The 67,232-nt window shown below is 44.6% G+C and overlaps 2 protein-coding genes and 2 non-coding genes across 23 annotated transcripts; all 4 read left to right on the top strand.

The window, feature by feature from the left end:
- Positions 1–7,542: 7,542 nt before the first annotated feature.
- Positions 7,543–46,167, top strand: LOC116269741 (ubiquitin-associated protein 2-like). Of its 20 annotated transcripts, none has more exons than XM_031653279.1 (24): positions 7,543–7,895; positions 8,306–8,401; positions 10,797–10,842; positions 11,257–11,369; positions 16,349–16,401; positions 18,045–18,130; positions 21,040–21,211; positions 23,875–24,073; positions 25,718–25,995; positions 26,161–26,333; positions 28,595–28,784; positions 29,523–29,577; positions 29,838–30,012; positions 30,375–30,447; positions 31,765–31,960; positions 32,048–32,136; positions 33,689–33,742; positions 34,663–34,744; positions 35,616–35,833; positions 36,316–36,421; positions 41,156–41,223; positions 43,426–43,620; positions 44,025–44,075; positions 44,865–45,515. In XM_031653279.1, the coding sequence occupies exons 1-24, from the start codon at positions 7,706–7,708 to the stop codon at positions 44,958–44,960; spliced, it is 3,054 nt and encodes a 1,017-aa protein (XP_031509139.1). In that variant the 5' UTR covers positions 7,543–7,705; the 3' UTR covers positions 44,961–45,515. The 20 variants fall into 20 exon arrangements, 14 of the variants coding, with proteins under 14 accessions (XP_031509139.1, XP_031509164.1, XP_031509135.1 ...); XM_031653304.1 differs by lacking the exon at positions 44,865–45,515 and adding an exon at positions 45,543–46,167 and having other exon boundaries at positions 7,544–7,895; XM_031653275.1 differs by having other exon boundaries at positions 7,544–7,895; positions 43,423–43,620.
- Positions 34,442–34,577, top strand: LOC116272297. The gene has a single exon (XR_004181013.1). It is a non-coding gene; the product is annotated as a small nucleolar RNA SNORA58 (small nucleolar RNA).
- A 492-nt stretch (positions 46,168–46,659) lies between the features above and the next one.
- On the top strand, positions 46,660–50,596 carry HAX1 (HCLS1 associated protein X-1). Its single transcript, XM_031653267.1, is given in 9 exon segments — positions 46,660–47,150; positions 47,300–47,423; positions 47,977–48,239; positions 48,415–48,521; positions 48,523–48,603; positions 49,634–49,685; positions 49,838–49,944; positions 50,097–50,187; positions 50,333–50,596. Coding segments are annotated over 8 exon segments (840 nt in total). The 5' UTR covers positions 46,660–47,150; positions 47,300–47,370; the 3' UTR covers positions 50,419–50,596.
- A 12,414-nt stretch (positions 50,597–63,010) lies between these two features.
- Positions 63,011–63,081, top strand: LOC116272159. Its single transcript, XR_004180891.1, has one exon. It is a non-coding gene; the product is annotated as a small nucleolar RNA SNORD59 (small nucleolar RNA).
- Positions 63,082–67,232: the final 4,151 nt, after the last annotated feature.

Here is a 67,232-nt window from a genome sequence, read left to right as displayed (position 1 = left end):
TTTTTTTTTTTTTTTTTTGAGATGGAGTCTCTCTCTGTCTCCCAGGCCAGAGTATATCCCTGCTCACTGCAAACTCCGCCTCCTGGGTTCAAGCAGTTCTCATGCCTCAGCTTCCTGAGTAGCTGGGACTACAGGCATGCACCACCATGCCTGGCTAATTTTTTGTGTTTTAGTGGAGACAGTGTTTCACTATGTTACCCAGGGTGGTCTTGAACTCCTGAGCTCAGCCAATCCTCCTGCTTCGGCCTTCCAAAGTGTTAGGATTACAGGTATGAGCCATGGAACCTGGCCTCAGATACAACAACTTTCTGATACTACAGAGTCACTCCAGCTAAATGCAGGAGGTTTGTCAATTTCTTTGAGACAATGGGAAATAATAATGGAAAACTTTTAACAACAATTGAATTTAAATTGGTGGATTTTTTTCTTCAAAAGTGTAGTCCTGTATTAAATTTTACACTATTGACCTTATTTGAATATTTACTGTCTGGTCAGTCAAGATATAATGCTTTTGATTTGTTTTGGGTTTACTCTAGAATAATTGTCTCTAGATTTTATGGGGGGAGTGAGGTGGGGCTATTTATGTTTTTTTAAAAGTCTGAATGTTTTTTCGCATATCACATTTTATCTTACCTTCCAGCATCTTCTGTCTAGTGCTGTAAGGCTAATGTTACACAGTATCAAAAAAGAAAATAAGCTGGAGAATACAGGTTTATGCTACGAATAGACCAGCTACTAGTGAAACCAGTGGGAAGCAAAGTCAGCTACCAGGGATGTTGGATGTATTTGGGTGGGTGAGATCATTTCAGAAAACTGAGGGTGCCTTTGGGAAGATAATAGTAATTCTTTTTCCTTATAGACCCATCTGGTGCCAGCAGCAGATGTGCATACAGAGGAGGGAGAAAGGTTACAGTTTCCTGAAACTTGCCAGGTTTTGAGACAGTAGCATAAATTCTAAAAGCTGTTTTGAGTCTAGCTTCCAGAGTGTTCCTGGTGTATATTTAGCTACAGGGTTGTTCTAACTTACTGTGAGCATAAAATGACCCACCAACTGTAATGTGTAATAGGCTTGGGTTGGAAGAGTAGGCAGCCACAAACTTCCAAGTCCTGGGTAGGTAGTCTTTTTAAAACAAATGAATTAAGAGTTGGGTTCTTGGCCCTGCCACCCAGGCTGGAGTGCAGTAGCATGATCACCGCAGCCATGGACACCTGGGCTCAAGCAACCCTCCCACCTCAGCCTCCTTAGTAGCTGGGACAACAGGTGTGTGCCACCACACCGGTTTTTTTTTTTTTTTTTTTTTTTTTGAAGATGGAGTCTCGCTCTGTTGCCCAGGCTGGAGTGCAGTGGTGCGATCTTGGCTCACTGCAGCCTCCACCTCCTGGGTTCAAGCGATTCTCCTGTGTCAGCCTCCCAAGTAGTTGGGACTACAGGCGCCTGCCACCACGCCTGGCTGATTTTTGTATTTTCAGTAGAGATGGGATAAACATCATATTGGCCAGGCTGGTCTCAAACTCCTGACCTTATGATCCGCCTGCCTTGGCCTCCCAAAGTGCTGGGGTTACAGGTGTGAACCACTGCGTTCGGCCTATTTTTTATTTTTATTTTTTGAGATGGCAGTTTTGCTCTTGTTGCGCGGGCTGGAGTGCAATGGCTTGATTTTGGCTCACTGCAACCTCTGCCTCCCGGGTTCAAGCAATTCTCCTTCCTCAGCCTCCCAAGTAACTGGGATTACAGGCATGCACCACCACGCCTGGCTAATTTTTTTTTTTTTTTTTTTTTTTTTTTTTTTTTTTGGAGACAGAGTCTCGCTCTGTCACCCAGGCTGGAGTACAGTGGCGCGATCTCTGCTCACTGCAAGCTCCGCCTCCCGGGTTCGCGCCATTCTCCTGCCTCAGCCTCCCGAGTAGCTGGGACTACAGGCGCCGCCACCTCGCCCGGCTAATTTTTTTGTATTTTAAGTAGAGACGGGGTTTCACCGTGTTAGCCAGGATGGTCTCGATCTCCTGACCTCGTGATCCGCCCATCTCAGCCTCCCAAAGTGCTGGGATTACAGGCTTGAGCCACCGCGCCCGGCTACCTGGCTAATTTTTGTATTTTTAGTAGAAATAGGGTTTCGCCATGTTGGTCAGGCTGGTCTTGAACCTCTGACCTCAGGTGATCCGCCCACCTTGGCCTCCCAAAGTGCTGGGATTACAGGCATGAGCCACTGCACCTGGCCCCAGCTGTTTAAAAAAAAAACACACATTTTGAGAGGTGAAGTGAAGGTCTTGCTGTATTTTGCAGCCTGGTCTCAAGCACCTGACTTCAAGCAATCTTCCCACCTCTGTGAAATTATTACTTTAGTAAACTACTTACTATGGACAATTGACTCTTTGTAATATGTAGATATTCTTTTATTATATACATATATATTTTTTGAAATGGAGTCTCGTTCTGTTGCCAGGCTGGAGTGCAGTGGCATGATCTCGGCTCACTGCAACCTCTGAGTCCCAGGTTCAAGTGATTCTCCTGCCTCAGCCTCTGGAGTAGCTGGGACTACATGTGCGCACCACCCCGCCAAGCTAATTTTTGTATTTTTGGTAGAGACAGGGTTTCACCATGTTGGCCAGGCTGGTCTTGATCTCTTGACCTCATGATCCACCTGCCTCAGCCTCCCAAAGTGCTGGGATTACAGGCGTGAGCCACCACAGCTGGCCTACAATTTTTTTTTTTTTTTTTTAATTTAAAACTTACCGGCTGGGTATGGTGTCTCACACCTGTAATTCCAGCACTTTGGGAGGCTGAGGCACGTGGATCACTTGAAGTCAGGAGTTCCAAGACCAGCCTAATCAACATGGTGAAACCATGTCTCTACTAAAAGTAGAAAAATTAGCCAGGCGTGGTGGCATGTGCCTGTAATCCTAGCTACTTGGGAGACTGAGGCATGAGAATCACTTGAACCTGGGAGGCGGAGGTTGCAGTGAGCCAAAATCAAGAGCCACCGCACTACAGCCTGGGTGACACAGTGAGACTCTGTCTCAAATATATTAAAAAAATAATAAAAATAAAATTTACCATTTTAGCCTTTTTTCTTTTCTTTTTTTCTTTCTTTTTTTTTTTAAATCCAAGACAGTGTTTTGTAATCCCAAAATGCTGGGATTACAGGTGTGAACCACCGCACCTGGCCCTGTTATAATTTTAAATTTCGTTTTTTTGAACTTAAAAAACTTTGTGGACTGGATTTGATTATGCCTGTAAGCCTAGCACTTTGGGAGGCTGAGGAGGGAAGATCGCTTAAGGCCAGGAGTTCAGACCAGCCTGGCAATATGGTGAGATCCTGTCTCTTAAAAAAAAAAAAAAAAAAATTCAAAAATTAGCTGACTGTGGTGGCATGCGCCTGTGGTCCTAGCTACTTAGGAGGATGGGGCAAGAGAATCACTTGAGAGCCCAGGAGCTGGAGGCTGCAGTGTGCCATGATCACACCACCACACTCCAGCCTGGCTATAGAGTGAGACCTTGTCTCTTAAAAATACTTTTATTATGGTAAGATATATTACATTAGACTTATTTTAAAATGTATAATTCAGAGACGTTAAGTACGTTCATAATGAGTGTGGTCATTACTACTATTCATTTCCAGAACTTGTTCATCATCCCAAATAGTAATTCTGTATCCATTAAATAATAAATCCTCATTCCTCCCTGTTCCCAGCTTCTAAGTAACCTCTTCTATATTCTGTTCTGTTCTTCTTTTTTAATATGTGTGCTGCCGAAGTGAGCACTTACTTTCTTTAAGCAAATCTCAGAACTGTGTGAGACCGTTCTGTTTTCTTTTTTCCTTTTTTTTTTTTTTGAGATAGGGTCTTCTGTCGCCCAGGCTGGAGTGCAGTGGTGTGATCATGACTCACTGCAGCTTCTGCCTCCTGGGCTCAAGCAATTTTCCCACCTCAGCCTCCCGAGTAGCTAGGACCACAGGCGTGTGGCACCGCACCTGGCTAACTTTGGTATGTTTAGTAGAGACAGGGTTTTGCCATGTTGCCTAGGATGGTCTCAGACTCCTGGCCTCAAGTAATCCACCCTCCTTGGCCTCAGAAAGTGCTGGGATTATAGATATGAGCCACCATCCCTGGCCCTGTTTTCTGTTTCTATTTGTCTGTTTTAGATATCTCATATAAGTGAAATCATGTAATATTTGACCTTTTGTTTCTAACTTACTTCACTTAGCGTAATGTTTCAAGGTTCATCCATATTGTGACATGGGTCAGAATTTCATTCCTTTTTAAGGCTAATATTCCATTGTACATATATGTGGCATTTTGTTTACTCATCAGTGGGCACTTGGAATTATCTGGAAGTTGTAGACTTAATACTTGATTCCCTTAAGTTCTTCAACATGCTTCCCCTTAAAGGAGGCTACACTTTTACATGACCATAATACTATTATCAATCTTGATAAGGTCAATAATTTTATATTATCTAATACTCAGCCCATATTCTGAAAGTGATTAGATATTAAGTAGCTGTTACTGAGCACTAGGGCCATGATTGAGTTTAATGGTAAGATAATAAAGATCTGAGGCTGGGTGCGGTGGCTCATGCCTGTAATCCGAGCACTTTGGGAGGCCATGGCAGGTGGGTCACGAGGTCAAGAGACGGAGACCATCCTGGCCAGCATGGTGAAACCCCATCTCTACTAAAAATGCAAAAATTAGCTGGGTGTAGTGGTGCCCTGTAGCCCCAACTACTTGGGAGGCTGAGGCAGGAGAATCACTTCATCCCGGGAAGTGGAGGTTGTAGTGAGCCAAGATTGCACCACTGCACTCCAGCCTGGTGACAGAGCGAGACTAAGTCTCAAAAAAAAAAAGAAAAGAAAAATCTGATAGTGTTGGTGTTTGTCCTGGAAGTTTCGTTTGTATAGGTTTTTTGCAAAAGTATGTGTAAATCAAGGTATGCATTTTAAAAAAAACTTTTAGTTTATAATGCTCGTTTTCCTGAGGAAGAGTGTTTTGCAAGGGTGTTTAGCTTATTTTCCTTACCACAGACTTTCCGTCTTGCAATTAGGAATGTATCATAGGTATACATTTTTCACTGGGGAAAGTTAAATTGACTGATAACAATTTAGGAAATACAGGGAGAACACTGCAAGTAAAACCTGGATGGAAGGCTTCCTATAATCAGTATCTCTTGGGGTCAGGGCTGTGACTGTTGTTTGGTCTTCTTTTATTTTTATTTTTATATACTTTTTGAGACAGGGTCTTACTCTGTCACCTAGACTGAGTACAGTCACATAACCATGACTCACTGCAGCCTCAACCTCCAGGGCTCAAGTGATCATTCTGCCTCAGCCTTCAAGTAGTTGGGGTGACAGGAGTGTACCACCACACTTGGCTAATTCTTAAATTTTTAGTAGAGACCAGAGTCTCATTTTGTTGCCTAGGTTGGTCTTGAACTCCTGGCCTGAAGCAATCTTCCTGCCTTGACCTCCCGACCTCCCAAAGTGCTGAGGTTATAGGTGTGAGCCACCACACCTAGCCTTATCTTTTTTTCTTTTTTCTTTTCTTTTTTTTTTTTGAGACGGAGTCTTGCTCTGTCGCCCAGGCTGGAGTGCAGTGGCCAGATCTCGGCTCACTGCAAGCTTTACCTCCTGGGTTTACGCCATTCTCCTGCCTCAGCCTCCCGAATAGCTGGGACTACAGGCGCCTGCCACCTCGCCCGGCTAGTTTTTTGTATTTTTTAGTAGAGACAGGGTTTCACTGTGTTAGCCAGGATGGTCTCGATCTCCTGACCTCGTGATCCGCCCGTCTCGGCCTCCCAAAGTGCTGGGATTACAGGCTTGAGCCCCACTGCGCCCGGCCTTCTCTTTTCTTTTTTCCTTTTTTTTTTTTTGAGACGGAGTCTCACTCTGTCACCCAGGCTGGAGTGCAATGGCAGGATCTCAGCTTACTGCAGCCTCCGCCTCCTGGGTTCAAGCAATTCTCCTGCCTCAGCCTCCTTAGTAGCTGGGATTACAGGCACCTGCCACCACGCCCAGCTAATTTTTTGTATTTTTAGTAGAGATAGGGTTTCACTATGTTGGCCAGGCTGTTCTTGAACTCTTGACCTCAGGCAGTCCACCCACCTCAGCCTCCCAGAATGCTGGGATTACAGGTGTGAGTCACTGCCCCCAGCCCTTTTTTTCTTTTTTTTTTCTTTGAGAGGGAGTCTTGCTCTGTCGCCCAGGCTAGAGTGCAGTGGTGTGGTACGATCTCACCTCACTGCACCCTCCTCCTCCCGGGTTCAAGCAGTTCTCCGCTTCAGCCTCCTGAGTAGCTGGGATTGCAGGTGTGCACCACCACACCTGGCTAATTTTTGTATTTTTGGTAGAGACAGGGGTTCACCATGTTGGCCAGGCTGGTCTGGAACTCCTGACCTTGTGATCTACCTGCCTTGGCCTCCCACTCCCAAAGTGCTGGGATTACAGGTGTGAGCCACCGTGCCTAGCCACCCAGCCTGACCTTTATTTATTTATTTATTTATTTATTTAGAGAAGGAGTCTGTTGCCCAGGCTAGAGTGCAGTGGGGCATCTCAGCTCACTGCAAGCTCCGCCTCCCGGGTTCACCCCATTCTCCTGCCTCAGCCTCCCGAGTAGCTGGGACTACAGGTGCCTGCCACCACGCCGGCTAATTTTTTTTTTGTATTTTTAGTAGAGGCGGTGTTTCACCATGTTAGCCAGGATGATCTCGATCTCCTGACCTCGTGATCCACCCACCTCGGCCTCCCAAAGTGCTGAGATTACAGGCATGAGCCACCATGCCCGGCCATCAGCCTGATCTTTTAAATAAAATTGCTGTGTGTGTTTTTGTGTGTGTCTGTAGGTAGGTAGCTATAGCTGTTTTCCTCCTTAATTTATGGGTGAGTTTAGAGAATGTGCCCAAGAGTAGAATGCTGCTCATTCATTCTGAATTCATAGGTAACTTTTCGAAACATTGTTTTCTTTTTTGCTTTATTTGGTATGAATGATACTATAAAAAGTTGTGGGTCACTGACTCTGAAGAAAATTAGTGGGTTTTTTTTGTTTTTTTTTTTTTTTAGCCCAGGAAATAACACTTGAAAGATAAGGACCAATAACTTGGTCCTTTGGCTAATATGCTTAAGTGACTGAATTAGATAGAGGTCTTTGTAATCCTCTTGGAAGTGATCCCGGCAATCTGTTTCCTATAAGTACCTTCCCTACAAAAAAGACTGGGCTCGGTGGTTCACATCTGTAATCCCAGCACTTTGAGAGGCTGAGGTGGTGGATCACCTGCGGTCAGTTGTTCGAGAGACCAGCCTGGCGAACATGGTGAAACACTGTCTCTACTAAAAATACAAAAATTAGCCAGGCATAGTGTTGTGTGCCTGTAATCTTAGCTACTCGAGAGACTGAGGCATGAGAATCGCTTGAACCTGGGAGGCGGAGGTTGCAGTGAGCCAAGATCACGCCACTCCACTCCAGCCTGGGCAACAGAGCAAGACTCTGTCTCAAATAAATAAATAAATATAAAATAAAAAATGAAGGACTTTGCTTTTGGTAGTGATGTGTATAAAATATTTAAACAGAAGTAAAAGCAAACTAATGGAAGTGTCTTAGACATGGATGCTGAGTGGAGAATGGTTAAGTCAATCAGTTGTCCCAGCTTTCATCTCTGGTGTCCTCCATATTGATTAGATATGAATGCTCTACCCTTCTGTAGCATTCCTGGGAGATGGTCGGGAAGAAGAAGGGAGTCTCAGGCCAGAAGGATGGTGGCCAGACGGAATCCAACGAGGAAGGCAAAGAAAATCGAGACCGGGACAGAGACTATAGTCGGCGACGTGGTGGGCCACCAAGACGGGGGAGAGGTGCCAGCCGTGGACGAGAGTGTATGCATGGGGCTTTATCAAAACCAGCTGTGGGTCAGTAATGTCTAGACTCTAGGGATGTGCCAGGGCCCTGCTAGGCAGGACCCAAGAACCATTATATTATCCTTTTGCCTTTCTTGCCATCATCTCTTCTGAGACCTTGACATCTCTTGCATGTAGCCTTTTGTACCAACAGCCACCAGTCTGGCATGAGATTACCCTGTAGTCATTTGTAAAGTTAAATTTGACGTGCAGCTCTCCGTTAAGGCACATTACCATTCCCCGAGTAACATGTTCCCATCCTTCGAGCTCATTTTCTCTTCATTGTTTTTTTAATTCCCAATACCATATTACATACTATTTATATATTTGTATATATCTTGTTGACTGTGCTCTGGCCATCTGTGGTTTGGTTTTTCTGTTTGTTTGTTTGTTTTGTTTTTTAATTTTTATTTTTATTTCAGTTCGAGGTCAGGAAAATGGATTGGATGGCACCAAGAGTGGAGGGCCTTCTGGAAGAGGAACAGAAAGAGGCAGAAGGGGCCGTGGCCGAGGCAGAGGTGATTGGTTTGTAGGGGGATGGATACTGGGGGCAGGTTACTCTTTATTCATTAGCGGTCTGCTTTACTTTTTATTGTTAGAGGTAGTTTCACTCTCACCCAGGCCGGAGTGCAGTGGCCCAGTCATAGCTCACTGCAGCCTCAGACTCCTGCGCTCAAATGATCCTCCTGCCTCAGCCTCCCTAGTAGCTAAGACTACAGGTGGCTGCCAATATGCCTTTTTTTTTTTTTTGAGACGGAGTCTCGCACTGTAACCCAGGCTGGAGTACAGTGGCACGATCTCAGCTCACTGCAAACTCCACCTCCCAGGTTCACACCATTCTCCTGCCTTAGCCTCCTGAGTAACTGGGACTATAGGCACCCGCCACCACGCCTAGCTAATTTTTTTTTTTTTTTTTTTTTTTTTGAGACGGAGTCTCGCTCTGTCGCCCAGGCTGGAGTGCAGTGGCCAGATCTCGGCTTACTGCAAGCTCCGCCTCCCGGGTTCACGCCATTCTCCTGCCTCAGCCTCCCGAGTAGCTGGGACTACAGGCGCCCACCACCTCGCCTGTCTAGTTTTTTGTATTTTTTAGTAGAGACGGGGTTTCACCGTGTTAGCCAGGATGGTCTCGATCTCCTGACCTCGTGATCCGCCCATCTCGGCCTCCCAAAGTGCTGGGATTACAGGCTTGAGCCACCGCGCCCGGCCCAATTTTTTGTATTTTTAGAAGAGACAGGGTTTCACAGTGTTAGCAAGGATGGTCTCGATCAAGGTGGTCTCAATCTCCTGACCTCGTGATCCGCCCGCGTCGACCTCTTAAAGTACTGGGATTACAGGCATGAGCCACCGCGCCCAGCCACTTTTTTTTTTGAGACAGAGTCTCACTCTGTTGCCTAGGCTGGAGTGCGGTGACTCCATCTTGACTCACTGCAGCCTCTACCTTTAGTAGAGACGAGGTTTCACCATGTTGCCCAGGCTGGTGTTGAACTCCTGACCTCAGGTGATCCACTTGCCTCAGCCTACCAAAGTACTGGGATTACAGGTGTGAGCCAGTATGCCTGGCCCACCTGGCTTAATTTTTGGCTCACTGCAACCTTTGCCTCCCGGCTTCAAGCGATTCTCCTGCCTCAGTCTCCCGAGTAGCTGGAATTACAAGTGTGCACCACTATGCCTAGCTAATTTTTGTATTTTTAGTAGAGACGCAGTTTCACCACATTGGCCAGGCTGGTCTTGAACTCCTGACCTCAAGTGATGTGCCCGCCTCGCTAATTTTTAAATGCTTCTGTGGAGATGGAGTCTTAATGTCTTGCCCAGGGTGGTCTCAAACTCCTGGCTTCAAGAGCTCTTCCTGCTTGGCCTCTCAGAGTGCTGAGGTTATAGGTGTGAGACACAGCACTTGGCTCCAGGGTCTTCTTTGTTTAAAAGCAAATTAACATGAAGTCTAGTTAATTATTGAAGTCTCATGCATATATTAGAGGTTGCAGAAGGGGAGAGTGAGAAAGAAGGTAGATGTCATTTCCTCTAGTCTTTATTGCTAGTATTGTATTTGCTTGAGGACGTGGTAGTCTGAGCAGCAAAAGAACAATCTCTCTGACGTGTCCTCCTTTATTACTCTATTAGTAGTCCTACTCTATTACTGATATGTAACATGGGACAGAGAGAAAGAACATCTGATAGTATCAACCACGTTTTATTCCTGAGCTGCCTCAGCTGGCAAGGTAGTTTTTTGTATTTTTGAGGCAAGGTTTCACTGTCACCCAGGCTGGACTGCAGTGGTGTGGTCTCAGCTCATTGCAACCTCTGCTTCCTGGGCTCAAGTGATCCTCCTGCCTTAGCACCCCAAGGAGCTGAGACGATAAGCGTGTGCTACCACACTTGGCAAATTTTTGTACTTTTTGTAGAGATAGTGTTTTGCTCTATTGCCTAGGCTGGTCTCGAACTTTTGGATGCAAGCAATCCACCCGCCCTCAGCCTTTCTTTTTTTTTTTTTTTTTTTGAGACGGAGTCTCTCTCTGTCGCCCAGGCTGGGGTGCAGTGGCGTGATCTCAGCTCACTGCAAGTTCCGCTTCCCGGGTTCACGCCAGTGTCCTGCCTCAGCCTCCCAAGTAGCTGGGACTACAGGCGCCCACCACCTCGCCCGGCTAGGTTTTTGTTTTTTTTTTTTTTTTTTTTTTTTTTTTAGTAGAGTCGGGGTTTCACCGTGTTAGCCAGGATGGTCTCGATCTCCTGACCTCGTGATCCGCCCGTCTCGGCCTCCCAAAGTGCTGGGATTACAGGCTTGAGCCACCGTGCCTGGCCCGCCCTCAGCCTTTCAAAGTGCTGGGATTACCACCATAAGCCACTGTGCCTGCCTGGCAAGGAAGTTTTATATCAACTTTTAAGATACATTTCTCTTCTCTTTTTGTCATTCTTTAGGTGGCTCTGGTAGGCGAGGAGGAAGGTTTTCTGCTCAAGGAATGGGGTAAGTTCCATGATCTAATGTCTTAATTTTTTTTCCCTTAAAAATTACTGTAGGCAGCCTTAACCAGAATGATCAGAATGATTTCTAGACTATATGGTAAAAAAGATGTGAGGACTTAGGACTCATTTCTTAGGGATAAACCTTTACCACCTGGATCATTACCTATATTTTATATATCTTTATTTGAATCAATACACCTGTTATTTTCTCAGAATGTCTTAGACATATGTTGAGATTATACCATGAAATTTTGGGTAGAGTGATAAGTGAGAAAAAGTAGGTAACACACAGGATTATAGAATGGGGCCATGATAGATTTGTACTAGAAAGGATGCAGTCAAGATTTTGATTCTTTGAGTTAATATTTGCCAAAGCTGCTTAGAGGTCAAAGACTCTAAGTTTTATTTTTTCCAGAACCTTTAACCCAGCTGATTATGCAGAGCCAGCCAATACTGATGATAACTATGGCAATAGTAGCGGCAATACGTGGAACAACACTGGCCACTTTGAACCAGATGATGGGACGAGTGAGTGACCATTTATCATTCATTTCTTGTCTCGGGGAATCTAAGGAAATAGTTTTTTTGTGGTTATAGTTACATTAAAATGTGGAGGAATAGTATTTGGTTATGGAGATAGGGTGAGAAAGGGCTGGCAATTGTATTACTAGGTGTACTGTTTATGTAACGTGCATATGGGCACATTACGCATGCTATTTCAGTTAATGCTGCTTTATATTGTATGAAATAGTCGTTATTTATCATCACTTTCCAGATGACAAAACTAAGGCTGAAAGAGAGGTTATAAATTTGCTAGCATTTGAACTCAGTGTTGTTTGACCCTGAAAGTCCATGCCCTTTCAATTATACTATGTCATGCTATTAGGTCCAAGTGTATTTTCTAGTGTTTATGTTAGGGTAGCTTTGCCTTTTGAAAAGATAGCCAGAATTAATTAATCAAGCCACTGCTTGTAAAGATGAACAAGGCCCAGAATCAAAGTCCACACTATCCATTTATTTGTTTTCTGTTACTGAGATAAGAATATCCTTTTTTTCTCTTTATTTTTGGGACACATCAGTATATGAACAAAAAGATTTTGAAATCTCTCTAGTCTTTCTGGTGCCCCGTTGAACAGCCTTCTTGGTGTCATGGAGTATTCAGGATTGGAATAAGATTACTTTTTTGTTAGCTGACTTTAGTGCCTGTGTCTGGGCTGGATATAAATGTTTAAGGAGGCCGGGCGAGGTGGCTCACGCCTGTAATCCCAGCACTTTGGGAGGCTGAGGCGGGCGGATTACAAGGTCAGGAGATCGAGACCACGGTGAAACCCCATCTCTAAAAATACAAAAAATTAACTGGGCGCGGTGGCGGGTGCCTGTAGTCCCAGCTACTCAGGAGGCTGAGTTAGGAGAATGGCGTGAACCCGGGAGGCAGAGCTTGCAGTGAGCCGAGATCGTGCCACTGCACTCCAGCCTGGGCGACAGAGCGAGACTCCGTCTCAAAAAAAAAAAAAATGTTTAAGGATATGTTAAGCTGTCATATACACCTAAGATGTGTTTGGGGGTGGATACGTGTGCCACTTTTAATAAGAGCAGTTCATTTTAGTAAGAAAACTCTGGTGTACTTTCTTGAACAGCTGCCTTATTCTGGCTGAGCTAACACATGAGAGCCTAAGGCTTTTTTTCCTCTTACAAAGGGGGATGAGTAGGGCCTGAAATAGGCTCTTTGACTCCTTCCCTGTTTAAATTTGCCTTGTCGCTTTTCTCAGATACGTGATCTCTGGGCCTTTAGGAGAGCCTTTGGCACAAATAGCTTCTCACCTTTTTCCTACAGTATATTATTCCTGAGACTCTGAATGTTGTCTGCTTTTTGTTCGCCAAGTTGCTATCTTATAAATTCATTTTTAACATATTTCATGGGTGGAGGCTGAAGTTGAATTATAGGTATCTTTGAATTTCTGCATTGTTTAGTTATAAAATGTCCTGTTATAGTTTAACTTACTATACTTTGGAGACATTAGAACTGCTCTTCATTCATCTATTGATGGCTTTGTAGAGGCAGTAGTAGCAGTCTATAACAAATAAGTTACTGTTTTTGAGCTCTAGCTTATTCCTGGGTATTTGGCTTTTTATCTTTGGCAGGTAAGATGGCGGAAGTTGAAAAGTTTGTTTTTAGTTGTAAATGGAAATTCAGGCATCGGGTCCCAGTCCTTAGCCTTAACTGTCTTCAGTAAGGATCTGGTTGGGTAAACAGGGAAGGGTAAAGTGTGTGTGTTAATTTCTACTGAGTAGAAAAGGAAGCAGATGTGGAAGGCTGGAATTGGAAATCTGATTTGTGGCTGAATGTGATGCCACTATCATCTTGTTAGTGTGAAAGTGTTGATTATAGCTTCATGAGTTCCCATTGTTGTTCATTTCTTTTTTTTTTTTTTTTCTTTTCTTTTCTGTTTTTCTTTTTTGAGACAGTCTTGTTCTGTCACTCAGGCTGGAGTGCAGTGGTGCGATCTTGGCTCATTGCAGCCTCTGCCTCCCGAGTTCAATCTGTTCTCAGGTCTCAGCCTCCTGAGTAGCTGGGACTACAGGTGCACGCCACCACGCCTGGCTAATTTTTGTATTTTTAGTAGAGATGGGGTTTCACCATGTTGGACAGGCTGGTCTCAAACTCCTGACCTCAAGTGATCCATCTGCCTTGGCATCCCAAAGTGCTGGTGATTACAGGTGTGAGCCACCACACCTGGCCATTGTTAATTTCATGGTATGAACATACCTTCATGCATGGTTTCTTTTTGTGTTTTCCTGATAGCAAACTTCAATTTCCCCTTTAAATTAAAAAAAAAAAAATTCCAAACCTACCCTTAAAATATCCACAGGTACAATGGGAATTATGTATTTGGGCAGACATTCTCATTTACAAGCAAAATTTCACTGGTTGTTTTTTCTTTTCTTTTTTGTTTCAGGACTTAATTTCATTGGGGTTGAGGGGTCAAATTATCCCCGAAAATTTGAGACTGCTCCTGGTATGATACATCCAGGTGCCTAACTGCCCCGGACATTTTTGTAGATTTTTATGAGCTGTAATATCTGTGGATAGGTCATTTTTCTATCTTTCTGCTTTTTCTCTTTCTGCCTTTTCCTCTCATTTTTCTGTGTCCACTTTTCTTTCTGTTCACTTAATGAATATTTGACAATTACACTGATTGCTTTCTGCTAATGGAACGGAAACCCTCGTCTGTTGTTTAGAGCATTTCCATCTTTACTGTTCCTTAATGCTTCCTTAGATCTCTCTTCCTCAGCCATGACCGTGTATCCTGAATAGGAACATATCAGTTAGGTATCTACATTCCTCCTTTCCATCCCAGTTGAAGTCATCAGTGTGCAGAAAAAAATTCTTGCATCAAGAGCTTAGATTAGATAACCTGTTAGATCACATCTAACTCTAGGATTGTGTATAAGTGCTAACTCATCTTGGATTCCATCGAGCCAGGATAAGATGGATGTCATTGAGAAGGAAGTGTGGTATCAATGAAGGAGGAGAAAATAATCTGATTTGTAACTTGTCTGTACTGATATTGGACTTTGGTTTCGTGAATATTGTCATTATTAAGTGGTTTGGGATTTCCCTGGTGCAATTTAAATATTTTCCTGGGAAAGTCTTTTTTTTTTTTGAGACGGAGTCTCGATCTGTCACCCAGGCTGGAGTGCAGTGGCCAGATCTCAGCTCACTGCAAGCTCCGCCTCCCGGGTTTATGCCATTCTCCTGCCTCAGCCTCCCGAGTAGCTGGGACTACAGGCGCCCACCACCTCGCCCGGCTAGTTTTTTGTATTTTTTAGTAGAGACGGGGTTTCACCGGGTTAGCCAGGATGGTCTCAATCTCCTGACCTTGTGATCCGCCCGTCTCAGCCTCCCAAAGTGCTGGGATTACAGGCTTGAGCCACCGCGCCCGGCCACCTGGGAAAGTCTTTACAATGAATGTATTTTCCTTTAATAAATAAGATTTTTCCATTATTCAATGTTTAGAAGAATTTTAGATGGATTTTGTATTAGAATACTTCTAATGTGGTGTTAGAATACTTCTCTTCAGTGGCGCAGTATCTGAATGTGAGACTTTTCATTCTTACAAGCTTTTTCCAGTAGGAGGGAAGGATTGAAGAGTTATTTAATATATATTACCCTAGCAAGAAAATAAGGGTACTCTTGTCCCTTCTTTAGACAGGTTCTTGTTTTTACTGTGCCTTTGGCTGAAGGGAAGAATCCTGGTTCTCAAAGAAATTCTCACCCTTATTTTTTAAGAAAACAATTTTTTTCTTAAAAATTTTTTCTTTCTGAAAGTACATGTATACATGAAGCACAAAAAAGGAATGTGGAAGGTGGCTTGATTGCTTTTGGATTTCTCCAGTAGAAACTGTATCCCAGCTTTGGTTTACCAACAAACACAAGGAGAGTGTATACTCCGATTGTCTGTGCCATGACCACAGCAGGTCAGATTTCAAGTTCTATATGAGTAGGGTTAGGACAATATCATTGATACTTGATTTTTCAGTCTTGTTCATTATCTTTTGAAGAGAACAGCTCTATATGGGGCTTTTCTTATATAGTTAAACCAATAAGATCTATAAACTTGACTTCTGCTGAGTATGCATTTTTAATCCAATTCTCATAGCAGATAGTTTTCAGTGCCCTCAGTTCGGGTTTCAAACCCACCCTTCTTCACTGCTCTTTCACTATTAGGTGGTAACCATTTGTGTTTCTCTATCAGTGCTACTATCCTTCAGACTGCCTGCAGTTTTTTTTGTCTTATACTAGATAAAGAGGTGTAGTTTGCATGTTATGGTTTAAATTGGTTGCTGCCATTTCACTGAATTGACCACTAAATCAACCTGAGGGCCTTAAAGATATTGCTTCGAGCATTAGGTGGTTGTCTGTCTGCCGCCCCCAACCCCCATCCCTGCTTTATAACAAAAACTGAAAGTAGCTGTGAAATCATAATCTTATTAAAACCCTGGTACTCTGAGGTATGCCTTTCTAAAGAGTCTTTCCCTATCTTTGAAGCCCAAGAATTTCTTTTTGTTTTGTTTTGTTTTTGTTTGTTTGTTTTAAGACAGAGTTTCACTCTTGTTGCCCAGGCTGGAGTGCAATGGCGCGATCTTGGCTCACTGCAACCTCCACCTCCTAGATTCAAGCCATTCTTCTGCCTCAGCCTCCTGAGTAGCTGGAATTACAGGCATGCGCCACGACGCCTGGCTAATTTTTGTATTTTTAGTAGAAATAGGGTTTCGCCACGTTGGTCAGGCTGGTCTGGAACTCCCGACCTCAAGTGATCCACCCACCTCGGCCTCCCAAAGTACTGGGGTTACAGGCATGAGCCACCGCGCCTGGCCTTCTTCTGATTACTAAATTTTAGTCATACTTTTGGCAGCCAAAAAAATTAATACGTTGATGTTTTCTACACATGTTTTGTACTGGCATTTAATAGTGAAGTTACTTCAGTATTTTTCTTTATTCTCAGGTGCGTGGAGGACTGCAACAGAGGAGTGGGGGACTGAAGATTGGAATGAAGATGTAGGTATTCCCAGGTCATTCCTCACTAATGCCTTCTATCCCTAAGTGTTGTTTAGGGATAGAAAATGGGTATGTTTCTACCCCTCAAAATTCACCCTTAAGATTCTGACCCAAAACTTTTACATCCAAAATAGTGTTCTGAGCCAGAACATTTCACATATGTTATATGAAGGAGACTGGGCATGAACAGGACTCTGTGGAACCACACTATGGAAAGGGCAAGTGCACTTGTGTAAGTCCAATATCTGATTGTCGGATTTATCCCAGGAAGAGATTGGTGGTTGGGTAGGGCACCAGAAGTGGAGTTAGGCAGGTAGTGCATTGAGTAACAGCTGCTGGTGGTACATGACTACTTGGTGCTTTTAAGTATTTCCTTTAAGGTCCTGTAATGGATTGGCAGTGGATACAAAGCTAGTGTTGTAGTACCAAATCCTCAAACTTGTAAGCTGGTTGACTCTGGAACCCTTGTATTTATTTGAAGCCCAACTGTATAATTGTGATTGAGATAAATATCTGTCAAGCTATCTGCCAGCTTGACTCAACTTGGAAACCTCATAGATGGGTGGCACGTAAACAAGCTCTATGAATTCATTTGAATACTACCTGAGTAAGAATTTTGCTGATTCCTGGTCACAGTCAAGCTTTTGCTATGAATTATGGTTTTCATTGATCGTGGATAAACTCTTGTTTTAACATTTTTTAATCTGTGTACTTTTCTATACTTTCGCGTAGTTAGGCAAGACAGCTTTTGTGATAAGAGGAAATGACGTGAAGACTGTTTTGGTTGCCAGTTCTGGGTTTTTTAAATTTCAGAGGCATCAGCATCACAGGGTGATTATTTTCTATTGTATAATCAACGAACTAGACTGCTTTGTGAAAATGGGCAAATTATGTTCCTTTCTGAGATTTGGCTTGTCTGCTTAAGCAACTTTCAGAGAATGATACATGGTGTTGGGTATTAAGGGGAGAGTAGATTCTCTGTGCTTTAGCGATTTTAATCAAGAAATAAAACCGAAACCCAAATCAACTTTTGAATAGTAGGAAAAGTTAATCCCTACATTTGCTTACCTAAGTTTGATGCCTTAATAGTGGAAAGACTAGATGTCACAAAGTCAAATATTAAGGTAAAAATAACATCTAGTTAAAACGATCTCCCAAAAAAACCTTAATTCACCAGTACTTGGGCCCTTACTGCTCAAAAGCCAAAAATGAACTTCTTTTATTTATTTCTTCATCTTGGTTATGATCTTTCTTTGGGAGGGGTGGAGCTGTGAAGGGAGTAGTAGAATACAAGTGTGCTTTGGGTAGAGGTGGGAATTGGGAACTGTAATGGGAAAATATAGAGGGATTTTCTTTTCTTTTTTTTTTTTTTATGTCTAGCATCCCTGTAAGCTCAGTATGCATATGATCATGTGACTCCACTATATTTTACTGGGTTCCTTGGTTCTACTCTTTCTTTGGCTAAAACCATTGAGAATATATTGAACGGCTTGAAAGTCAATCCATTCAGGATTCCTCAGGGTAGATAGTTTTCTCTTTATAGGGCTTTCACTTTTTCTTGATGTTTAATTCCCCTTATCTATGCCAAGTTTCTGACTGTAGCATCCTTGACACCAAGAGTGACTAATCCCTCTGTTTTCCAGCTTTCTGAGACCAAGATCTTCACTGCCTCTAACGTGTCTTCAGTGCCTCTGCCTGCGGAGAATGTGACAATCACTGCTGGTCAGAGGCAAGTGTGCAGTAAAATTTATTACCATTTCTTTAAACATATCTGCTAACTGTAAGGAGGAGTGGCACTGGCCTTTGTAAACTCCCATGGTGTCAGTAATAATAATAACCAAATTACATTACATTCCTCTTAAGTTGATGGAGAGACTTCTTCTTTTTTTTTCTTTTTTTTTTTTTGAGATAGAGTCTTACTCTGTCAGCCAGTCTAGAGTGCAGTGGCACGATCTCGGCTCACTGCAACCTCCGCCTCCTGGGCTCAAGCAATTCTCCCGCCTCAGTCTCCCGAGTAGCTGAGATTATAGGCATGTGCCACCACGCCTGGCTAATTTTTCTATTTTTAGTAGAGATGGTGTTTCACCATGTTGACCAGGCTGGTCTCGAACTCCTGACCTCAGGTAATCTGCCCACCTCTGCCTCCCAAAGTGGCTGGGATTACAGGCGTGAGCCACCGTGCCCGGCCAGTTGATGGAGAGACTTCTAAAACTTAGTACTAGTTAATCTACTGAATGGAAGTTTATATGTTACAATTTTAAAGTTGATTCTCCCCACAAATAGCACTTTAATTACAAAGATCAGCCTTTCATATCACCAGCATTGAGTATATAACTTGTCTTGAAGTAAGTCAGGGAAAGAAGAGCCAAAAGTGGAAATGTTTTCATTTATTTCTGAATTTTTTAGAACCGTTCAGTAGTTTCTTCTCCTGTTCTCTGAGCCCACTGACTATAATGGTCGCTTTTTTCCTTTGGATCAGCAGGATCCAGCTAATAAACATTTTAGAATTTGAATCTCTAGGGATCAGTGGTAGGAGATACACTCTTCAGGGAATATTTTTAATTCCCGGGAAACTTCTTGGATTTTTTCTAGACCTGGGCCTGATAGCTCAAAAATTCAGTTTGACATTACCCAGAGTTAGTGCAGACCCCACAAGTTGAAGGCTCAGTTCCACAAGACTGCCTCAGCTTCAGAGGTTCTGCCAGCCAGCTACAAATTTGGAGGTTCCCATCACCCCCTTAGCAAGTTTGATGACTCACTGGAATGACTGTGAACTCAGGAGTTTTACTTGCCATTACTGTTTTGTTTTTGAGATGGAGTCTTGCTTTGTCACCCAGGCTGGAGTGCAGTGGCGTGATCTTGGCTCACTGCAACCTTCACCTCCTGGGTTCAAGCCATTCTTCTGCCTCAGCCTCCCAAGTAGCTGGGATTACAGGCATGCACCACTATGCCCAGCTAATTTTTCATTTTTAGTAGAGGCGGCATTTCACCATATTGGCCAGCCTGACCTCTGGTGATCCACCCACCTCTGCCTCCCAGAGTGCTGGGATTACAGGTGTGAGCCACTGCACCTGGCCCATTACTGGTTTATTGTAAAGGTACAACTCAGGAACAGCCAAGTGGAAGAAATGCACAGGGCAAGGTATGAATGGGTGTGGGTGGGGCACACACACCTTCCTTGTCTTCTGCAGGTATCCTAAAGCTCTCCAAATCTTATTGTTACGAGTTTTATTACCTAGGCATGATTGATTAAATCATTGGCCATTGGTGATTGGACTTAATAGCCACCTCCCCTACACCCCTGGAATTTGGTGGGATTGGGAGGGGCTTCTGAAAGTTCCAACCCTCTTACCTGGTCTTTCTCTTTTTGAAACAGTCTCACTCTGTTGCCCAGGCTGGAGTGCAGTGGCACAATCTTGGCTCACTGCAACCTTTGCCTCCCAGGTTCAAGCGATTCTCCTGCCTCAGCCTCCTGAGTAGCTGGGATAATAGGCACCCACCACCACGCCTGGCTAATTTTTGTATTTTTAGTAGGGTTTTACCATGTTGGCCAGGCCAGTCTGAAACTCCTGACTTCAACTAATCCATCTGCCTCGGCCTCCCAAAGTGCTGGGATTACAGGTGTGAGCCACCGTGCCCAGCCTTATCTGGTCTTTCTAGTGACCAGCCCTCATCCTGAAGCTATCTGGGGCCCCACCCTGGGCTACCTCATTAGCGTAAATTCAGGTATGGTTGAAAGAAGTGTGTTATGAATAACAAAGGACACTATCACTTAGGAAGTTCTAAATGTTTTAGGAGCTCTGTGCCGGGAACAAGGCAAAGCTCAAGTATATATTATACCACAGGTAACTTTTGAAATTTTACGAAAATTGCGGGAAAAAATATCTTCCAAACTTCCCCTGTTCTAAAGCCATTTGAATATTCCAGTGTTCTGGTATATGATTTTCTATTTTAGGAATTGGTAATGACAGGTATTCGGTATAAAAATCATGGATAAGTACTTCTAAGTTTTGGCTCAGTTATTGAGCTGCTGCATTAAAACTAGCATTTGAGGCCAGGCGCGGTGGCTCACACCTGTAATCCCAGAACTTTGGGAGGCCAAGGTGGGCGGATCACGAGGTCAGGAGATTGAGACCATCCTGGCTAACGCAGTAAAACCCCCATCTCTACTAAAAATAAAATAAAATAAAAAATTAGCCAGGCGTGGTGGCAGGTGTCTGTAGTCCCAGCTACAGGCTGAGGCCAAAGAATGGCGTGAACCTGGGAGGCAGAGCTTGCAGTGAGCCGAGTGCCACTGCACTCCAACCACTGCACTCCAGCCCCTGCACTCCAGCCTGGGTGACAGAGAGAGACTCTGTGTCCAAAAAAAAAATTTTTTTGATATTTCATTAAATTAATAACTTAAAAAATTAATCATTATTATTGGCAACATCAGTGGAATTCAGCTATATACTATAGTGGCTCGTATGCATCAGTTATTTTGGGAAATTAAGCATTTCAAGGCTTTGTGTTTGAGCCCTAAAAGGGCTAGAAGAAGCCCTAGCAAGTGGCTTCATTTTGATCTAATCTGATTTGAGTGTTGGGGAATGTTAGCATGTTCAGTCATTATTCATCAAGATCCCTTCCCTTCCCCACTAGAATTGACCTTGCTGTTCTGCTGGGGAAGACACCATCTACAATGGAGAATGATTCATCTAATCTGGATCCGTCTCAGGCTCCTTCTCTGGCCCAGCCTCTGGTGTTCAGTAATTCGAAGCAGACTGCCATATCACAGCCTGCTTCAGGGAACACATTTTCTCATCACAGTATGGTGAGTAGGAAACATGGTTTGTCCTAATCAAACCTTCCTGCTAATCCTAACACACATACGTGGTTCTTTCCAAAGATAGTCAGGTTTTTGGTAGGTGAAGCATCCTCTTTGTTTTCTTAAGCAGACTTGGATGTAGAGATGTTTGAGTTGGGTAATAGGGGATAGCTCTAAGAGAGGACTTAGTTCTGGACAGACTGAGTATTCTTACAAGAATAAGTTAACATCATTTATTGACTACTCATTGTGCTGAATGAATACTATTTGCCATTACTCTTGAGAGAAAATCAATGACATAAACTTGTCAATTCATTTTAATCCTTTTGCAGCCCTCATTAAACTCTGATGGGAGATTGTAGCAGTTCCCCATTTCTTGATGGGGCAGAATTTGTCTTCTGTATTTACTTAAACCAGATATTTGTAGACAAGGCCTCCAGAAACCTATGGTCTTCCCATTTCTGCCACTTACTAGCTGTGTCTCCATTTCTCCGTAAGTGGAGATAAAAGTGCTAGTCCTTTCCGTCTCCCCAAAGGTGGCTATACAAGTGTGGTTTCAGTAGTGGTATTATGAATAACTTAGAACATTTATGGCACATTACTTGTTGACTCAGAGCATTTAAAACATTCAAGGTCATTAACTACATCAAAGGAATCATTTAAACTAAACAAAGATGCTGCAAGTACCAGTTTTCTCATAGTCAGTGAGTCCTAAGAAGTACTGCTTTTTCTTTTTTTCTCTTTTTCTCTCCTGTCTGTTTATTTTTTGATGGAGAGATACTAAAGTTGTAAGAGGTAAGCAGACCGTGTGTGCATATAATTTTATTTTTCCAGTTAGAGTAATTAGTTTAACTAGAAAACTGCCAAACTAGCTACTAATTCAGAACTCGGTCAGTTTTTAACTGTTGTCTTAAAATGTTTTTTGTGTGTGTTAACTTAGTAATTTGGTGGTCAATGTCCTGCCACATCTGAAAGGTAACAGGTGAGAAGAGGTGGGAGAAGGGAAATGGAGAGAAGTGTTGGGATTAAGTAGAAAAAGAGGAAAGAAAATAGCACCAAGATTGTAAGAAGGTGTAATGAAGATCAAGAAATAACTACCAACCCTTAAGATAAATGACTGGAAAATGTGGTTATGTGATCTATGTCTCTTAATTGTTAATTGCCCTCTTAATGTCTGGAATTGTGAAAATTTACAACGAAATCAGACTTTTGATATCAAAAAGACATTTTCAGCTGGGGACAGTGGCACGCTCTTGTAGTCTCAGCTACTCTGGACGCTAAAGTGGGAAGATTGCTTGAGACTAGGAGTTCAAGACTATAGTGAGCTATAAGCTCGTCACTGTACTCCAGCCTGGGTGACAGAATGAAACCCTTTCTCTAAAAAAATTTTTTTAAATTTATTTATTTAGAGACAGAGTTTCACTCTTGTTGCCTAGGCTGGAGTGCAATGGTGCGATCTCGGCTCACCCAACCTCCGCCTCCTGGGTTCAAGCAATTCTCCTGCCTCAGCCTCCTGAGTAGCTGGGGTTACAGGCGCCCGCCACCACGCTCGGCTAATTTTGTATTTTTAGTAGAGACAGAGTTTCACCATGTTGGTCAGGCTGGTTTCAAACTCCTGACCTGAGGTGATCCACCCGCCTCAGCCTCCCAAAGTGCTGGGATTACAGGCGTGAGCCACTGCATTCGGCGCAGTGATTACCCTTTAGAACTTGTATGTACATGGAGAAAACAGTCAAATCCTACTGATTCGTTACTTGATTGTCTAGTGTAGAAGTTGGGATGCCCTTTAACTTTTCCTTTTTGCCTCTGTGCTAGTTATTAGCAGCATCGAGATGAGGCTCCACTTAGTTGTTGTTTCTTTTGAGTTTTTTTAATGAGAAGGGCAAGGACCTTAATGGCTAAAGTAAAATCTTACATTACATTTATGTTAATTTTATTCGTTGATTTAAAAATTTTCGGCCGGGTGCGGTGGCTCACACCTATAATCCCAGCACTTTGGGAGGCCGAGGCGGGTGGATCACAAGGTCAGGAGATGGAGACCATCCTGGCTAACACAGTGAAACCCCATCTCTACTAAAAATACAAAAAATTAGCCAGGTGTGGTGGCCGGTGCCTGTAGTCTCAGCTACTCGGGAGGCTAAGGCAGGAGAATGGCGTGAACCCGGGAGGCAGAGCTTGCAGTGAGCTGAGATAGCGCCACTTCTCTCCAGCCTGGGCAACAGAGCGAGACTCCGTCTCAAAAAAAAAAAAAATTCTCCAGTCAGCAGAATTTTATCCCTGAGAAGCAGGAAGAAGGAAGTAATGATGATATAAAACTTATATAAAGTTTTAATGGCTCTCTTTTTTGAGTGATGACTATGTGCCATGCATGTATTAAGTGCTTTAATTTAATCCTCATACAGCTTTACTTTTATTCCTATTTCCAGATGAGGAAAGTGAGGCAAAGAGAGATTAAAAAATAATTTTTCCAAGCTTACATAGCCAGGATTTCAATCTAAGACAGTCTGACTCTAGGTCCTATACTCTAGTGGACTATGCTGTATACCCAGTGTGACAGTATTCTTTACTTGCTTGATCTATACTGGCGCTCTGTCTGGATAAGTGTCTTTATGAGTAGCTGAACAAGGTTACTGGCTGTAGGTTTCTCTCATCTCTTTATTGATCTACAGGTGAGCATGTTAGGGAAAGGATTTGGTGATGTCGGTGAAGCTAAAGGCGGCAGTACTACGGGCTCCCAGTTCTTGGAGCAATTCAAGACTGCCCAAGCCCTGGCTCAGTTGGCAGCTCAGCATTCTCAGTCTGGAAGCACCACCACCTCCTCTTGGGACATGGGCTCAACGACACAATCCCCATCACTGGTGCAGTATGGTGAGAAGATGGAAAGTGACTTGAATCTTTAAAGCATTGGAGCATTACTGTCAAGAGGCTAGCAGGGGGAGGGAGTGGAGAATGTGTCCTGAAGTGAAGAAAAGGGGAAGCTAGTTGATTACCTTCCTACATGTATTTCCCCTAATCAGATAAGCTGAATTCAGAAAGTTGGGGAATAATAAAATTTGAGGCTATATATTTCTCATCAGATTTAGAGGCTGGGCATGGTAGCTTACACCTGTAATCTTAGCACTTTGGGAGGCTGAAGTGAGAGGACAGCCTGAGCCTAGGAAAAATCGTTTTCAATTAAATGAGCGTGGTGGTGTGCACCTGTGATCCCAGCTCCTAGGGAGGCTGAGGCAGGAGAATTGCCTGAGCCCAGGAGGTTGAGGTTGCAGTGAGCTGTGTTTGCACCACTGTACATTAGCCTGGGCTGCAGAGCTAGTGTGTAGCTAGCTTTTCTCAAAAAGAAAAAAAATTTTAACCATATACATATTTGCAGTCTTCTGTTGATTGGGGTTTTAATTATTATTCTCCTTAGATTTATCTTCAGTGTTTGAAAATAACATATTGCCTTTAGGTTCATAGACTTCGCCATCTTAAGATTTTATACAGTAAGTCTTCACTTAATGTCATTGATAGGTTCTTGGAAACTGCGACTTTTTGCGAAACGTAAGACAAGGTCTCATTCTGTCATCCAGACCGGAGTACAGTGGCACTATCTTGGCTCACTGCAGCCTCATCTTCCTGGGCTCAAGCAATCCTCCCACTTGAGCCTCCTGAGTAGCTGGGACCTCAGGCTTGTACCACCGTGCCTGGCTAATTTTTTATTTTTTCTGGAGATGGGTTTTCACCATGTTGCCCAGGTGTGTGTCGAACTCTTGGGCTCAATCTGCTGGTCTTGGCCTCCCAAAGTGATGGGATTGCAGGCATGAGCCACTGCGCCTGGCCATTTTTTTTTTTTTCCTCATCAACATTATAATGAAATCATGTTGAAGGAAACTTATTCAAAGATGTGCCATGCATTGTTTTTGCTTAAAGCCAGTTTCCAAGCACCTATGGATGATGTTAAATGAGAACTTGCGGTACTTTAAACTTGTACAATTTGTGCATTCCTTTCTTACACAGGCTGGGTAATGGTGTTGATTTAATTAGGCTTTATTTAAGGATGGATGTAGGCCAGGTGCGGCGGCTCATGCCTGTAATCCCAGCACTTTGAGAAGCCGAGGCGGATGGATCACTTGAGGTCAGGAGTTTGAGACCAGCCTGGCCAACGTGATGAAATCCCGTGTCTACCAAAAACACAAAAATTAGCCAGGCGTGGTGGCATGCACCTGTAGTCCCAGCTACTCTGAGGCAAGAGAATCGCTTGAACCCAGGAGATGGATGTTGCAGTGAGCTGAGATTGCGCCATTGCATATTGCATTCCAGCCTGGGTGACAGAGCGAGACTCCATCTCAAAAAAAAAAAAAATGTAATCCAGTGATTGTCACCTATAGAAATGAGATTAAGCCCCGAAAGAAGGCCTGCTTATATGAGTTTCTGATTTTTACAGTCCTCATTCATGGTGCTAGTGCAGGATAATAGCATTTCCTTGAGATTCATCAGCATCTCTGGCTTCATATTCTGGGTTTCCTCTTGCAGATTTGAAGAACCCAAGTGATTCAACAGTGCACAGCCCCTTTACAAAGCGCCAGGCTTTTACCCCGTCTTCAACCATGATGGAGGTGTTCCTTCAGGAGAAGTCACCTGCAGTGGCTACCTCCACAGCTGCACCTCCACCTCCGTCTTCTCCTCTGCCAAGCAAATCCACGTCGGCTCCACAGATGTCGCCTGGATCTTCAGACAACCAGTCCTCTAGCCCTCAGCCAGCTCAGCAGAAACTGAAACAGCAGAAGAAAAAAGCCTCCTTGACTTCTAAGGTACTTAAACTTTTAGGTAGATAACATCTTATGGCAAGGGGTGTGGGGCTTGAGAATTGAGATTAAAAGGTAAGTTTGGAAATTTAAAGGGGAAGGTTTTTTTTAGTCTTTAGTAAGGTTGTATTAAAGCCATTACTTTCTCTTCTCCTTCACCTTTCTCTATAGATTCCTGCTCTGGCTGTGGAGATGCCTGGCTCAGCAGATATCTCAGGGCTAAACCTGCAGTTTGGGGCATTGCAATTTGGGTCAGAGCCTGTCCTTTCTGATTATGAGTCCACCCCCACCACGAGCGCCTCTTCAAGCCAGGCTCCAAGTAGCCTGTATACCAGCACGGCCAGGTAGAGGAAACATTAGCCATAAGACCTCTCTTATTAACCTTTTACTACTTTTTTAATCTGTGGGTAATTTTTAGAACTCTGGAGAGGCCAAGCCTCTCTGCATGGCTGGGGGAAAATAGTCAATCATAGCATTTTGAGTGCTTTAAAATATTATTATTAGGGTTATCTATAACTAAACAGGTAGAAATATGCCCCCTAGGGGCTGGATGTGATGGCTCACACCTATAATCCCAGCACTTTGGGTGGCCAAGGCAGGAGGATTGCTTGAGGCCAGGAGTTCAAGACCAGCCTGGGCAATATGAGTCCCTGTCTCTACAAATTTTTTTTTTTTTTTTTTTTTTTTAAACACAGACTGTCACTCTGTTGCCTAGGCTGGAGTGCAGTGGCACGATTTCGGCTCACTGCAACCTCCGCCATCCGGGTTCAAATGATTCTCCTGCCTCAGCCTCCCGAGTAGCTGGGATTACAGGTGCCCACCACCATAACCAGCAAATTTTTGTATTTTTTAGTAGAGATGGGGTTTTACCATGTTGGCCAGGCTGGTCTAGAACTCATGACCTCAAGCGATCTACCCACCTTGGCCCCCCCAAATGCTGGGATTACAGGCGTGAGCAACCATGCCCCCAGTTTTTTTTTTTTTTTTTTTGAGATGGAGTTTTGCTTTGTTGCCAGGCTGGAGTGCAATGGCGTGATCTCGGCTCACTGCAACCTCTGCCTCCCGGATTCAAGCAATTCTCCTGCCTCAGCTTCCTAAGTAGCTGAGATTACTGGCATGTGCCACCACGCCTGGCTAATTTTTGTATTCTTAGTAGAGACAGGGTTTCACCATCTTGGCCAGGCTGGTCTTGAACTCCTGACCTCGGGTGATCCGTCTGCCTCGGCCTCCCAAAGTGCTGGGATTACAGTCATGAGCCACCACGCCTGGCCCAGAGTTTTGCTCTTGTTGCCCAGGCTGGAGTGCAATGGCGTAATCTCTGCTCACTGTAGCCTCCGCCTCCGAGGTTTAAGCAATTCTCCTGCCTCAGTCTTCCTAGTAGCTGGAATTAGAGGCATGCACCACCATGCCCGGCTAATTTTGTATTTTTAGTAGAGACGGGGTTTCACCATGTTAGTCAGGCCAGTCTTGAACTCCTGACCTGAGGTAATCCACCCACCTTGGCCTCCAAAGGTGTTGGGGTTACAGGCGTGAGCCACCACGCCTGGCCCAAATCTTATATGGTTCTTGAGGGAACCTAGAATTCAGAATTCTCTAAAATGAGTGTGAACAAAAGATGGCTTTTCCTGTGCTTAGGGTCCATGAATGTATAGAAGGGGCCAAGAGTAATGTATCCTGTATACTGACATTTAGCCACTTTTTCTTTTTTATTTTGAGACAGAGTCTTGCTCTTGTCACCCAGGCTGGAGTGCAATGGCACTATCAGCTCACTGCAACCTCTGCCTCCCAGGTTCAAGCGATTCTCCTGCCTCAGCCTCCTGAGTAGCTGGGATTACAGGCGCCCACCACTATGCCTGGCTGTTCTTTGTATTTTTAGTAGAGACGGGGTTTTGCCATGTTGGCCAGGCTGGTCTTGATCCCCTGACCTTGTGATCCGCCCACCTTGGCTTCCCAAAGTGCTGGCATTACAGGCATGAGCCACAGCTTCCGGATCCACTTTTTCTTATAACAGCAGAATGTAGCGGGGAGCCAAGGGACTTTTTTCTTCCTTGAGGACTTGAAGATGTTTTTAAGATTTTTTAAATTTTTTTTGTTTGTTTGTTTGAAACGGAGTCTTGTTCTGTCACCCAGCCTGGACTGCAGTGGCACTATCTCGGCTCTCTGCAAGCTCCGCCTCCTGGGTTCCTGCCAGTCTCCTGCCTCAGACTCCCAAGTTGCTGGGACTATAGGCGCCCGCCACGCCTGGCTACTTTTTTTGTATTTTTAATAGAGATGGGGTTTCACTGTGTTAGCCAGGATGGTCTCGATCTCCTGACCTCGTGATCTGCCCGCCTCGGCCTCCCAAAGTGCTGGGATTACAGGCGTGAGCCACCGCACCCAGCCTAGATGTTTTTAAGATTAATTCTTAATTTAGATCTCTGGCACTATAGAAGGTAGGGATTCCTAGTGTTATCAGGAGAAAATTTTGATAGATTCTTTTACTTGTTGCTGAAAAATTTCTTGATTCAAATCAAGTTATTCCACTAGTAGATCTCCACAATTTCCTTAGTATCAGTAGATCTGATCTATTTTGTTTGTCTGAGATTTTTTTCTTCATTATTTACAGTGAATCTTCCTCTACAATTTCATCTAACCAGAGTCAGGAGTCTGGTTATCAGAGCGGCCCAATTCAGTCGACAACCTATACCTCCCAAAATAATGCTCAGGGCCCTCTTTATGAACAGAGATCCACACAGACTCGGCGGTACCCCAGCTCCATCTCTTCATCACCCCAAAAGGACCTGACTCAGGCAAAGGTAGTGGCTTCATGAACCCCTGGGAATTGGTTAGAATAGTGGGCAAAAATTCCTTAAATATTAGTGTTTTACTTTTCAGCAAATGGTGCAAAGAAACTTTGGAAGTAGTGATTGAGAATATGAAAAAGGCACACATCTGTGATTAGTGAATTAAAAGTTCTTATCAGCAAACCTGGAGACTGATGAGTCAGGAAACCATTCTCTTGTACAAAAAATTCATTGTCACTAGTAGAATCAGTCTCAAGTGCCTGTCCTGTCTTCTGGGAAGATGTGATTGCCAGATTTCTGGGTGCATGTCAGTAGACCTCACCTTGCTATGTCCTGGCATGGTGAGGGAGACAGCATATGCCAGAGGTGATGTTGAGTGACTGTCAGATGCTGCCAGTGGAATAGGTGGTATGACTCAACTGTTGTACTCATCCTTCCCCAAAAATCACTGAATGTGGACTTTGGGCCTTTCCTCTATCTGTTTTAGGTTTGGGGTGTCTTCAGCAATTTGTAGGGTTTCCTTCTTTTGCTTTTGGTCACACAGTGTTGGTATATCTCAGTTCTGTTGTTTAATTTTTGTTACTATTTTGGTTTTTTGGATAGTCTGCATTGTATTAATATTAATCCTTTTGGTTAATTTACAGAATTTCTCCTAAAGATTTGTTGACCAAAATAAAGCTGAATCAGTGCTAACTTGCCTCATTCACATGAGTTTGTCTGTTTCTTGCTCTTCTGTTTTTTTTTTACCAGAATGGCTTCAGTTCTGTGCAGGCCACGCAGTTACAGACCACACAATCTGTTGAAGGTGAGTGTTCTTCAGGCTTTTCCCCTCTTACGTTTCTGGTTTTCTATCTTAAAATGGTGATAATCCATTAGTTCCCTTCACTGGATAAATGAGACCTATGCTGTGTAATTCTCAGCATTAAAGAAAAAAGATTCTACGTAATACAGTCCACTGTTAAATAACTCATCCTCTTGTCTTTGGAGCAGCCTGGGACTGTAGTCACCGCTTATAGACATTCCCTTTTTTCTGATAAGTGGAATTCCTTCTTTCTATGTTTCTAGGTGCTACAGGCTCTGCAGTGAAATCTGATTCACCTTCCACTTCTAGCATCCCCCCTCTCAATGAAACGGTATCTGCAGCTTCCTTACTGACGACAACCAATCAGCATTCATCCTCCTTGGGTGGCTTGAGCCACAGTGAGGAGATTCCAAATACTACCACCACACAACACAGCAGGTGATTTGGGGTGAGGATGGAGGTTGGGGTTGGTGAATAGCAGTAACAGAGCTCTCTGGTTCTTTCTTATTCCCTTGACCTGGCAGAGACCACATTAGCCCTGCTTTTGTGGTAAGTGGGTGACCTGAGAACTGTGGGAAGTGAAGACAGAGGAGGCTTGTTTTAATTTTCCCCTTTTCAACATCCACTTTTGCTTTAACTGCTGACTAGCCCTGGCTGGGCATTGTGCTTAACATATATATGATCTCAGACCTCCTTGGTGTCTCATATTATCTCTTATTTCCTTGTTATGTTCTTGACTGAAGCTCTAGGTCAGGTAACTATAGCACTATGGCTGATGGCAACCTCTTTTATTCTGACAGCACGTTATCAACGCAGCAGAATACCCTTTCATCATCAACATCATCTGGGCGCACTTCGACATCCACTCTTTTGGTAAGTGTGATGCAGAGAGGGATGTGTGGTTTTCTTACACTTAGAACTATCCAACCCTAAGATTGTCCCAAGAGAGAATTATTGAAAATTTCTTCATGAGTCGGCAAAATAATTGATTTGAGGTTGCAGGAAAACGAGTAAAGGGATGTTAGGAAGCCAAGAGAGGCAGAACAATCCCTAAACATTGAGCTCTGGGCCATTGCTAAAAGCCCTGAAAGTGACTTTCTGACTTTTTCCCCCTACTGAATATATAGTTGGGCTTTGTATGCTTTAATAAATTCTGGAAGAACATACCTTTCTAACTGGTAGGGCTGTTCTCTTTTCTTGGTCTTGGGTATGCCAAACATGAGTTCTGAAAAGAATCAGTGCAGGGCTGGATATTTTTGTGAAGGTAGATGCCAGTTGAGAGCTTTTGGTCCAAGAATCAATTTTGTTGTTTCGATTTGTAACAACTATTAATAGAATTAAGCTGAGCCTGTAAAGGGAAGGACCCATTTTGGACAAAAGTGTCAGATTTGCCAGAAGCCTGGGAGATATGAGGGCTAAGGCTCCTTTAGGAGTCTCTGTTCAAATACACAGTTTCAGGTTTAAAGTCAGAATTGTGGCCAGGCGCAGTGGCTCACCTCTGTAATCCCAACACTTTGGGAGGCCAAGGCAGGAGGATTTCTTGAGCCCAGGAGTTTGAGACCAACCTGAGCAATACAGTGAAACCTCATCCCCACACAAATTTTTTGAAGGTTGGCCAAGCCTGGTGGTACACTCATAGAGTCCTAGCTACTCGGGTGGCTGAAGTGGGAGGATTGTTTGAGCTCAGGAAGCCAAGGTTGCAGTGAGCCAGTATTGCACCACTGCACCCCAGCCTGGGCAACAGATGGGACCCTGTCTCAAAAAAAAAGTAAAATCAGAATTTTTGCTTTCTCCTAGTCCACAAACTGGTCTCAACTAGTAAAGAAAAGTTGGGGAGAGAAAGCTGTAATGTATTTTTTACATCTCAACTCTCTCTGTTCCTTTATGAACCAATGTTAGTCTCTGAGGAATCTGTCTCCATTTGCGTTACTGTCTTTCTGAACAGGATGATGATGTGCAGTGAGTGTGTTACCATTCGAATGCCAGATGAGTCTTGAGGAATATGTAGCTGGAGATTATTTCTAACTACTTTAGCAGAGTGTACTTTGGTACCTTGCCTACTTGGTCTCTTTAATTAGGAAGTTGACATAATAATATATTCAGCAGGAGGGATTATCTTATCTTATTTTTCCTGACCTGTGACGCTGATCTCTTTTCTTCTTCTCTCTTCCACTGCTCCCCCTTTTGAAGCACACAAGTGTGGAGAGTGAGGCGAATCTCCATTCTTCCTCCAGCACTTTTTCCACCACATCCAGCACAGTCTCTGCACCTCCCCCAGTGGTCAGTGTCTCCTCCAGTCTCAATAGTGGCAGTAGCCTGGGCCTCAGCCTAGGCAGCAACTCCACTGTCACAGCCTCGACTCGAAGCTCAGTTGCTACGACTTCAGGTAGTCTTGCATAAGCAGATGGCATTCCTCTGGGATGGAAGAAGTAAGTAATTGTGTGATAGGATAAAAATGTAATTTCTCTTTTAGGAAAAGCTCCTCCCAACCTCCCTCCTGGGGTCCCGCCATTGTTGCCTAATCCGTATATTATGGCTCCAGGGCTGTTACATGCCTACCCGGTAAGTGGGACTAAAGGATCTTCTTCAAAAGGTGAGGATGCTGTGGCTGCTCTTTTTATAGCTCTGGCTTCAGATGGACCCCTGTGAATACCAAAACTTGCACATACTCAAGCCCTGCAGTTGGCTCTGTGGAATCCATGTATATGGGTTTTGCATTCTGTAAATGTGACTGTATTTTTGATCTGTGTGTCTGGTTGGAAAAGATTCACGTATAAACAGCATGCAGTTCAAACCTGTGTTAAGGGTCAACTGTAATTAAAATATAAAATAAATGAGGAATTGCTACATGTAATCAAACTGGTTTTTAATCTTTGCAGTTTTGGGAAAAGTACTAATGGACTAAACTGAGGCCAACCCATCTATTGTGTATCTGCTCTGGTTTATGGTGCACACATGTATGCATGTGTGTGTGCACAATATGTATGTATATGTGTGATGAGAATATCTGCCCTGTTTGAAACACAACTTCTGGGCCTCAGAAGCCAAAGGCCAGAATGTTCATCTAGAATCCTTTTTAGTGTCTTAGATAATTATGACTATTATTTTATTTTCTGAGACAGATCTTGCTCTTTTACCCAGGCTAGAGTGCAGTGAAACAATCATAGCTAGCTCACTGCAGTCTTGAACTCTGGGCTCAAGCAATCCTCTCACCTCAGACTCCCCAAGTAGCTAAGACTACAGGTGTGCATCCCCATGCCTGGCTAAGTTTGAAAATTTTTTTTAGAGACAGGGTCTTCGTATGTTGCCTAGGCTGGTCTCAAAATCCCAGGCTCAGGTGGTCCTCCTGCCTCAGCCTCTCAAAGAACTGGGGTTATATATAGGCCTGAGCCACTACTGCTGGCCCTAAGAATTATTTTCTCTGATTTGATTAAATCTGTAACTCTTGAGTGTGTTTGCTGGTCTGGCCTGGTTAGAGGAAAGTTTCCTGACTCAATCTGGGGCTTTGAGAATAAGTGGGTGGCTGACAGTAGTAGTAGCTTTTTGCCCTAGTGTCTTCTTGACCTTCAAGTATTTGGTAGCTATTAAGATGAAGGGTATATGAAAAAGTTTTAAAAAAGATACCTGTTCCTGCCCTCAGAGACAAAGTCTAGATAAATATTATACTGCTGACACATCCAAATAACACAGTTACACATTTTTAATGTGTAGTCACTACCTTAAAACCCTGAAATTGGAGAAAAGTAAAATATTCTTTATGGAGGAGATTATTTTTAAGCCAGATTTTGAAGAGTATAAGAGACAGAGAGTTGTAGAATAGAGAGTAAAACTGGTTGTTCATGTATATTTTGTGTCTACTCTATTGGTATCAAGAAGCCAGCCTACTAGAATCAGTAGTATTTAGCTCAAGGAAAGCTTCAAGACCTTTCATGAATCATTTAATCTCTTTGTACTTTACTGCTTTTTCCTTAAATAAAATTGAAGGAAATAATCCATGTCCTGTTCTAACCCAGAATGAGGATGAATATTCTGTTGAATTAGCTTGTCTCTTGGCTCCTTAGTTTGCTAACATCATGACCAGTTCCTGTTATTGCTATATATCTGTATCTTTCAGCCACAAGTATATGGTTATGATGACTTGCAGATGCTTCAGACAAGATTTCCATTGGTGAGTATGTGGGATAGAGCTTTGGAAAATAAAGTAGTCTTAAAATTAGTGTTGGGAGAATTACCTCAGTCACAGACATAGCTCTTTCCCATCCCAGTCCTCCATACACTCTGATCTAAGGCATATTAGAATATAGGGATTTGGGGGAGGGTTTCCAATAGAAGATAACTTCTTTTTTTTTTTTTTTTTTAAAGACAGAGTCTCACTCTGTCTCTCAAGCTGGAGTGCAGTGGCGTCATCTTGGTTCATTGCAACCTCTGCCACCTGGGTCAAAGCCTCAGCCTCCCGAGTAGCTGGGATTAAAGGGGCCCGTCACCACCCCTGGCTAATTTTTTGTTTGTATTTTTAGTAGAGATGGGGTTTTGCCATCTTTGCCAGGCTGGTCTTGAATTCCTGACCTTGTGATCCACCTGCCTCTGCCTCCCTAAGTGCTGAGCTTACAGGCGTGAGCCGCCGCACCCAGCCTTTTTTCTTCTTTTTTTAAATCAGAGTTGTGGCATCTTAGTAAATGCCATTTAACCTAATCTATAACCTAGTAAAGTAATCTGGAGCACTCAGGGTGCTTTTTGTTTGTCCTAGTCACTTTCAATTACAGAATGATCTGTTTTCTCAGTAGAATAAGCTTGGTATAAACTGATAGGGATGACATCTAAAGTGCTGAAAATATTGGTCCTCATGGACTTTGACATATTCTCAAGTGGGCATACCCGTAGACCTTGCCTGACTGTGCTCATGGCCAGGCAAGGGGGACAGTGTATGCAAGAGTAATGTGGAGTTTGTGCTAACTCTAGGCAGCTTAATTAGTGACTGGATAAATTGCACAACTCTCACATTCTTCTGTTCTTTCCTCTGTGGAAATAATACTCATGCTGGGGAATGAGTGACATTGAATGTCTGCTCTTTTTTTCCCTCTTTTCTAGGATTACTACAGCATCCCATTTCCCACACCCACTACTCCGCTGACTGGGAGGGATGGTAGCCTGGCCAGCAACCCTTATTCTGGTAGGATTGGGATGGGACTAAATAAATAAAAAGGGAGATAGTGTTGGGATTGATGGCAGAAACCTGATTGGTAGCAAGAAGGAATGTGATAAATCAGGATTGGTAGATTCAAAATCCTGCTAAAGTTGGGCATGTCGTGGCTTTTCCTATTCATCCCACTTTCTGTTGTCTCCCTGTGATTTCTAGATGATATCTTAGCCAGGCATGGTAGCACACACCTGTAGTCTCAGCTACTTGGGAGGCCAAGGTGGGAGAATTGCTTGAGCCCAGGAGTTCAAGACCAGCCTGGGCAACATAGCAAGACGCCATCTCCAAAAAAGTGATATCTTGACTTAGTTTCAAGCCATTTGCTAGCTTTTTCCAGGAAGTACAGTGGTCGATGTGGTCTTCTCTGCTCATCTCTGCCCCTTTATGCTACTCACAGTGGCAATCTCACTGCCTTGCTAGGTCTGGGGCCTTCTTCTTTTACCTGACCTATCATTGTCCTCATTGACTTACCATTTTCCCTGATCCATCATTGTCTTTCAAGTCCAGCATGGGGTATTCCCCATGGAGGAGAAGAGGGGAGGGAAGAAGGGGGAAGATGAAAGAGAACACAAGTGGGCAGAGAAATTGTGCAGGTGCCTTATTCCAGGAGCCTGTCCCTGGCATAGCATTGCACAGTTATTCAACACTAGTCCTTGGCTTACAGCAACTGTGCTCAGTATATGCTGAGCAACACTAATTGGAGCCACTCAGAAATGTAATTCAAGGAATTGAACTTTAATAGTCTTTGAACAGGATCTCCTGGAATCATGTGAAACCAGAAGAGGTAATTCTGCATTGGTATTGGGGTGAAAGAGGCAGGTACATTTAGCCTCTCCTGTCACAGGTGACCTCACAAAGTTCGGCCGTGGGGATGCCTCCTCCCCAGCCCCGGCCACAACCTTGGCCCAACCCCAACAGAACCAGACGCAGACTCACCATACCACGCAGCAGACATTCCTGAACCCGGCGCTGCCTCCTGGCTACAGTTACACCAGCCTGCCATACTATACAGGGGTCCCGGGCCTCCCCAGCACCTTCCAGTATGGGCCTGCTGTGTTCCCTGTGAGTACCTGGCTTTGGTCACTCCTTGTGGTGAAGGATCCTAGCCCTGGACACTATTCTAGCTGCTTTTAAGGATCAATGACTTCAATAATGGATGAGGAGGAACAGTTTCCACCTCTGGTCTGTTTTTGGCCTGGTGCAGGGTGATGGGGGAATGGGGCTGGAATTGGTGGAATTAGGATAGGGATTGCCTAGTCTTAGAATTTGCCAAAGGGAGAATATGATACCATACAGCTTTGCTTCACTCAGATTCATTCATTCCCTGCTGCCATTGTCCCTTTTCCTTCCTCCAAACTACCAATTCTTGACTTCATTAGTAGATTCTAGAACGGTTAGTAAGGAGCTAATTTCACTAAGCAAGCTGTGGTCAAGCTGCATCAGGATAGTTAGCCATCTGAATGTCCAGTACCTGGAGCAGGACAAGTGGGACAGATGGTATTCTGCTGCCACGTCACTGCAAGTCTGGCCTTTTTGCTCTTTAGGTGGCTCCTACCTCTTCCAAGCAGCATGGTGTGAATGTCAGTGTGAATGCATCGGCCACCCCTTTCCAACAGCCGAGTGGATATGGGTCTCATGGATACAACACTGGTAAGCTGACCTTGTCCCTGGCTCGGTGGTATCTGTGGGGTGTTATTAGATAAATTTCAGGGAGGAAGACTTGGTGCTTAAGAAAATGGGGTTGGTGAGGGTATACCGCTGCCCCAGGTATGATTGTTAATACTTGGCTGACTTGGGTATCTGTGGGAGCAGCACCAGCAGAGGAGCTTGATACTAGGACATGTGTCCACTCTTTGTGACAGGAATGCCCAAGAGTATGTGTTGGCTTTTAGAATATGTTGGTTGGCCAAAAGTGTGGGTGGAAGTAGGGTAAGGAGCCCCAAGATTTTGCTGAAATGTCAGTGGAGGCAAGTGTTGATAATATGTATGGCACTGATAATACAAAAGGGGGTATATTCACTGAGTAGTAGCATTAAGTGGGTTCATAGCTAGCAGACTACGATAAGTTTGGCTTAAATCACTTTGTAGCACTACTTTTATGTGTCCTTTTTTATTCCCTAGCTAGAAGACCTAAACCATGGAGGAAAAGGAGTAGGCGTGACTATTACTCAATAAAGTGGGAACTGTACTGGGAGAGTTGGGCCTTTAGGTTCCTTCATTTGTATGGCTGGTCTCTTTGCAAAGTCCGTTTACATATGTGATGGCAGGAGGGAATTGTAGGAATCCTCTGGATGGGTACTTACCTAAAAGATACTCAGCCTCTCCCTTGCTTCCATACCTGACATCTGTGCTCTACTTTTGGAGGACAGGGAGCGAGAAGAAATCTTTGAATAATATAATTGTACTTTTTCAGCGACTTGTAGATGAATAGGGGAGGAGCAGGTTTCTGTGATTGCTTAGGATTGGGGATGGGGGTTGTCCTTCAAAGCTGTCAGCTCAGTTACAGTTTCATGGTGATCTGGATAGAGCAGCATGTGTTCTTCACCCTTATGTGGGCTCTGGGTGGGTCAGTTGCCCACAGTTTTCAATAATTGGGAACAGCACAGAAGGTAGTAAGGACTAGGAACTGATAGCCAGGTGGAGCTTTGAACTGTGCTTTATGAGTTAGAGTGGGTCATCAGTTAAATCCTGAGAAGCTCCATTGAGATTTAATACATAGACTCCTTGTGGCCACCCCTCTTATCGAGCAAGGTCCACCCTGAATCTTGGTGGGGAGGATTATAAGCTTTTTGACTTGGAGTGGTGGTCCCGTTCTGAGGACATTAGGTTGAAGTCTTAGTTGGACCAGGTTCACAAATTTTAAGAGTTAGGTGATTGATAATATAGGAGAATTGGCATACCTGATTCTAGAAATCCCAGCTTCTTGCCTCCCTTCAGAATTCAGAAACGTATTATATCAGCCCTTGAGAACCCCTAGTTCCCAACCCCACAAAGGGCTTTTGTCATTCCATTCATTTATTTTTATGTATTTGATTCCTTTTAGGAAGAAAATATCCACCCCCTTACAAGCATTTCTGGACGGCTGAGAGCTAATTTGGCCCAAGGCTGGGGGCTGTGTTTTGTGTGTGTGTATAAATTTGCACTGAAGTCTTGTTTCAGAAACCAGACCACTGAGGAGAGCCTGCTGAGCTGAGGCCATGGCCTGCGTGGCTTGGGGAAATGAGTTGGTGGATACCTTCTGGGCTTTTGAACTTGCCCCTCCCCCATTTCCCTCTCCCCCATGTGTCTGACCCTGTCTTACCCATTTCAAGTTCAAGCGGTGCAGCACCTTCGAAGCATCAATGCACACACCCGCTGTTGCTTTTGATTTCTGGAAGGCATGTAGTTTCAACTTGTAACAAAAATATTTGTAGTCTTCAATAAACTGTGGTATTTCTTTAGCTAACTCTGGCGTTCTTTCCGTGCATGTCTTTCTGGACACTAGGAACCAATGCTGTGCTATGAATGAAGGGTGGAGGGTGGCCTTTTTAATCAAACCCCAGCATAGCCAAAGAACTGTTAATTTTTCAGTATGGTAGTTTCATGAAGGTGGGGGGAGGGGAAATAGCCTCAGTTTCCTGCCTGTTGATTGGTTGGTAAAGGAAACTTTGTAGAAATCCCCAATTCTCTATGTTTATGTTGCTTCATTTTTCCATTTAGATCTTTCCTTTGCCTCTTACATAAGCAGTGGGGGAAAGGACAAAAAAGTTTGGAGTGTCATGTCATGGTGAAAGGCAAAAGAGATAGTGTTCAGAGCTGTTAGAGAAGTATCTTCCAAGGCTTAATTCCCACATCTATCTGGTTCCTAAAGGCCAAGTGGCTAAGATCTGATAAAGTCATTAGTGATCAGCTAGTTGATGACTCAGGCTCTGCGGAGACTATGCTATCCTGGAACATTGTTCTTAGTCCCTTGATGGCTTTTCAGAAATCTTGGATTATCAGTTTTGCATTTGCGGGTATAAGCTAAGGATGTGTGGGAGCGGTTTGGTCAGACATCTCCTTGACTGTGGAAATTCTAATTCCCTCCCAGTCCAGCTAGCATACAACATTAGCCCTTTGTTTATACAGTTAATGTGGACAGTGAGATCACCACCCTGGGTTAATTAGAAACCAAAGTATTCAGCTTTCCTTGTATTTGTTCCCAGCCCTTTGGAGTAATTTTGTTCTGTGGAGTGTGACCACCTTTCCCAGGGGCTGCCATGGTGGGAGAGAGAGATTCATGTTTCTCTGCCCTGCTGCCCACGTGATACTGGTATTGTCACTGTTTGGGGATAAGTAGGGGGTGTTGATGTTGGAAAGAAAGCAAGAGAACTCTGTAGTCTGAAGATCTTTCTAATAACTGGTAAGGGGTAGTGAAATCAGTACCCATTGTTTTCTAGGTCTCTAATACTATCATTGAGATTATTATGGCTACTACAGAGTATTATGGTTCCTGCATTCCCAGTCCCTTCAACCTCATATCCAAGATAAGGCCTCTGGACTAGAAGTTATTTTTAGCCTAAACTCTGGAAAGAATGAGATCAGGTAGGGGCACACTGGAGCTGAATTCCTCCCTACCACCCAGCTTGAACATCCAGTTAGTCATTTCTGCCATTCCTAGATATAGGCAGCCTAGCCTCACTGCAGAGAGTAACCAAATATGCTTTTTTTTTTTTTTTTTTTTTTTTTGCCTTTGCAGTAAATTGTCTCTTTTGGTTTGACTTAAAAATGTTCTACTTATATCCTGTTTATTCCACCTTTACTCTCAACTCTTCCACACAAACTATTAGCTTAAGCCTTTTCCATAGCTGAACCTTCTGTTCTTAAAAGTTATGACTGTTACCCAGTGATTTGCTAGATGGGCACCTCAGGTTTGAAAAGGGAACGGAAAAAATACCCATTAGCCCCTTAAGATATCGTTCCCTTCTTTTACTTCAGTGTCTTTAGACAGTTGATGCTTTGGAGATAAGGAAGTATTTTCTCTTGCTTGGTTTTCTGTAGTTCTGTTATTTTTCCTAGTTAGTGTTTGCCCCTCCCAGGAATTATCTGGACTTAGGATGTTGGGAAGTTTATCCAGATTAAGATACCACTTCAAAAGTGACTGTTCAAGATGGGCTTAACTTTGGAAGGCTGCCTTTGTCTGAGGCATTGGGAGGATTTGGGTTCTAGAGTTTGAATTGTGGGTGAATGGAGGATTCCTTATTTGTGATTTGGCCACTCTAGTACAGTGCTTCTAAAACACTTTTCCATCAGTGTTCCTGACAGCAGAGGAGAAGGAAATGTGTACCTCTGATGGGAAGGATCCAAGGGCATAGACAGAAAGGCAAAGTTTTTCTGAAGCTTCGTTTTATTTTTATAAAAACTAATATATCTTTTTAAAATCATGCTTTATATTCCTAAATTACTTACTTTTCTTCAAATCTTTGTTTAAAAATGGAAAGTTTAAAAGATGTTAGATTATTTATTTCATGGCTTTTCCTATCTCCTTGACCCATTGCCTTATACCCCAGGTGATAGAGTATAGTATGAGTATTTGAGGAGTACAAATTAAAATGACATGTTGTACTACTCTGGTTTCTTTAAGGTTGTAGTGGTTAGTAGGGAGTTTTCAACAGGAAATATAAGAGTTGGGGTATGGGTTAGAACTTTATCTTACGGAGAAGCTGAAGTTGTATACTGAAAATGACGTGGTTTTTGTGTTCCACCTAGGCTATAGGAGATGGCCTACTCCTGTCTACCTATCCCTCGCCACCCCACTACACTTAGGCTTAAATTGTGTACATGGAAATTGATCTTGATGGCAGGCCTTTACATTAGATGCTCCAAGACTAAAGAAGCTGGACTGACTGAGCTGAGGCTATGAGAATGAGAGTGCCCTTGGGGATTAAAGTGAACTGCTCCTCTCGTACTTATGCAGTGGAGGCATGGATTTTGAGCCCAGAAATGTCACTTCAGGAAGAGAGAGGGCCAGACTGCCCGAGTCTCCAGGAATAAAACTGAGTGGAGTTTGGGTGGATTGATTTGAAATGGACATTAAAATTAAAAGTTTATTATATTCCTGCTAGACTTTGGCACAGAAGTGTTTTGAAACAGTATATGCTAGTGAGGTTTGGTCATATTCCCTTGCCCACCAAAAAAACAACCTCACTCTCTCATGTATACTCAACACACACCTGGAAAGGTCCAAAGAACCCTTACGGAGCTTTTGTTTCATAAACTCTTAACTCTCAGGACTGACGTGAAGCTGGAAAATCAACCAAAATTCCCTTGCATTGGTATAGCTAGAAAGGCTACAGATACCACCTCAGGAATAAGGGCCAGGTAGCTAGCTGAGCTAATCCTCCTGTCTGTTTCCTCCTCCCCCAGGTGTTTCAGTCACCTCCAGTAACACGGGCGTGCCAGATATCTCGGGTTCTGTGTACTCCAAAACCCAGGTAGGTGCCTGGCTCTGGACAGAAGTGGAAAAGAGATAGACATAGAAGAGGTGGAGTTGTAATGGTAGAAATACAGTGGACAAGAACAACCCTAGGAGAGGTGGCAGGAAACCCATCCTACTTTTTCTAAATGAAAGGTCTTCTCTAGACTTCACTTCCTCTAAGAAGTTAAAATTTAGCCCTCTGAGAAAAAAACAAGAGAAGTGTAATAGGAAGGTGAAGCGTGGCAAATTGTTTAATGTGTCATGTGATTTACTGTGCAACTCTCCTGGCCCCTTTTCCTACCTACTCCCAACCTTTTTCATGACTTTTCAAGAGAGTAAGTATGAGAGTGACAGGAAACTAGTTCATTCCATTCTTTGAGTAAATCTGTAACAGTGGGAGTGGGAAAGGAGACACCTAGTAACTAATGAAGCATTTGAGTGATCCACAGGTTTGTTATGTTGCTTTTATCCCCCATCACCATAAATACTTAAAGTTTGTTAGTAAGCACTGGGGGTCTGGGGCGGGGCACTTCATGAACAAGACCTTCAACACTTCAAATACCTCAGTATGTGTTTATTTCTTTTGAAATATCCATGGAGTTCTTTTTGTTTTTGTTTTTGAGACAGAGTCTTGCCCTGTCACCCAGGCTAGAGTGCAGTGGTGCAATCTCAGCTCTCTGTCAACTCCATCTCCCGGGTTCAAGCGATTCTCCTGCCTCAGCCTCCCGAGTAGCTGGGATTACAGGCGCCTGCCATCACGCCTGCTAATTTTTGTATTTTTTAATAGAGACGGGGTTTCACCATCTTGGCTAGGCTAGTCTTGAACTCCTGACCTCATGATCCACCTGCCTCGGCCTCCCAAAGTGCTGGGATTACAGGTGTGAGCCACCGCGCCCAGCGGAGTTACTATTTATTTATTATTATTATTTTTTAAAGGAATATTGGAAGGGGTAGGGACACTTGGTTTGCTTTTTTTTTTTCTTGGAGACAGTCTCAAGAAGTCACCCAGATTGGAGTGCAATGGTGGAATCTCAGCCTTCTGAGTAGCTGGGGCTATAGGTGTGTGCCACCAGGCCTAATTTTTGTATTTTTGTTTTTTGTTTGTTTTGTATTTTGTATTTTTGTTTTTTGGTAGATACAGGGTTTTGTCATGTTGCCCAGGCTCATCTTGAACTCCTGGGCTCAAGCAATCCACCCGCCTTAGCCTCCCAAAAGTGCTGGGGTTACAGGTGTGAGCCACCATGCCCAGCCTGGAGTTCTAAGTTCAAATTTCATGATGTTCAAATATGACATTCAGTTTTACAAAGTGCTTCCACATGTCATCCTCTTATTTAGTCTTTTTGTTTGTTTTTGGTTGTTTTTTTTTTTTTTGAGACGGAGTTTCACTCTTGTTTCCCAGGCTAGAGTGCAATGGCGTGATCTTGGCTCACCACAACCTCCACCTCCCGGGTTCAAGCGATTCTCCTGCCTCAGCCTCCCGAGTAACTGGGGTTACAGGCATGTGCTACCATGCCTGGCTAATTTTGTATTTTTAGTAGAGACCGGGTTTCTCCATGTTGGTCAGGCTGGTCTCAAACTCCTAACCTCAGGTGACCCGCCCGCCTTGGCCTCCCAAAATGCTGGGATTACAGGCGTGAGCCACTGTGCCCAGCCTTTTTTTTTTTTTTTTTTCTTCAGATGGAGTCTCCCTCTGTCTCCCAGGCTGTAGTGCAGTGGCACAGTCTTGACTCATTGCAACCTCTGCCTCCCAGGTTCAAGTGATCCTCCTGCCTCAGACTCCCAAGTAGCTGGGATTTACAGGTACCCGCTACCACGCCTGGCTAATTTTTGTATTTTTAGTAGAGATGGGGTTTCACCATATTGGCCAGGCTGGTCTCGAACTCTGTGTGATCCGGCCATCTCGGCCTCCCAAAGTGCTGGTATTACAGGTGTGAGCCATCGTGCCCAGCCTATTTGATCTTTACAACAGGTTTGTAGTGTCCCTGTTTTGTATCTGACGAAACTGAGGCTAAGAGGTTGAGTAGTTTGCCTAGGTTCACACAGTTATTAAATAAGAGCAGAGCTGAGACTGAGACCTGAATATGTGATTTCAAGTGTACTGTGCCTTCTGTGACACCATGCTGCTTTCTGAGGGTCAGGGAGCTTGAGCTCAGGAAAATCCCAAGATTGGTTTGCTGATCCCTTTTACTCTGTCTCCTCCTGGCCTCCTGGATAGCAGTCCTTTGAGAAACAAGGTTTTCATTCCGGTACTCCTGCTGCTTCCTTCAACTTGCCTTCAGCCCTAGGAAGTGGGGGCCCCATCAATCCGGCCACAGCTGCTGCCTACCCACCTGCCCCCTTTATGCACATTCTGACCCCCCATCAGCAGCCGCACTCTCAGATCCTTCACCATCACCTGCAGCAGGATGGCCAGGTAATAGCCCTTCCCCCTCTCTCCTTTCCCTTCCTCTTCCTATCCCTTAAAACTGCCTTCCCTTTCCTTTTCTTACCCTTCCTCACCACCACCTTCACCCAATCCCTCCCCAGCGCCAGTCATGGGCACACAGCACATACAGACACAAGCGCACATAACACGAGCGGCCGGCAAAGGATATCTCAGAGAAGGGGCCAGATTGAAACCTTTTTTGCCCAATTCCTTTGGTGCCCTTCTCCTCCTGTGCCACAGTTGTCCTTATCCCATCAGACCTGGGTCACACCTCCCCTCTTTCCTCTCCCAGCCTTCCCTCTTCCCTGACATTTTAGCTTTCCCTTCTAATGGTGGAGTTCTATTGTCAAAGTTTGTCCCTTTATTTTCCATATATCCTGGTTCTGCCTCAGCTACCATATTTGCAGATGATTCTCTGTTGCCAGCGCCAGCAGGAGGAGCAGGTAATGAAATTGAATGATCATATGCTTGAACCCACTCCTTTTCAGTCCCCATTTCACCTTCACAGCCTCAGGGAACTTGAAAAGACTGCGCGGTCACAAATCGGGATACACAAACACAAACACCTTGCTGAGCTCTCTGGCCTCCCCTTCCTCTCTCCTTCTCCCCTCCCCAACACCCTCTTTATCTTTGTACCCTTCCCCAACTGTGGAAAACATTTGGTTACCAGAATGGAAAAGATTATTGGGGCAGCATCTGCAGCCTGAGGCCTCAGACTGCCTCTCGTACCTGCCTGAAATGGGCTCACAGATGTGATGTGTGGTAGGGGTGGGGATCTGTGGGGCAATGCAAGTGGCCTCTTGAGAGCTCCATTATAGGTGGCTGGAGCTGGAATAAGGACTTCCTTCCTCTCAAAGACAGCTTTCCAAATTGAGGCATTCATGGGGATCAATGGAAATGAAATTGCCTCGTGATCACTCATCTCCAAGAGCAGGGGAGAGAAGGGGTAGTAGGAGAAGGTAGAATTGAAAATGAGTAGAACTAACTCACTACCTTATCTCCAAAGGTATCTTGCCCTCTTCATCTTTTCCCTATTTAAAAGTCAAAAATGCCTTCCTGCTTGTAAGAAAGGGGCTTTAGCAGCTATGCAGACTAAATTTTCTATGGTTTTAATAGTAGTGAGGGGAATGGGAGAGCAAGACAGTTTGCACATCTCCACCTGAAGATGTTACAAATTTGTACCACTAACTAGACACCTTTTTCCTCCCCATCATCCTCCCATTCCCCTGCAGACGGGCAGCGGGCAACGTAGCCAGACCAGCTCCATCCCGCAGAAGCCCCAGACCAACAAGTCTGCCTACAACAGCTACAGCTGGGGGGCCAACTGAGGCCCTGACCCTCTTCTCCCGGTCCCATCTTCTGAGAGGGCTTCTCAGCCTGGAAACTATGGAAACAACATCAAAGAGAAAGGAATGTGGGGGGTTTCCGCTGCCCCCCACCCCCAGCGGCCCACCCCATGCCTCAGCTTCATGTCTGTCCCATTCCTATACCATCCCCACCCTGTTGTATGTATTATAGGATTTGTATTTTCTCCTTTTTTTTCCCCCCTTCCATTCCTTCTCCCCTCTTGCATTCAAGATTATGAAACTTTGCTATGGGCCCTGCCCTTCCTTTGCTTCCTCCTGTTCACCCTGGTGGTGTACGGATGAGGTGGGGAGGTGGGACCCCCAAATATATATCAGCCCAACAGCCCTAAGTCTCCTCCTTTATTATTAGGAAAACAACAACAACAAACAAAAAAAAAATGGCGTCATGAATATGAACAGCATTGTCAGATGAATTAGTTGAAGTGTTTTTTTTTTTTTTTTTTTTTTTTGTACTGTGTCCTCAAATTTAATGGATTAATGTGTCTTGTATATATAAAAAGAAAACCTCTACCTTCAGCCTCTGCCTATTCTTGCTCCGTCTAGGACATCCTCAATTTCGTCGATGACCAGCTTGGTGAATAAGTATTACTGTACCAACGGGGCCTCCTCTAGCAGGCCCCTGAAGGCAGTGGAATAAAATGAAATCTTCGCCCTTTAAGAACTCCTGACCTTAATGTGGTAGTAGTATCTTGTCCTTGAGGGGATTTCCTTCCCTTCACCCCTAAGACTTTCACAACCTGTTGACTGGAAAGAACCACCACAAATCTTCATTTCCTCCAGAAACTGCTACATCTACAGCCGATTTCAGGCAGTAAAGGGAGAGGGATAGAGGAGATTGGGTGGAAAATGGAGAGGATCAAGAAGGAGCTGAGACCATTTCAAAGGAAAAAAATGGCTTTATAGAGTTTTAAGTTATGACTTAAATGGGTCCAGGTAAATAAACTAAAAAGAAGTAAAGGCAACATGTATCGTCTGACAGAACTAAATCTTGGAGTAGGGTGACGGATAAAAGACTACATACTGGGTACAGTGTACACTGCTCGGGTGATGGGTGCACTAAAGTCGCAGAAATCACTAAAGAACTCATCCATGTAACCAAACACCACCTGTACCCCAAAAACGAAATAAAAAAACCAAAACCTTGGGGCACATTCCCCCTAGGAATGGACTACTGTAGTAGTTGCTTCTTGGGTGCTTTTCTGTGACATAGCTATACCCAATTCTTTGAAAAAGAATCTAGAGCCAAGTCTGGCTTGGGGATGGGGTACAGGGAGAGGCAGGTTTCGGATAGGCTTTGAAAATCGATACAACAGTAAACAAAATGAGGCCAGTCGCTTTGGGAGGCCAAGGTGGGCAGATCACCTGAGGTCGGGAGTTCGAGACCAGCCTGGTCAACATGGTGAAACCCCGTCTCTACAAAAAATACAAAAGTAGCCGGGCAGGGTGGCATATGACTGTAATCCCAGCTACTCAGGAGGCTGAGGCAGGAGAGAACCTGGGAGGCGAAGGTTGCAGTGAGCCGAGATGGTGCCACTGCACTCCAGCCTGGGAGACATGAGAGAAAAATTTGTCTCAAAAAAAAAAAAAAAAAAGATACCAAAGGGATACTTTTTTATCGCCCCCAATTTGTTCCTTCTCAGGACACAACTAGTTTCCCTTCCCTTACAAATCCTTTGTCTTGCTGGTTGCAGAGCCTGCTTAGATAAAAGAATCCTATATGGTTATAACAAACTCCCTAGTAGCTAGAGAGGTGGAGGAAGTTAAGTCCATGCGTCTCTTATGTCTTGATCTCTTCTCTGGGGAATTCAATACTAGAAAGAGCTTGGAAAAGCATTTTGTTCATCCCTCTAACAGCAGACGTCACCCAGGTCAGTCAAAAGGAACGCCCGAGTAAGAGGCGAGGTGGCTTCTGCTGTTAGGCTGGCCAGCCCCGGGGGTGGGGAGGTTGAGGGATGCCATCAAGCCGGTTCATCTGTGCGGCTGGGCTGCCCTCTGGCGGCTTTATGCGGGTGCCATCCAGAGTCAAACCCTCGAAATCGCTTTTCGGACTGAGTTGTCTCCAGAAAGAAGAACAGGTTTAGGAGGAAGGCGGTCATAGGAAACTGAAAGTGCGTCACGCTCACTCCCGTCACGGAAACTGGTCTCTAAAAGGTGGGGTAAAGGTAAAGCCTTTCAAATTTGAGGAAGACTTTCCGTCCCGCCTCCCTTGCATGTCCGGCTTACAGTCGTTTACGACAGTGTCAGGATCGCGGGCTTGCTTTCCGGTAGCGTGGGCTGACGCCTCGCTCAATTTCCCACAGGGCTGCGCAGGTTTGCCCCTTCTGCGAATGGTCCACTGGAGGGGTTCAAAGGTTCGCGTCCCAATACGGGAATGAGCCTCTTTGATCTCTTCCGGGGCTTTTTCGGCTTTCCTGGACCTCGGAGGTGAGAGTAGGTCCGGCTTGGACAAGGGTGGGGGTCGTCTGAGGGGAGCTTGACCCCTACGTCTTATTTTTTGGAAAAGCATCCTCTGTCCCACTCCTTCAACTCCTGTAGAGAGGACAGAAGTCGCAACATTGAATACTCACCCCGCCACAGTAACCAAGGCGGTCGTTAAGAGGAGAAACAGCAAACTAAGCCTTTCTCCAACCTGGGGTGATGCAACAGGGACCCGGGCGGGGAAGACAATGGGGGTCGGGAGAATAGGACAGTGAGCAAGTGAGCAGGACCTTGGGAGAGAGGGGAGGGACTCTGGGGGAAAGTGTAAGAAGGGAGCTGCGAGCTGTCTGACTTTGATAAAAAAAAAAAAAAAAAAAAAAAAAGGAAGAAAGAAAGAACTGTCAGCCATTGTATTAATGTTTTGATGCGGCAACCAGTCCTCCGACCCTCTCCCCAGCTTCCCAGACCCCTTGCTCTTGTCCCACTTTGCCACCCATGAGTTGATTTTATGGCTTAAATCGTGCTGACATCTTGGTGGCCAATCTGCCTCCACTCTCAGCCACAGAGATCCCTTTTTTGGAGGGATGACTCGAGATGAAGATGATGATGAGGAAGAAGAGGAAGAAGGGGGTTCATGGGGCCGTGGGAACCCAAGGTTCCATAGTCCTCAGCACCCCCCTGAGGAATTTGGCTTCGGCTTCAGCTTCAGCCCAGGAGGAGGGATACGTTTCCACGATAACTTCGGCTTTGATGACCTAGTACGAGATTTCAATAGCATCTTCAGCGATATGGGGGCCTGGACCTTGCCTTCCCATCCTCCTGGTGTGTGGCTTTCCCTGAGGGACAACCTGCGGTTTCTAGTGGGTTGGTGGGTGAAATAAAGAGCCTGCAGGGAGTAGCTGGGGGATGGGAAGTGTGAGAAGACTGATGATTTCAGGGAGATTTATAGAGCCCAAGTCCTTTCCCACCCCAGCAAACACCTGCCACCTTTCTGCAGAACTCCCAGGTCCTGAGTCAGAGACACCTGGTGAGAGACTGCGGGAGGGACAGACACTTCGGGACTCAATGCTTAAGTATCCAGATAGTCACCAGCCCAGGATCTTTGGGGGGGGTCTTGGAGAGTGATGGAAGAAGTGAATCCCCCAAACCAGCACCAGACTGGGGCTCCCAGAGACCATTTCATAGGGTGAGTATCCCATCGGGTCCTAAAGTGAGAGCTTGTGAGAGACCACTAATAAAGTGCAAAGACTGGCCAGGCGCGGTGGCTAACGCCTGTAATCCCAGCACTTTGGGAGGCCGAGGGTGGATCACCTGAGGTCAGGAGTTCGAGACTAGCCTGGTCAACATGGTGAAACCATGTCTCTACTAAAAATACAGAAAATTAGCCGGGCGTGGTGGTGGGCACCTGTAATCCCAGCTACTCGGGAGGCTGAGGCAGGAGAATTGGTTGAACCCAGGAGGTGGAGACTCATGTCAAAAAAAAAAAAAAAAGTACAAAGATTGCACTTTTTTTTTTTTTTTTTGAGACCCAGCCTTGCTCTGTTACCCAGGCTGTGGTGCAGTGGCACAATCTCAGCTCACTGCAACCTCCAATTCCCAGATTCAAGTGATTCTCCTACCTCAGCCTCCTGAGTAGCTGGGATTACAGTCACCTGCCAAACGCCCGACTAATTTTTGTATTTTTAGTAAAGGCGGTGTTTCACCATATTGGCCAGGCTGCTTTCGAGCTCCTGACCTCAGGTGGTCCACCCACCTTGGCCTCCCAAAGTGCTGGAATTACAGGTGTGAGCCAACATGCCTGGCCAAAGATTGCAATTCTTGTTTGAATCTGATAGCCTTGGGCTGGAATCCTAAGCCCTCCATTTAGTGTTTTCTGTTTTCTCTATTAAGCTTGTGGGATTTTCTTTGGGGGGGAGATGGGTGTTCTGTTTCTTAAAAAAAAAAAAAAACAATAAACCATCACTGGTCCAGATAATTCTTGGATAAGGCAGGATTGTGCACAGAGTATAGGCATATATCAGTTCAGGAAGTCTTTCTGGTAGAAGGATACATAAAACATCCAGGAAGGAGGAAGGAGTGTATAAATAAAGCTATTCTGAATGGAATTATCTCCCCGGGGGCAGGGAGTTTTGGAGCTCAGGATTAGTTTGAGGTCTATGACCTTTCAAATTTCAGATTAGAAGATGTCTTTTCACTTACTATGGTTTCTTCTGCAGTTTGATGACATATGGCCTGTGGACCCCCATCCTAGAACCAGAGAGGACAATGGTAAGTCTGGAGGAAGGGGAAGTTTATCAGCCTTTTGTTATTCTTCTGAAGTTCTGTCCATTTTCCCTCCCTGAAGTTTCTTCCTGTACACTTGTCTCCTTTTTTCCCTTGGACTCTTTCTCTCCTGCTTCTTCATCTCTCTGCTCTTCCAGATCTTGATTCCCAGGTTTCCCAGGAGGGTCTTGGCCCGGTTCTACAGCCCCAGCCCAAATCCTATTTCAAGAGCATCTCTGTAACCAAGATCACTAAACCAGATGGGGTGAGTTGAAAGAAAGAGGTAAAGGAAATTGTGGCCAGGGAATGAATGCCCTGAAACAGGAATCTCTGTAAATAAACAGGGATCTCTGTAAAGAAACTGCTGAGCGTTATCTTTAGTGATGTGAGGAATATGGTGGGGACTTCTCCTTGTAGATAGTGGAGGAGCGCCGGACTGTGGTGGACAGTGAGGGCCGGACAGAGACTACAGTAACCCGACACGAAGCAGAGAGCAGTCCTAGGGGTGGTAAGTTAAAAGACAAAGGGGTTCATCTCAAGATTCCTTGGGGAAGGGAACTCTTACTCTTCTACCCTTGAATATTATTTCTCTCCTTTGCTTCTGCCTGGTCTCTTTCATTTAGCCTATTTGTGTGTATGACTTTCTTCCTTAGATCCAGAATCACCAAGACCTCCAGCCCTGGATGATGCCTTCTCCATCCTGGACTTATTCCTAGGACGTTGGTTCCGGTCCCGGTAGCCTTGTTAACCCTCAGAGGCCTTCAGAGTCCTTTCCACCTTTCACCCATTGCCCACCATTAATAAGCTTAGCTTCTCCTTTTGCCACCTCAGGGGCTTGGATATGTGGAATAGTGAATTGGGGGCATGTCAGTTTGTCACTCACCCAAACTGACCAATAAAACTTTTATTTATGCTAATTATTTGTCTTGGTTTTGTCAAGGCTATTTCAGTTTCTAGAACCATCCAACACTTCCGAAATTATCTTGGTCCTCTACCTTCTCCTTATTCCTTAACTTTTTATTCTACATCTAAAACCTGAGTAGAAAATGATTTTTCTTTCTCAAGCAAGAAATAAATTTAAAAAGAAAAAAAAGAGGCCAGGTTTGGTGGCTCACACCTGTAATCCCAGCACTTTGGGAGGCTGAGACAGGCAGATCACCTGAGGTCAGGAGTTGAAGACCAGCCTGGCCAACGTGGTGAAACTCCGTCTCTACTAAAAATACAGAAATTAGCTGGGCATGGTGGCGGGTGCCTGTAATCCCATGCTGAGGCAGTAGAATCACTTGAACCCAGGAGGCGGAGGTTGCAGTGAGCCGAGACCGTGCCATCGCACTCCAGCGTAGGCAACAAGAGCAAAATTCCATCTCAAAAAAAAAAAAGAAAAGAAAAATGATTTTTCTTACTGAGGAGATAACTAGAAATAATTTCAGGAAAACTTCTAGAATTTCTAGAAAGGGATACATCAGATTCCCAAAAAAGGGTGTGGGTGTGGAAGTGTGGATCACTGACTGGAGAGGTCATGAAGTAACTGAGGAAGTACATGGGTAAATTTTCCTTACTTTACTGGCCTTAAAAAAATTGTTATGTGGCTGGGCGTGGTGGCTCACGCCTGTAATCCCAGCACTTTGGGAGGCCGAGGCAGATGGATCATGTGAAGTCTGGAGTTCGAGATCAGCCTGACCAATATGGTGAAACCCCGTCCCTACTAAAAATACAAAAATTAGCCAGGTATGGTGGCACATGTTTGTCATTCCAGCTTCTTGGGAGGCTGAGGTAGGAGAATTGCTGGAACTCAGGAGGCGGAGGTTGCAGTGAGCTGTGATCATGCCATTGCACTCCAGCTTGTGCAAAAAGAGCAAAACTCCATCTCAAAAAAAAAATTATTATGTATGTTAGAGAAAATACACCTGGCACAAATGTTACTAGGTCCTTTTTTCTTTTTGAGGCAGGGTCTCATACAGGCTAGAGTGTAGGGGAGTAATGTTGGTTCACTGTAGCCTCGACTTGGGCCTAATACTTCCACCTCAGCCTCCTGAGTAGCTGGGACTACAGGCATACACCAGCATGCCTAGCTAATTATTTTTTCTTTTTTTTGGTTTTTTATTTATTTACTTTTTGTATTTTTTGCAGAGACGGAGTTTTGCCGTGTTGCCCAGGCTTCCTTTTCTCATTATAAAAGTTTTTAATCCAGTGTGTTAGACTGCACATATCATCCCAGCTACTTGGGAGGCTGAGATAGGAGGATTACTTGAGCCCAGGAGGTGGAGGTAACATAGCAAGATCCTATCTCTAAAATATATATAGAGATTTATATGTGTAACATAAATATTATATAGATTTATATGCATAATATATAATACAAATATATAATATATATTATATATGATTGCATATATATTATATATGATTACATATATATGATTACATATATAATATATAATATTTGTATATAATATATAAATATATAATATATATTTATAAATATACAATATATATTTATAAATATATAATGTGACAAATATATAATATGATATTTGTATATAAAATATATATATAATATATTTATACATTTTTTATATATATATATTTTTGAGACTCTTTGTCTCTCTCTGTCACCGGGCTGGAATGCAGTGGTGCGATCTCAGCTCACTGCAACCTCTGCCTCCCGAGTTCAAGCGATTCTCCTGCCTGAGCCTCCTGAGTAGCTGGGACGACAGGCATGTGCCACCATGTCCAGCTAACTTTTGTATTTTTAGTGAAGACGGGGTTTCACCATGTTGGCCAGGCTGGTCTCGATCTCTTGACCTCGTGATCCACCTGCCTCAGCCTCCCAAAGTGCTGGGATTACAGGCGTGAGCCACTGCACCCAGCAAAATTTTTTTTTTTTTTTTTGAGACGGAGTCTCGCTCTGTTGCCCAGGCTGGAGTGCAGTGGCCGGATCTCAGCTCACTGCAAGCTCTGGCTCCTGGGTTTATGCCATTCTCCTGCCTCAGCCTCCCGAGTAGCTGGGACTACAGGCGCCCGCCACCTCGCCCGGCTGGTTTTTTGTGTTTTTTAGTAAAGATAGGGTTTCACCATGTTAGCCAGGATGGTCTTGATCTCCTGACCTCGTGATCCACCCGTCTTGGCCTCCCAAAGTGCTGGGATTACAGGCTTGAGCCACCACGCCCAGCCCAAAATATTTTTTAAAAATTAGCTAAGCAGGCTGGGCATCATTGCTCACGCCTATAATCCCAGCACTTTGGGAGGCTGAGGTGGGCAGATCACTTGAGGTCAGGAGTTCAAGCAAGCCAGGCACTGTGGTTCACATTTATAATCTCAACACTTTGGGAGGCCAAGGTGGGCAGATCACTTGACATCAGGAGTTCGAGACCAGCCTGGCCAACATGGTGAAACCCCAACTCTACTAAAAATAAAAAAAGTTAGCTTAGTGGGGTGGTGCACACTTGTAATCCCAGCTACTTAGGAGGCTGAGGCAGGAGGATCACTTGAATCCAGGAGGCGGAGGTTGCAGTGAGCCGAGATTGTGCTGCTGTCCTCCAGCCTGGGTGACAAAGCGAGACTCCATCTCAAAAAACATAAATAAATTAGCTGAGCATGGTGGCCCACATCTGTAGTCTCAGCTATTCAGGAGGCTAAAACAGGAGGATCTCTGGAGGCTGGAGTTCGAGGCTGCCATGATCTATGATCACACCACTGCATTCTAGCCTGGACTACAGAGTGAGACCCGATCACAACAACAACAAAAGCTTTTAGCTGGTCGCGGTGGCTCAAGCCTGTAATCCCAGCACTTTGGGAGGCCGAGGCGGGTGGATCATGAGGTCAAGAGATCGAGACCATCCTGGCTAACATGGTGAAACCCCGTCTCTACTAAAAATACAAAAAACTAGCCGGGCGTGGTGGCAGGCGCCTGTAGTCCCAGCTACTCGGAGGCTGAGGCGAGAGAATGGCGTGAACCCAGGAGGCGGAGCTTGTAGTGAGCTGAGATCGCGCCACTGCACTCCAGCCTGGGCGACACAGGGAGACTCCATCTCAAAAAAAAAAAAAAAAAGCTTTTAGTACTATGGTTAAGAGGGCAAATCTGAGGCCAGTCACAGTGGCTCACACCTGTAATCTCAACACTTTGGGAAGCTGAGTGGGGAGGAACAATTGAGACCAGCCTGGGCAACATAGGAAAACCCTGTCTCTACAAAAAAATTTAAAAATTAGTTGGGCATGGTGGTGCATGCCTGTAGTCCCAGCTACTCAGGAGTCTGAGAGGGGACGATGTCGAGCCCAGGAGGTCAAGGATGCAGTGAGCCATGACCATGCCACTGCACTCCAGCCTGGGCAACAGAGTGACACTCTCTCTCAAAATAAAAAGGCCAAGCATGGTGGCTCACGCCTGTAATCCCAGTACTTTGGGAGGCTGAAACAGGCAGATAACTTGCTGTCTCTACTAAAAATACAAAAATTAGCCAGGCATGGTAGTACAGGCCTGCAATCTCAGCTACTTGGGAGGCTGAGGCGCGAAATCACTTGAACCGGGAGGCAGGGTTGCAGTGAGCGAGATTGCACCATACACTCCAGCCTGGGTAATAGAGAGCAAGGCGGCGTCTCAAAATATTAAAAAAGCGGCGGTGGCTCACGCCTGTAATCCCAGCACTTTGGGAGGCCCGAGGTGGATCCCTAAGATCCAGGAGATCCCGAGACCATGGTGACCCGTCTCTACTAAAAATAGAAAAAAAAAGTGCTTGAGCGCCAGTGGTGGCGCCTGTAGTCCCAGCTACTCGGGAGGCTGAGGCAGGAGGGCGTGAACCCGGGTGAGCTTACAGTATGGGCCGAGATGCTCCCACTGCACACTCCCAGCCTAGGCGACAGAGCAAGACTCCGTCTCAAAAAAAAAAAAAAAAAAAAAAAAATTAAAAAAAAAAAAAGAGTGAGTGACTGGGCGTGGTGGCTCCGCCTGTAATCTGGCACTTTGGGAGGCCAAAGGCGGAGTGGATCACGGGTCAGAGGTCCGAGAGACCAGCCCTGACCAACATGCGTGAGGCCCTAAGTCTCTACTAAAAGTAAAAATTAGCCGGGCATGGTGGCGCGCACCTGTAATTCCAGCTACTCAGGAGGCTGAGGCAGGAGAATCGCTTGAACCCAGCAGGCAGAGGTTGCAGTAAGCAGAGATCATGCCACTGCACTCCAGCCTGGGTGACAGAGCGAGACTCTGCCTCAAATAATAATAATAATAAATGGCCGGGCGCGGTGGCTAAAGCCTGTAATCCCAGCACTTTGAGAGGCCGAGGCGGGTGGATCACGAGGTCAGGAGATCGAGACTATCCTGGCTAACATGGTGAAACCCCATCTCTACTAAAAATACAAAAAACTAGCCGGGTGTGGTGGCGGGCGCCTGTAGTCTCAGCTACTTGGGAGGCTGAGGAGGGAGAATGGCGTGAACCCGGGAGGCGGAGCTTGCAGTGAGCCGAGATCACGCCACTGCACTCCAGCCTGGGAGACACAGCGAGACTCCGTCTCAAAAAAAAAAAAAATAAAATAATAATAATAATAATAATAATAATAAATAAATAAATAGGCCAGGCATGGTGGGTCATGCCTATAATCTCAGCACTTTGGGAGGCCGAGGCAGGTGGATCCCGTGAGGTCAGGAGTTCAAACCAGCCTGGACAGCATGGTGAAACCTCGTCTCTACTAAAAATACAAAATTAGCTGACCGTGGTGGTGGGCGCCTGTAATCCCAGCTAAAAATACATAAATAAATAAAACAAAAAAGCCCCAAAACAACAGCAACAACAACACACACACATGCACACACACAACTGTAAGGGATCTTTCTATTCTATTAATCTATTTGTCTATCTTTGTGCCCATATCATACCTTAAAATACTATAGTTTTATTTAGTAAAACCAGTCTTCCTGCCTTTTTATTATTATTTAATCCGTCTAGTATATAAAAATACAATTGGTTTTTCTAATCAACTTTTTAGAATTCCATCACAAATATAAATGGAGCTAAAAATCACCAGATACATGAAGAAAGCATCTAACATGAGTGGTAGAGACAAATGAAGCAACTTGTAAGAAACAGAGACTATGCAGAGAGATTAAAAACTTTAAATGTACACTTTTGTTTTTTTTTTAGATGGAGTCTCGCTCTGTTTCCCAGACTGGAGTGCTGTGGTACAATCTTATCTCACTGCAACCTCCACCTCCAGGTGGAGGCTCAGGATTCTCCTGCCTGAGCCGCCCCAGTAGCTGGGACTATAGGCTCACCACGCCCGGCAATTTTTTTTTTTCTTTTTTAGACTGAGTCTCACTCTGTTGCCCAAGCTGGAGTGTAATGGCACGATCTTGGCTCGCTGCAACCTCCACCTCCTGAGTTCAAGTGATTCTCCTGCCTCAGCCTCCCAAGTAGCTGGGATTACAGGTGCCTGCCACCATGCCTGGCTAATTTTTGTATTTTTGGTAGAGATGGGGTTTCACCATGTTGGCCAGGCTGGTCCTGAACTCCTGACCTCAGGTGATCCACCTGCCTTGGCCTCCCAAAATGCTGGGATTACAGGCCACCCAGCCTACATTTCTGTGTTTTTGATGAAGACGGGCTTTCACCATGTTGGCCAGGCTGGTCTTGAACTCCTGACCTCAAGTAATTTACCTGCCTCGGTGTCCCAAAGTGCTGGGATTACAGGCATGGGCCACTGTGCCTGGCTTATTGCTTCGTATTTCTAAGCACTATAAAGATTTATGTACTTGGCCGGGCGCAGTGACTCATGCCTGTAATCCCAACAGTTTGGAAGGCTGAAGGGAGAGAATGACATTAGCCCAGGAGTTGGAGACAGTCTGGGCAACATAGTGAGACCTGTCTCTACAAAAAATTAAAGATTAGCCAGGCAGGGTGGTGCACACTGCAGTACTTGCTACTGGGAAGGCTGAGGTAGGAGTATCACTTGAGTGCAAGAGTTCAAAGCTGTAATGAGCTATGATTGTGCCACTGCACTCCAGCCTGGGTGACAGAGTGAGACTCTATCTCCAAAAAAAGAAAAAAACACCACACACACAAATATGATAGCAGAAATGAAAAAAAAAAAAAAAAACTATAAAAATTAGGAAAATAAAGTTCAATTCTCCAAAAAGTAAACAAAATAACTGATCGAAAAATAAGAGAAAAAGGGTTGGGCGTGGTAGCTCACGCCTGTAATCCCAGCACTTTGCGAGGACAAGGCGGGTGGATCACGAGGTCAGGAGATGGAGACCATCCTGGATAACACGGTGAAACACCGTCTCTACTAAATGTACAAAAAATTAGCTGGGCGTGGTGGTGGGTGCCTGTAGTCCCAGCTGCTTGGGAGGCTGAGACAGGAGAATGGTGTGAACCTGGGAGGTGGAGTTTGCAGTGAGCAGAGATAATGCCACTGCACTCCAGCCTGGTGATAGAGTGAGACTCCATCTCAAAAGAAAGAAAGAGAGAGAGAGAGAGAGAGACATAAAACTAGAATGGCATAAATTATCAATGAAATGTCATGAAAATATTCCAGAATTTAAGAATATTACTTAATGTTTTTTGAGACAGAATCTCACTCTGTCACTCAGATTGGAGTGCAGTGGCACAATCATAGCTCATTGCAGCCTCGAACTTCTGGGTTCAAGCGATCCTCCTGCCTCAGCCTCCTGAGTGGCTGGGTGTGCACCACCACACCCAACTAATTTTTGTTTTTTGTTTTTTCATTTTGTTTTTGGTAGAGACGGTGGTCTTGCCATCTTGCCCTGGCTGGTCTCCAACTCCTGGGCTCAAGTGATCCTCCCACCTCGACCTACCAAAGTGCTGGAATTACAGGAATGAGCCACTGCGCCCAGCCTGAAGGATATTACTTTCTAACCTGAAAGGACTTGCCACACGCCGGACCAATGGTGAAAATAAACTCACTCAAGGCACACCATATGAAATTTTAGAACACTGGAGACAACAGAGTTTAAAAGATTCTAGAGGGAGAGAGAAAAAAAAAATGGGGAACATGTTCTCAGGATCTCCTGAGGGCTGTGTCAGTGGACGAAACAAACAAACAAAAAACCCTAAAGGATCAAGAATCATAATGTTCTCAAACTTTATCAGCAACATGAAGTATAAGACAATGGAGATCCAGCAATCCAACTACTGGGTATATTTTCAAGGGAACTGAAATCAGTACGTTGAAGAGATACCTGCACTGCCATGTTCATTGCAGTACTGTTCACAATAGCCAAGAGTAGGAATCAACCCAAGTCTCCTTCAGTGGATGAACGGATAAAGAAAATGTGGCATATATACACAATGGAGTACTATTCAGCCTTACAAAGGAATGAAGCCTGGCTCGGTGGCATGCTCATGTTGTCCCAGCTACTCAGGAGGCTGAGGCAGGAAGATTGCTTAAGCCAGGGAGTTCAAGGTCAGCCTGGGCAACATAGCCAGACGTCATCTCTAAAATGAAGACATTCTTTACGGGAAAAATGAAAAACAAAGAATGAGATTCTGTCATTTACAACATCGATGAACCTAGAGCACATTATGTTAAGTGAAGTAAGCCAGGCACAGAAAGACAAATACCACATGATCTCACTTATATGTGGAATCTTAAAAAAAACCTCATGCAAGTATAGAGTAGAATGGTGGCTGCCAGAGACTAGGGGGTGGTGAATGTTGGGGAGACATTGGTCAATGGATACCAAATTTCAGTTGGACAGGAGGAATAAGTTCAAGAGATCTATTGTACAACATGGTGACTATAGTTAATGACACTGTAGTTGGCTGGGCATGGTGGCTCACGCTTGTATTTCCAACACTTTGGGAGGCCAAGGCAGGCGGATCACCTGAGGTCAGGAGTTTGAAACCAGCCTGGCCAACATGGTGAAACCCCATCTCTACTAAAAAAATACAACAATTAGGCCAGGCACGGTGGCTCAAGCCTGTAATCCCAGCACTTTGGGAGGCCGAGATGGGCGGATCACGAGATCAGGGGATCGAGACCATCCTGGCTAACACGATGAAACCCCGACTCTACTAAAAAATATGAAAAAAAACTAGCCGGGCGAGGTGGCGGGCACCTGTAGTCCCAGCTACTTGGGAGGCTGAGGAAGGAGAATGGCATAAACCCGGGAGGCGGCGCTTGCAGTGAGCCGAGATCGTGCCACTGCACTCCAGCCTGGGCGACAGAGCGAGACTCCCTCTCAAAAAAAAAAACAAAAAACAAAAATTAGCCGAGCGTGGTGGCACGTGCCTGTAATCCCAGCTACTCGGGAGGTTGAGGCAGGAGAATCACTTGAACCTGAGAGTTGCAGGTTGCAGTGAGCCGAGATTGCACCACTGCACTCCAGCCTGGGCAACAGAGTAAGACTCCGTCTCAAAAAAAAAAAAAAAACGCTGGGCACAGTGGCTTACGCCTGTAATCCCAGCACTTTGGGAAGCCGAGGCGGGTGGATCATGAGGTCAGGAGATCGAGACCATCCTGGCTAATATGGTGAAACCCGTCTCTACTAAAAATACAAAAAATTAGCCAGGCGTGGTGGCGGGCGCCTGTAGTCCCAGCTACTCGGGAGGCTGAGGCAGGAGAATGGCGTGAACCCGGGAGCTGGAGCTTGCAGTGAGGCGAGATCATGCCACTGCACTCCAGCCTAGGCGACAGAGCGAGACTCCCTCTAAAAAAAAAAAAAAAAAAAAAATTCAAAAATACGTGTCTACATTGGGAAGATGGAGGAACAAATGCATATATTTGCTGTGGGCAGTACAATGTGTACTAAATCCTTACCTTCCATACTCTAAACACAATAATTAGTTTCTTTTTTTTCTTTTTTTGAGACGGAGTCTCGTGCTCTGTCGCCCAGGCTGGAGTGCAGTGGCACGATCTCGCCTCACTGCAAGCTCCACCTCCCGGGTTCACGCCATTCTCCTGCCTCAGCCTCCCGAGTAGCTGGGACTACAGGTGCCCGCCACCATGCCCGGCTAATTTTTTGTACTTTTAGTAGAGACGGGGTTTCCGTGTTATCCAGGATGGTCTCAATCTCCTGACCTCGTGATCCGCTCGCCTCAGCCTCCCAAAGTGCTGGGATTACAGGCGTGAGCCACTGCTCCGGCCAATAGTTAGTTTCTAAAACAAAAAATAAGTACCCTGTAAGCATATTTAGATATATAATGCTAAATATTAAAGAAAACATTTTAAAAGTTGGTAATGGTTGGCTGGGCCTGGTGGCTCACACCTGTAATCCCAGCACTTTAGGAGGCCAAGATAGATGGATCATGTGAGGCCAGGAGTTCAAGACCAGTCTGGCCAACATGAAGAAACCCCGTCTCTACTAAAAATACAAAAATTAGCTGGTGTGGTGGTGCACACCTGAAGTCCCAGTTATTCAGGAGGCTGAGACACGAGAATCAATTGAACCCAGGAAATGGAGGTTGCAGTGAGCCGAGAGCACACCACTGCACTTCATTCAGCCCAGGCCACCAAAGGAGATTCTGTCTCAAAAAAAAAAAAAAAAAAGGTTGGTAATGGTTGCCTCTGGCGATTGGAAAAGGGTGGACCATATTGAAACTGAAGTCAGGAAGCTATTTTTCATGTGTTGTAGAATGATTTGACTTTGTCCTGGCACAGTGGCTCATGCTTATAATCCCAGCCCTTTTAGAGCCCTGTCTAAACAAACAAACAAACAAAATCAGCTGGGTGTGGTGGCATATGCCTATAGTTCCAGCTACTGAGGAGGCTGAAGCAAGAGGATCACTTGATCCCAGGAAACTGAGGCTGCAGTGAGCTATTATTATACCACTGTACTGAAGCCTGGATGACAGAGCAAGATCCTGTCTCAAAAAAAGAAAAAAGAAAAAACAGAAAAGAAAAATGTTTAATTATTTCACTCTTAAGTATTCATATAGCCAGGCACAGTGACGTATACCTGTAATACCAGCACTTTGGGAGGCCAAGGCGGGTGGATCATCTGAGGTCAGGAGTTTGAGACCAGCTTGGCCAACATGGCGAAACCCTGTCTCTGCTACAAATACAAAAAATTAGCCAGGCACAGTGGTGCACACCTGTAGTCCCAGCTCCTTGGTAGGCTGAGACGGGAATTGTTGAACCTGGGAGGCAGAGGTTGCAGTGAGCAGAGATTGTGCCATTGTACTACGGCCTGGGCCAGAGAGCGAGACTCCATCTAAAAAAAAAATACACACAAAAAACAAAAAAACTCCATATATTAGCAATAAATTAAAATTTTTAAATTTACAAAAGTAATGCAAAAAAAGTGAGTTAATGTAAAGAAATAGCAGTCTTGACATTTGACAGGGTTGATACAACAGACCAGTGGAGGAAGAATGGATTTTTTTTTTTTTTCTTTTCGAGACAGAGTCTTGCTCTGTCGCCCAGGCTGGAGTGCAGGGGTGTGATCTTGGCTCACTGCAACCTCTGCCTCCTGAATTCAAGCAATTCTCCTGCCTCAGCCTCTCGAGTAGCTGGGATTGCAGGTGTGCGCCACCATGCCTGGCTAATTTTTTTTTTTTTGTATTTTCAGTAGAGACGAGGTTTCACCACGTTGGCCAGGTTCGTCTCAAACTCCTGACCTTGCGATCCACCCACCTCAGCCTCCCAAAGTGCTGGGATTACAGGCGGAGCCACCAGGCCCAGCCTGGATGAATTGTTTTAAGAGATGATTTTGGAAAAACTGGAAGAAAAGAAAACTACTCTAATGCATGCCAGTTCAGATGGATTGGAAATATAAAGGTTACAGGTGAAACTGTTAATGGTGGAGGGCATCCAGGTTCTTAGCGTTTTGAAGGAAGAATTGGACTAAACGCACAAAAAAAGCAAGAAAGGAATGAAGGGGTTCATTGAAAATGAAAGTACAGCCGGGCGCGGTGGCTCAAGCCTGTAATCCCAGCACTTTGGGAGGCCGAGACGGGCGGATCACGAGGTCAGGAGATCGAGACCATCCTGGCTAACACGGTGAAACCCCGTCTCTACTAAAAAATACAAAAAACTAGCCGGGCGAAGTGGCGGGCGCCTGTGGTCCCAGCTACTCGGGAGGCTGAGGCAGGAGAATGGCGTGAACCCGGGAGGCGGAGCTTGCAGTGAGCTGAGATCCGGCCATCGCACTCCAGCCTGGGCGACAGAGCCAGACTCAGTCTCAAAAAAAAAAAAAAAAAAAAAAAAGAAAATGAAAGTACACTCCACAGTGTGGGAGCGGGCGAGCAGAGGGGCTCAAAGGCCCTGTTACAGAAATTTTGGGAGTTTAAGTACCCCCCTAGAGGATTCCATTGGTTATGTGGTGTACGCCCTATGTAAATGGAGAGGATGAAGTAAAGTTACAAAGTCATTTACTTGGCCTAGGCCCTATGGAGAGATTATTTCCTGTCATAGCTGAAGTGTGAATTGGCCTTATGTTCCCTGCCTCCAGATCCCATTTTCCTGTCTCAAATCTATAATGGTAATAGAAGAACCTGTGTTATCTTTCTGACTTTGAAGCAAAAGAGGGCTTCTTAAATAAGACCTCAAAATACAAACCATAAGGCAGACAATGGGTTAATTTTTTTATATCAAAATTAAGGGGCCGAGCGCAGTGGCTCACACTTGTAATTCCAGCCCTTTAGGAGGCCTAGGCGGGTAGATGACCTGAGGTCGGGAGTTCGAGACCAGCCTGACCAACAGGCAGAAACCCCGTCTCTACTAAAAATACAAAATTAGCCAGGCATGATGGTGCATGCCTGTAATCTCAGCTACTCGGGAGCCTGAGGCAAGAGAATCGCTTGAACCTGGGAGGTGGAGGTTGTGGGGAGCCGCGATCATGCCATTGCACTCCAGCCTGGGCAACAAGAGTGGAACTCTGTCTCAAAAAAAAGAAAAAAAAATTAAGGGCTGAGTGTGGTGGCTCACACCTGTAATCCCAGCACTTTGGGAGGCTGAAGTGGGCGATTGCTTAAGCTCAGGAGTTTGAGACCAGCCTGGGCAACATGGTGAAGCCCCATCTCTACCAAAAATACAAAAAATTAGCTGGGCATGGTGGCACGTGTCTGTGGTCCCAGCTACTTGGGAGGTGGAGGCAGGAGGATCACTTGAACCAGGGAGGTACAGGTTGCAGTGAGCCAAGAATGTGCCATTGCACTCCAGCCTGGGTAATGAAACTATATATATATATATATATAATTAAATAATCCTGCTCAATAAAGGAAACTATCATCAAAGGTACTAGATAGGAATAGACCTAGGGGGGAATTTGCAAAATTTAAAGCAAGCAATTGGTTAATATCTAGACCACAAAACCCACTCCTCAAATCAATAAGGCAGTAAACTAAAAGCAAGAAAATAGGTAAAAAACATGATTAAGCACTCACTGATGAGTAGCTTCTAACTTTCATTCTTCTGAGTTTGCTGAACCCAGATGCCATTCCTGGGAAGGAAAAAAAAGGAAAAAAACAAACATGGTAGGCAACCACAGAAGGGGAAATCTGAATACTAACAATACCTTGAATGTAATCAGAAAAATGCACATTAAAATATTAATAAGATACCACTTTACACCCATCAGGTAGGCAAAAATTAGTCTGGTAATACCAAATATTAGCAAGATGCAAGATGTGAGGAAACAAATCCCTGCTGTACTCCTGGAGTGTGAGGCATGCAGCCATTTCCATTTTTGCAGTGAAGGAATCTGGGCCTGGTGCGGTGGCTCAAGCCTGTAATCCCAGCACTTTGGGAGGCCAAGACGGGCGGATCACGAGGTCAGGAGATCGAGACCATCCTGGCTAACAAGGTGAAACCCCGTCTCTACTAAAAAAATACAAAAAACTAGCCAGGCAAGGTGGCGGGCACCTGCAGTCCCAGCTACTCGGGAGGCTGAGGCAGGAGAATGGCATGAACCCGGGAGGCGGAGCTTGCAGTGAGCTGAGATCCGGCCACTGCACTCCAGCCTGGGCGACAGAGCGAGACTCCGTCTCAAAAAAAAAAAAAAAAAAAAAAGAAATCTGGCAGAACTTTGTGAAATTAAATATGCACATGCTCTATGACCCAGCAATTCTAATCTGTCAACGAAAAGAGTGGAACTCTGTACAATATTTGAAGAGATTTATTCTGACTCAAAGATGATTGACCATAGCCTGTGACACAGCCCTCAGGAAGTCTTGAGAACATGTGCGCAAAGTGGTTGGAGTGCAGCTTGGTTTTATACGCTTTAGAGAGGAATGACACATCAATCAAATACATTTAAGAAATACATTGGTTTGGTCCAGAAAGGCGGAACAACTCAAAGTGGGGGGCTTCGAGGCTATAGGTAAATTTAAATGTTTTCTGGTTGGCAATCGGTTAAGTCTGTCTAAAGACCTGGGATAGATAGAAAGGGAATGTTCAGGTTAAGGTAAAGATTGTGGAGACCAACGTTCTTTTGAAGTCGCATAATGGCTGCCCTTGGAGACAATAGGTGACAAATGTTTCCTATTCAGATCTTAGTCTCTTTAGGATTGGGAGGGTCTGGAAGAAAAAGATGTGTGTGTATATATATATTTGTTTGTTTGTTTGTTTTGTTTCGTTTTTGAGATGGAGCCTCGCTCCGTCTCCCAGGCTGGAGTGCAATGGCGTGATCTCCACTCACTGCAGCCTCCAACTCTTCGGTTCAAGTGATTTTCCCTCCTCGGCCTCCCAAAGTGCTGGGATTACAGGCGTAAGCCACTGCGCCCAACCCTAGCTATGTTAATAAAGATTCTTTATGGATGTAGATTTTCCCCACAAAGAACAGCTTTGCAGGGGCATTAAAATGCCATTTAAAAATATGACAGGCCGGGCGCGGTGGCTCAAGCCTGTAATCCCAGCACTTTGGGAGGCCGAGACGGGCGGATCACGAGGTCAGGAGATCGAGACCATCCTGGCTAACAAGGTGAAACCCTGTCTCTACTAAAAAATACAAAAAACTAGCTGGGCGAAGTGGCGGGCGCCTGTGGTCCCAGCTACTCGGGAGGCTGAGGCAGGAGAATGGCGTGAACCCGGGAGGCGGAGCTTGCAGTGAGCTGAGATCCGGCCACCGCACTCCAGCCTGGGGGACAGAGCCAGACTCAGTCTCAAATTGTAGAAAAAAAAAAAAAAATATGACAAAGAAACATGTTTTGGGGTAAAATATTTTGATTTTCTTCTTTGTCTCGTAATGTTATACCAGAGTCAGGTTGGAAAGCAAATCATGATATATAGGGTTAAATAAAACCCATCTGATGAGAATTTATGATTTGTAGGGCATGACTCCCCAGATCCCTTAGATAGGAATTTGGGCAAGATTAAAAAAATCAGAGTTTAATCCTCAACTCCTTCATATATGTTACAGAGAAACTTGTGTCTAGATTCTTGCATGTGAATATTAAATATATATATTTAAAATTTCTTAAATATACATATTTAAAAAATTAAATAATCCTGCTCAATAAAGGAAACTATAATCAAAGGTAATAGATAGTGAATAGACCTAGGGGGGAATTTGCAAAATTTAAAACAAGCAACTGGTTAATATCTAGACCATACAACCCACTCCTCAAATCAATAAGGCAGTAAACTAAAAGCAAGAAAATAGGTAAAAAACATGATTAAGCCTTCACTGATGAGTAGCTGAGTACGCAAGAATATTTATCACAGCATTATTTGTGGAAGCTCAATGTTAGAACTCAGTTTCAGGTGACTCATTAACAAAGTAGAAAGGTTAAATATAGGCCCGGTGCAGTGGCTCACGCCTATAATCTCAGCACTTTGGGAGGCTAAGGAGAGCAGATCACCTGAGGTCCAGAGTTTGAGACCAGCCTGGCCAACATGGTGAAACCCTGTCCCTACTAAAAATACAAAAATGAGCCGGGCTTGGTGGCAGGCGCCTGTAGTTCCAGCTACTCGGGAGGCTGAGGCAGGAGAATCGCTAGAACCTGGGAAATGGAGGTTGCAGTGAGCTGAGATCACGCCATTGCACTCCAGCCTGGGCAACAGAGTGAGACTCCATCTCAAAAAAAAAAAAAAAAAGAAAGAAAAAGAAAGGTTAAATATGGGAGTTGCATAGTATAGAATACTACTCAGCAGATATACAAAATATTCAAAAGACAACACGGAGAGATCTTAAAAATAGTAGTGAGTGAAAAAACAAAACCATATTTTTGGCACAGTAACACTTATGTCAATTTAAAACTACACCATGGGTGCAGCACACCAACAAGGCACAAGTATACATATGTAACAAACCTGCACGTTATGCACATGTACCCTACAACTTACAGTATAATAATAATAAAAAAATAAATAAATAAATAAAAAATAAATAAATAAATAAAACTACACCAAGGACCGTGTGCAGTGTCTCATGCCTGTAATCGCAGCACTTTGGGAGGCCGAGGCAGCAGATCACCTGAGGTCAGGAGTTTGAGACCAGCCTGGCCAACATGGTGAAACCCCATCTCTACTAAAAATACAGAATTACCAGCCGGGCGCGGTGGCTCAAGCCTGTAATCCCAGCACTTTGGGAGGCCGAGACGGGTGGATCACGAGGTCAGAAGATCGAGACCATCCTGGCGAACACGGTGAAACCCCGTCTCTACTAAAAAATACAAAAAACTAGCCGGGCGAGGTGGCGGGTGCCTGTAGTCCCAGTTACTTGGGAGGCTGAGGCAGGAGAATGGCGTAAACCCGGGAGGCGGAGCTTGCAGTGAGCTGAGATCCAGCCACTGCACTCCAGCCCGGGCGACAGAGCGAGACTCCGTCTCAAAAAAAAAAAAAAAAAAATACAGAATTACCTGGGCATGGTGGCAGGTGCCTGTAATCCCAGCTACTTGGGAAACTGAAGCAGGAGAATCATGTGAACCCAGAAGGAAGATGTTGCAGTGAGCCGAGGTCACACCATTGCACTCCAGCCTGGGCAACACAGCGAGGCTCTATCTCAAAAAAATAAAACTAAAACTAAAAATAAATAAAATACATTAAAATAAATAAATAAATAAATAAAACTACACCAAGGAACTTCTGGCTATAGCAGTGTAAAGGGGTCTGTGAATCTTCACAAAAAACAACTATGAAATTAAATAAAATTGACCGGGTGTGGTGGCTCAAGCCTGTAATCCCAGCACTTTGGGAGGCCGAGGCGGGTGGATCACGAGGTCAGGAGATCGAGACCATCCTGGCTAACATGGTGAAACCCCGTCTCTACTAAAAATACAAAAAACTAGCCAGGCGTGGTGGCGGGCGCCTGTGGTCCCAGCTACTCGGAGGCTGAGGCGGGAGAATGGCGTGAACCCGGGAGGTGGAGCTTGCAGTGAGCCGAGATCAGGCCACTGCACTCCAGCCTGGGCCACACAGCAAGACTCTGTCTCAAAAAAAAAAAAAAACAGATACAGAAATCAAAGAAAAAGAAATTAAATAAAATTGCTCCAAACAACTATTTCAAGTCTCTGGAAACTGAGCAAGGCAGAAAACAAATTGAGGAGCTTTTATTCTTGAAAAACTGCTACAGCTTCAAGCAAAAGCAATGTGAGTTTGCAGCCTTCTTGTCTGAGGCTGCTCCCATCCAACTTCCATGGTGGCTGGGAATTGTAGTTTTAC

This window comes from Papio anubis, chromosome 1, assembly GCF_008728515.1.
Source record: "Papio anubis isolate 15944 chromosome 1, Panubis1.0, whole genome shotgun sequence".
Classification (NCBI taxonomy): domain Eukaryota; kingdom Metazoa; phylum Chordata; class Mammalia; order Primates; family Cercopithecidae; genus Papio; species Papio anubis.
Note: the sequence above shows the minus strand (reverse complement) of the source record. Positions and strands in the feature narration are given on the sequence as shown.

Bases quoted from the DNA above. Each gene is read 5' to 3' on its own strand.
- LOC116269741 (XM_031653275.1), top strand. From the start codon at position 7,706: ATGGTCGGGAAGAAGAAGGGAGTCTCAGGCCAGAAGGATGGTGGCCAG. The intron at 35,834-36,315 runs GTGAGTACCTGG...TTTGCTCTTTAG, and splicing joins ATGGGCCTGCTGTGTTCCCT to GTGGCTCCTACCTCTTCCAA. The intron at 43,621-44,024 runs GTAATAGCCCTT...GTTCTGCCTCAG, and splicing joins ACCTGCAGCAGGATGGCCAG to CTACCATATTTGCAGATGAT.